General features: G+C 31.7%; 1 protein-coding gene across 1 annotated transcript; it reads left to right on the top strand.

The window, feature by feature from the left end:
* The first annotated feature begins 17,873 nt into the window (after nucleotides 1-17,873).
* On the top strand, nucleotides 17,874-53,760 carry LOC139842688 (uncharacterized). The gene is made up of 4 exons (XM_071832804.1): nucleotides 17,874-18,122; nucleotides 18,352-18,440; nucleotides 18,544-18,790; nucleotides 53,686-53,760. Exons 1-4 carry the CDS (start codon nucleotides 17,874-17,876, stop codon nucleotides 53,758-53,760), a joined length of 660 nt encoding a protein of 219 aa, XP_071688905.1.
* Nucleotides 53,761-72,089: the final 18,329 nt, after the last annotated feature.

Genomic DNA, 72,089 nt, shown 5'->3' with positions numbered 1-72,089 from the left:
ATTTACTTGCCATTAAAATTTATATATTCTTCATGTTTGTCGTTGAAACTCAACACCTAACACAAATCGAATTTAGTCGATTTCAAAACAAAACCGAACCACTTTAGGTTCTTGTTTCTCTAAACATTAAGTCCACAACATCCCACATGATCGAACCAGGTTGTTATGAGTCGATTATTTGCTGCTCCTACTGTGTTCGGTTGCTGAGCCCCAAACCGAAACCCACTCGTCTTACCTGTTGTTCGACGAGTCCCAGATCACCATAAAAGTCGACTATTTGTTGCTACTATTTTGGTCGAGCTTCAATACCCATCAAAACAGCCAACCACCTTTGTTTCTATCACACAACCGCCATCACTACTCCAAACCAAACCCAAACCGCCACCTTCACTCTTTTGGGTTACAACACCATCGAACCACAATCACCTAGTATTGTCGCTTCTGTTTCTTCAATCACCAACACGACACCACCACCATACAAACCACTCTCTATGCCTCTCTTCCTTGATAAATCACTAAAATAAACATCGTAGCTGCTCAATCATTGCTTCTTGTTCTGTTCAAAACCACATACTTACGAAACCCACCTATAAGCTGTAACTTCAAAAGAAACGAAGTTCTTGTTGTGGCTAAACGTTTGCCAGTTTCAAATTCAAATCAAAAACCATCGACCACCACTTTCTCTCTCATCTTCTCTCTCTCCAAATCACGATTGTGAATCACCATATATTGTTTCTGTTTATAATCCAAACGAATCACCTAAAACAACAATCACCACAGTCACTATCTGTTGCAACCTAATTCGTTACAGCCTGGTACCACTGCTATTACATTTTTCTCTTATCCTTTCTGTTCCGGTAACATGAGGTGTAGCTGTACAGCAGTTCGTGGAACTCTTTGGCTCTTGGTTGGTCGACACAAAAGAAGAAAATAAAGAAGGAAGAGCATATAATAATAAACACATGTAATTAAATATAAATTGTCTTGTGTTGGTGTTTGCTGTGTCACGAAAAGAAAGAAAGAATGGGAGCCTACATGATTAGGATGATGATGATTAAAGTGGTAGTATGATATTATTGATGATGTATGGGTATGGTTATGAGGTGAGTGACTTTAATGAAACATGGGTTAATTATAAAGTTGATGAGATAATTAAGATGATAATATAATTAAGATGAAAATTATAATATAATTAAGATGATGATGAATGATGATATGTTTATGATGATGATATGTTGGTTTCTAGTTGTACACGACACAAAACACAGCCATTTTCAAATTCACGTTTTAATTGAATGAAGTTTGGGCTTCACGACCCATTAACCAAATAACATGCCGCTATGTGGTGGACTTATTAATTTTGGGCTTGCTTAATTTAGTTCATGGGCCGAGATTCAACTATTTTCTATTGGGCCAAACCCATCTCACACTTGTCTCAAAATCTAGATAATAAAATTAAATGATGATTATGATGGTAGTTAGGTTATGATGAGGACGACGGTTACGATATTAATAGTGATTAGGAACTGATGATGATGAGATGTGATGATGATAATGGCGATCATAATAAATGATGATGTTAATTAAGGTGATGATTTTAATTATGTTGATGATGATGATAGAAGTATATGAAGAAGGTGAACAGAGAAGCAAAGGTTAAAGCAATTTAATCTGGGTATATTTCAGAAAATGTTAAGCAGAGCAGTTGGTTTGGTGTTGTGTTGATTTATGAGAGATTGCGGGTTCGAGACTTGGGGGCGACTTTTAATTTTTTTTTTTATGTTAGACATATAGTTAAGGCTGGAAAGATGGGTTAAATAAAATAAATATGGGGTTTAAAACAAGATCGAACTAGTAGCTCAATGGTTAAGGATATTATCGGGACGTCGCGGGTTCAAACCCGGACTTGTGCATTTTTTTTAAGGACTACTTCTTTGAGGTAGTAATTTTACTCTATTTATTATTTTTATAATTATTATTATTATTATTATTATTATTATTATTATTATTATTATTATTATTATTATTATTAATTGTTATTATTGTTAAGTTAATTATTATTATTACTAACATTAATATAATTGATATTATTATTATCATTATTATTATTAAGATATGTATTATTAGTATTAATATTATTATTATTATTATCATTATGAATAAAATTATTATTTTTATGGTTATTATAGTTATCATTATTATTTTTGTTATCATTAATATTCTTACAAAAATTATCATTTAAATTATTATTATTATTATTATCATCATTATTATTATTATCACTATTTTAGTATTATAAATATTACTTTAATAAACAAATGACATTTATATATTTTACATCTATATTAATATTAGATACTATTTTGTTTAATAAAATGTTATTATAATTAAGTTACAAATGATATATAAATATATTTAAAATTAAAGCATATATATATATATATATATATATATATATATATATATATATATATATATATATATATATATGCGTTCTAATACATTATTTAATATTTTCAAGCATTAATATATAATATTTATAATAAATAACATATATTATATCCTAAGTAAAATACTTTAATAAGAATCTGTTATATAACTACTAAGCATCTAAAATATATAAAATAGATATAATTAATTTATATATTAATATAACATACAAATTCTTAATATAAGAAGTATACTAATAAAATTAATATATAAACTTGTTAATTGTTATTATGTGTTTTATTATATATAAAACTGATATAGGTTCGTGAATCCGAGGCCAACCTTGCATTATTCGGTTCCGTCGTATGCATATTTTTACTACAAAATATCGTATCGTGAGTTTCATTTGCTCCCTTTTTAAATGCTTTTGCAATTATACATTTTTGGGACTGAGAATACATGCGCTGCTTTTATAAATGTTTGGCGAAATAGACACAAGTACTTAAAACTACATTCTATGGTTGGATTATCGAATCGAATATCACCCCTTTTAGCTTGGTAGCCTAAGAATTAGAGAACAGACACCCTAATTGACTCGAATCCTAAAGGTCGATCTACGGGCACTAACACCCCCCATACTGGAAAATAGTATGCTTTAGTACTTCGAGTTTATATTATACAGATGGATTTCTGTTTTGGAGATATTCTATATGCATGATGTTAATGTCAGTTACCAGGTGTTCAATCCATATGAATGATTTTTAAACAGTTGCGAGTGTATGATTATTGAATAAAGAAAATCTTGTGGTCTATTAAAATAATGGAAATGATTAATTATGATAAACTAATGAACTCACCAACCTTTTGGTTGACACTTGAAAGCATGTTTATTCTCAGGTTTGAAAGAAATCTTCCGCTGTGCATTTGCTCATTTTAGAGATATTACTTGGAGTCATTCATGACATATTTCAAAAGACGTTGCATTCGAGTCATTGAGTTCATCAAGATTATTATTAAGACAATTATAGTTGGATATTTTATGAAATGGTATGCATGCCGTCAACTTTCGATGTAATGAAAGTTTGTCTTTTAAAAACGAATGCAATGTTTGTAAAATGTATCATATAGAGGTCAAGTACCTCGCGATGTAACCAAATGTAATGTATTCGTCCAGATGGATTAGGACGGGTCTCTACATGTTAGACACGATTTGCACATGTAATAAGGTTTGCAAGTCCTTATTACGCACACACACACCGTATTAACTTGTTAGTACAACGACCGCCTGGCTCGATGATATAAACCAACACAATAAAAATTCTACGCGATATAACATACGCAAGAATTATATCACAACACAAGCCAAAATCCAAGTTAGTCAACCTACACGCTAAGGCACTAACCAAGTTCCCATTCCGACCCGTACACCTACAAGTCCCGCAACAAATAAGCACAAACACAAAAGTCTAAGTCTAGGCACCTATCTCAAGTCACCTAAATCCCTTAGACCATGCTCTGATACCACTTGTAACGACCCAACCCGTTGTCAAACCAGAAACGCGAAATATTTTTTTTTACAGATAGGGTGCGGGGCGCGCAACCCTCCTTGTGCGCGGCGCGTACAAGGCCATTCAGCTTCTGTCCAAAATTTCCATTTTTCGATTAATGATCGCCCACTTCCCGACACTTTTAGACGAAATGGTTTTCACAACATTTAATAATAGTTAAAACTAACACGTTTCAATAATAAAATGAGTTTTATGACACCGAGCCCACATCGGCCGTTTTACGAATTTCTTACAAAATACAAGTTTCCGACCACATGATTTTAACACAAAATAAAGACCGAGCATAGCGATTGGGGATACGCTACCCAATCCTAATCAATACAAAAGCACGTCTTCTAAAGCAACCTACGCGAGTCCACTAGTTCCCACGCTTACCCGAGCCACCGCATCCATGCAAATCTATAAAAATGTAAACAACAAGAGGGTAAGCTAACGCTTAGTGAGTGAGAATATACTACATACATATATATATATATATATATATATATATATATATATATATATATATATATATATATATATATATATATATATATATATATATATATATATATATATATATATATATATATATATATATATATATGCATAAAATGGACACGCCACACGAATAATCAAATAACATATACCGGAGCATCGAAGTATAAGACTAGCAATCTAAGCATACCGTTCAACCACTATACACAAGCTAATAATCAACAAGTAAGTTCACCAACGACGATATGAACCACTCCAACAAGCTACACCCGGAGAGTTAGCTACATCACAACGATATAACAATAAAGTGTACAACGCCCAAGGTTAACCCCTTAACCCAAAACCAAAATTCAATTACCACAATGAAGATTGGCCGAACTACACGAGTCATAGTAAATCTGCATCCACACGAGACTACTATCTTCATTACCACAACAACATCGAGGTTGGCCAAACTACACGAGCCTTAGTGAATCCGCAACCACACGAGATCACTACCTCAATAAGATGAACGAACTACACGAGTCATCGTGAATCCGCATCCACACGTGATCTACTTCTCCAATCACAACTCAACACCAACCCTTCGCCATTGGGGTTGTATAATCCACATCACAAGCATATGTGATAACTTACACACAAAATGTGCACCTCGCCAAAGGTGGTCAACCAAAACGTACAACCATGCCATTTGGACCTATTACACAAGTCCATCAAATCCACCTATATGTGAAGTGAGCTCTATAACCGAGAACCATTTCACCTGACCCGCACGCATCCTACACATACATATGCACATAGGATATTAACACTCACCTTGTCGTCTTGATGAATGCTACCGAATAATCCACAACTCGCCGATGGAATTTACCTATTCCAATATCACAATACAAGTAACACACTTAGAGTGGATTTACAAACCAACTCAAAACGACACTTAGTGCAATTTCGACCAATTGCACTTCCAAGAACAAAACGCGCCCAAACTAACCAATTATCACTATCACAAGTGAAAATGGTCCTAATACCCCAATTAAACCCATACACAAGTGTTAAACACTTATCATTCTCAAAATCACCTATAAACCCTAATTTTGACTCAATTTAAAAATTAGTCTTTCAAATACACTAAAATGGGTTCCAACACTTCCATAATCACCAAACCTAGTGATTAAACCTAATTCCAAGTCTTAAATCATGGCCAAGTCAGTTTCCAACCCAAAACCCACCACCAACAACAATAAACCGGATTACTAGCATCAATGAACTCACTTCAAGAGTTTAAATGGGTTTCTCTACAATTCAAGTTCAAACCCTAACTTTGAATATCAAATCAAACATTGAAATTCAGAGTTAGAACTTACCACAACAACCAAAACGTAGCTAGGAACGAGATGAACAACTTTAACACTCGAGATTTTGATCAATTCAAGCTTCTTCTTCTCCAAAACCCCACTTCTCTCTCTAAAACTCTCCCCCTCTCTCTAAGATAGTTGAGAGTGTTTGTGGATGTGAAATGTGATCCAAAATTGGATCCAAACCAGATGATAAGCTCTCAGATCTGTTCTTAAGTGAAAAGACCAAAAAGCTCCCCATTAAACTCTAATTAAATCAAAATGGAAAAACTGTCCCAGGTGGGGTACGCGGCGCGCACCCTTGACCTTGCGCGGCGCACACAGAGGTCAGAACAGCCTGCCAGTTTAATAATTTGTTACACGCTTCACCCACTTAAGTACACCATAAATACTCTATGTACAATCAATATTAGGGTCTTACAACACATGACCGAGTGTGTGGACACAGTCGACCGACTGTGTGAGTCAGTCGACCGAGTGTCTTTGTGGGCATAATATTTTACTAAGTGTTGATGCCTAGCCATTATGCTGCCCGCGTGTCTTATGATTATCAGGATGTAAATTCTGAAAATGCATAAGTGTTAGGTAGACTTTTAGTGGCGCTTTTAATACTGATTTGCTATATTGTGCTGTCTTGCGCTAACGAACAGAAACTAACTTGATTTGCCTTATGTTCAGGTGATAAGGATAAGAAAGCAGCTCAGTGATAGATTATCTGAGCTAGTTAGTGGTATTCGGTGAGTGGCTCTATCTCCAGATAGAGTATTAAGTATCTGATACGCTACTTGTTCAGACTCTTTACTCTTATGTTTATATCCAGTATGATCTCCATGCAGAGTTAGATATTGCCATGCTAGTTAGGACAATTGCATGAGTGATTATCTGTGATCCTATGTGTGCACTATTAGTTGGACACCAACCGAGGCGGCAAGGTTGGGAACTCACCGAGGCGGCAAGGTAGGGTTTGTGTGAGGTCAACCGTGGTAGCCTGGTCGGGTCATGATGTTACTGTTCAATATAGCATAGAAGGACACATGTGTTGCGTCTGGACGGTTATGCAGTGGAATCGGTAAAGCGAACTATCAATAGACTGTAGCCTGATCAGCTAAGTCGTGTGCTCGTACAAGCCGCCGATCCTCATATTATCAGTTTTTGTTTTTATGCTAGTTCAGGATGTGAGAATATATATGACCCTTGCATGTTTAGTTGCTTATGCTTGGTCTGTTAGATAGTATCCATTCACTTAGCAGTTGTGATAATTCCACCGCATTTCCACCCATTGCAGGTTTAGGTACTGTTGCTTAGGACGGGTGTTGCGGACTGGATAGAAGACATGTTTGACTATAAGCTGAACTTTGATGTTTTCTCTTTTTTGTACTGTTTTCACGTAACACCGTCGTTTTGTAAAGTTGTAATCAATGTTAACTTTGTTGATTTCTTAACTATGGTTTGTAAACGTTAACCAGGGTTATTTTAGTAATTACATGTACTTCCGCTCTGATAAAAAATTAAAAAATTCAGGGTGTTACAAGTTGGTATCAGAGCGTGGTTTAGCAGCAAGTACGTGCGCGTAATTGTTCCTAAACCCCAAGTTAAGTCAAACATGTCTGTGGGGTGGTGCTAGGTGAATGTAGGACGTTGTGCATGTTATTGTTTAGTAAACTAACAGTTATCCACTGAGCTTTTATGCGAGTGTTTTGTAGCACAGATGGCAGATAACAGTAATGCAAACGCTACAAACCCGATTCACCCCATAACTTTCCGTGCTCCAGATGCGGAGGATGAGGTGGAGGTTTACCAGGCTGAATATGTGCACGAACTTAAGGGTAAACTCAAGGAAGTTGAGGATAAGGTTGTTGAGCTTGAGTTAGCTAGACAGTCGGGTAATGAGTATACACCGCCGGGTTTTTCCACTGTTCAATCGCACACCATACCGCAAATACACCAAAACTAGTACCAATACCCGTTACAGAATCAATTCCCTCAGTACATCATGTGACCACAGTAATTACCATTACCCAAATACAATGATGATGAACCAAGTCCAGCCACCCATATATCAGTAATCATTCCCACAACAGCAATTCCAACAACAGTTCCAACTACCAAAAAGATGTACCTTTAAACAATTCCGAGATTGTGGACCTTTTCCCTACTCAGGAAGTTCTGACCAAACCACAACTCTCAACTGGTTAAGGGAAGTTGAAAAGGCATTTGAGTCATGTCTGTGTGAGCCAGAACTGAAGGTAACTTATGCAAGCTGGTTGTTAAAGGATAGGGCAATGGTGTGGTGGGATTCTGTGATAGCTAGTGTCCCTCCAGAGCAAGTTAGAATGATCACTTGGGAGCAGTTTAACGCTAAGGTGTGTGAGCAATACTGCAATGTGTTCGATATGAATAGAATTAAGATGGAGTTCCTAGAAATGTGAATGACGTTGCAGATATCAATTGATGAGGTGATCGAGAAATACATGGACAAGTTAAGGCTTGTGCAACAATGGGTGCCTGATGAACAATCAAGAATCTAGCATTTTGTGAATATGATCTTACCGAAATATAGCACATTTGTGAGGTCCGCACTGACATTATCTCAGGCTTTTGTGATGGCAAAGATGGTAGAAAGTGATGTAAGAGCATCGAGGGGTATGAATTTGGGAAATGTTGTATCGCAGGGTAGTCAGGCTACCAGTCAGTCAGCTTTTAAGTCTAAGAAATCGTTGGGGTTTAGACAAAAGAGTAAAGGTAGTCAAGCAAGATCAGGGTCTGGTTCGGGAAAGAGAGAATGGTGTAAGGTTTGTAAATCTTCTCATAATGGGCTGTGTTCTGAAGCAACGAGAAGATGTTTGAGATGTGGTATGGTAGGTCATGAGTCTCAGGAGTGTTCCTTCAAAGAGAATGTGTGTTGGAGTTGTCACCAGCCGGGTCATCGTTCAGCAAGTTGTCAGGCGTCGAAGGGCGCAAGTTCTGGGGTAGGATCAGGGGCGCGTTCGACATCTGTCGGGGGTTCCACAGCCTCTAGTAGACAGAGGAGAAAGAACCCGCCAATGCTAAAGCAGGGGCCTTTCAGATGACAGTGGAGGCCATAACTAATAATGATGACATCATAACCGGTATGTTCTTGATCAACTCAATACATGCTAGAGTATTGTTTGACTCGAGTGCAAATAGGATGTTTATGTCTATAGATTTCTTTACTAAGTTAGGGTTACCTGCTACTGTGCTTCCTGAGCCTATTAGAGTAGAGGTAGCTGATGGTAAGACGGTTCCAGTCACAACGTATGTGTCTAGAGCTAGTATAGAAATTGATGGTAGACCGCTTGCTATGTCCTATTTAGTGTTGTCTATCCCTAGTTTTGACGTAGTGTTAGGGATGAACTGAATGAGCCTACATATAACAACCCTGATTTTTCCATTCTGAAATGACCAAAATGTCCTTAGGGTTTTCATTTGTTATTCCGTGTATTAGATTTAGGGTTGTTATTCGCTTACGATTAATGAATCTTAATTAATACTTGTATTAAATGATCGTATTTATTACTCTAACCCAAACCCTAAATATTAAATATAAACCCTAAACCTAATGTGTATTATTATTATTATAAATTATAAATGTATAAGTATTTAATATATATATATATATATATATATATATATATATATATAATTAGTACGTATAAATAATAAACAAGTATATATTTATGTGTACATATATAAAAAGTATAAGTTTTGTGTAATAAATACAAAAGTTGTAAAATAAATATTTATATATATAAATGCCGAACATATATATATATATATATATATATATATATATATATATATATATATATATATATATATATATATATATATATATATATATATATATATATATATATATATATATATATATATATATATATATATATATATATATATATATATATATATATATATATATATATATATATATATAATAAAAATGATAGCAAAAATATATAAAAGATCTAGAATGTTCCATATTATTTTTTTTAAAAAATAAAAAAAGGGAGAGGGCTTCGGCCGATTTATTTAAAAAAGAAAAAAAAATTTAAATGTAATTAAAAGAATTGTTTCCAAATATAAACCTTTTTCTTATTTTCCAAGTTTTTAATCCTATAAATACCCCCTTGACCTCATTATTTTTCATTCACAATTTTAGAGCTCTCAAAACAATAAATAATTTTTTGAGTATTCTCTTTTCTTCTTTTATTTTTTTCAATTTTTATTCTTTTCTTTTATTTTTTTGTCAATACTAATAATAATTATAATAAATATAATACGAATTAAATAAAAAATATATAAATTATGATAATTACTGTTACAATTTATGGAGTTGATTAAAAATTGTTTTTATGAATTTACAGTTCGTTTATAAAATTTTTAACTAATTAAAAATAGAAACTGTTTATGTATATATATTCGGTATATGTATATGTATATATATATATATATATACATATACATATATATATATATATATAATTAAATAAAATAGTTATAATCTATATAAATTTGTAAAAACATTTTTTCCAGATTCTACTAATATTATAAAGATAATATAAGTTAAAAAATTTATTTTTATGATGTATTATATATTTATTTACAATTATTCAAATAGGCTAGTGTATATGTATGTGAAAATCAACAAAAAATAGTAAACCAATTTAAAAACTGAAAAAAAAATTTGTAGCTTCTTATTGATGTAAAAATAGTTTTAGAATCGAAAAATTTAATTATTTACTGTCTTATATATTTATTATGTATTTAATATTGAAACCGATATATGTATATGAATAAAATAGATTTAATTCGTATAAAATTATAAGATCAGTAGAGTTTGTATGAAAGTTAATTAGAACAGTTAAGGGACATGTTAAAATAATTTTGTATTTTTTGGAATATTATTTATAATTAAAAACAAATTATGTATTATTTAATCATAGAAACAATGTGAAATTTGTAATAAATATAAAACCAGTAAATAAAATTTATATAAATTTTTTAAAGTTTATATAATATACCTAGATTTGCAAAAATTATAAAAAATAATTATTGAGACGAATTAGTATTTATTTTGTAATTTAGCTTCTATTGTATATATACCAAAAATAGATAACAAGATAAATGAAAAATAAATATAATATTAAGATAGAAAATTTTTATGAAATTTTTATGAAGGTTTATGAACCGTAAAATATCTGTAAAAATTATAGCTAAATTTGTTTGGTATTTATTTAATTAATTATGAATTTGTGATGTATAATGTATATACGATAAATATGTAAATACAATATATATTAAATGTAATATATATTATATATGTATAACAATAATGATTATATAGTAATATCATAACATAAAAGGAAAGGTATTTGTATATGCAATTAATATTTAAACACTTAAATATAATATAACTATTAGTATGTAATACTAATGTAATTAATTAAATTAATATTTATATATATAATATATAATAAAACAATAATAATTAAATACTTATTTTATATATATAACTTGAACTAATTGTATGTACAAGTAACTTATTAGGTGTTGTATTTATATACACACCCGACTAGTGACTATAATCATACCGATGAAAGTATGACTTATGCAAACCTATTCGCTACTTACGGTCGTAAGTGAATGATGTCTAGGTTGCCATTATGGGATAAGGTTGTGGATCTCGAATGTCATGACATAGTTTCTGATCAAGAGTCCAAACCCCTAGTTACATCTGGTCATTCCGGACTTATTTAATAGCACCGAGGTTTGCGTAAGTTGTACAAGGTCTAAACTTGATTATGGTAGACACGCAAACACTTGTAAAACAACTCTTAAGTTCACTTAGGATTTTCATTTGTCATATGGACAAATTTCTGATTAAGTCAATATATCTCTAGGTTGAAGACCTGATCATATACTCTCTTCATTTCATTCGTGGAATTATCTTCATCTTTTGCTGTGCTATTTATGGTGATTTTCATAGTCCCATTTTTACTGTTTTTATATTTTGGGATGAGACACATGCTTGCTTTTAAATGTTTTATGATTTTGACACACGTAACTTGAACTTTATATGCAACTGGATGAGACTTTTTGTTAAACTTGTATTTATACATGTATTTATACTTGTATTTTTACATGCTTTATCCCCGTTAGATAATATCGTTAGTTGCATGAATTTGAGTTGGCAAACTTAATTATTGATGGTAGTGCTATGGGAGCAACATCCCTATCCATTGACAGATGTCAAGTGGGTACATAATAATGAAAGCGTGGTACGATGGTACCATGGGGTATTAATTGTTTAGTTCGATATTATACTCATGGCATATACTTTAATTTTTGATATATGATTTATATCAGATTTTTATAACTAAATCTTGTGGTCTAAAAATCTTTATTATTGATATAAACCTATGAATTTCACTCAACCTTTGTGTTGACGTTTTAAGCATGTTTTGTCTCAGGTTATAATTAGCTTTGTGATGCTAGCTACTGTGCTGTTGATGATTGCCTGCTTTTCTTGCTGCATTGTCACGACCATACTTTTTCCATTATCTTTTACCGTTTGTTATTTAACGTCCGTTATTTGTTATCCGCGTCACGTCATTTCTATGACTTATATTATTATTTTAGTAATAATATATTATTTATTATTTGTCATATGAATATTTGTTTTCATATTTAAAATTGTATGTTTCTACGTGTTGTGGATTTCTATCCGGCGAACAATTTCGGTTTTCAAACCAACGGTCAGACTTTTGAGATTTTTAAATCCAAATTATTTTAATTATGATATTTTTATAACATATGAGTATATAAAATATTTTTATATTTTATTTTTTTGCGTGTGCGTAATTCCTCCGAAGATTTAATCGCGTAACGGCGTTTTCGCGTTTCGGGCTTCGTTCGGGCATTCGGACCACAAGACTTCTTCCATTTATCAAAGTGGACCACTAAGGGGCCCACCCTACCCCTCATTCGGCCGAACATCCCACATAGGGGGGTGGTTTAGCTCATTTTACAAATTACTTTCATTTTTCACTACTTTCCTTTTAGACCTAGCCTTTCTCATTTACACTTTTATTTTTATCTTTTCCTCTCTTTTTTTCCCTTGAGCCTCTGCCAACCTCCACCATATTCATCATCATCTTCAATCAAAACAAGCTTGGATCAAAGGGCTTTTAGTATAATCGGATTCATCTTTTCGATCTCTACGCGTTCATACTAATCAATTCTTGAGTAGGGTATAAACCCTAACCCTAGCTTTTTTTAGTTTTAATTATTTTACTGATTTTTATATGTATGATGATGTTATAGTACTTGTGTATGATTGTATTGTTGTTATTATGTGTAGAAATGCTCGATTTACTATGTTTTCGGTTTGATCAATTTTCAACAGCGGACTTTTTATTAAAATCAGTAAACTTAACATGTATTTTTGATTAACTAAAGTGTATAGATGAGTTCCTCTCACCAAGACAATAATTTTAGGCTTTGGATTCATGTTGTTTTGAGTTTCGAATCAAAAGTTATGCTCGATTTAGGGTTCTAATGAAATTAAAATGTAAAAGATTGTATGATCAGTTGGGGTCCGAATTTGTGACTATTTTTGGAGTGTTTAGGGTATACCATTGGGTTAGGATTGATGATTGGAAGAACATTCATGTTCAGGTCATCGAAATTCGAGCCACGGATCACCTAGAATGGCTAAAACAAGTTTTTGAAACGGATTAAAGTAAAGTTTGGTTCATGGTAGTAGGTCACGACTTATGAACTTATCTTAGGGTATTCTTGACTTCACTAATGTGTCGGGTTGATTGGTTAGACGAGGATATATATAAAATTCGTCGAAAACCAACACCCGAGGCTCAAGTTATGACCCGACGAACTTTTAATTAAACTTATGGTATTGAAACTTAGGTTATAATTAATGATTTGCATTATAATTAAATTACTTATGATATAAAAGTAATTATTTTTAATTAAGACTTATGATATATATTTATTATATCATTTAATAATTATATTATGATTTAATTATTCTTATAATTAAACTTATGATTAATAATACTTTTATTATTAATGAAAATACTTATGATAAATATAAAACTTATGTTATGGGATTATTATATCAAGACTCATAATAAAGATTAATTGTTTATATATTTATTATAAGGCTTAGTTATTATTTAATTATAATTTAATTATTAAATACTTATGGTTTAATAACTGTATTAAAATACTTATGATATGATTAATAATTCATTATTAATTAATAATACTTATGATATGATTAAAAATTTATTACGGAGTATTAATTAATAATACTTATGTTATGATTAATATTTAATTAATTAATTAAATACTTATGTTATATTAATTATATCATTTAAACTTATGTTAACTTGATAATTCAATTTAATTTAATTAAACTTATATATGACATGATTATACAAGTATGACTTTAAATAACATTATAACTTATATTATTAATATAATTTTCACTTTAAATTTCAATGTTGACTAAGTTTGACCAAGGTTGACTTTTGAGTTGACTTTCAGTTGACTTTGACTTCCAGTCGACTTTTGTTTACTTTTCTAATTAAGGAAACTTTCCTAAAATAGAAATTTTCTAAAAATAGAAACTTTCCTAACTTAGAAACTTTCTAAAAATAGAAACTTTCCAAAAGTAGGAACTTTTCAAAAATAGAAACTTTCCAAAAATAGAAACTTTCCAAAAATGAAAACCTGCTACAAATAGAAACATTCTAAAAATATAAAGTACGTGTTATTCCCTGTTCTGATCATACCAAAACATACCGAGTGTTGTTATATGTTTATTTGCAACAAGTACTATAGCTATCATACTAAGACTTGACCTAAGTTAGTTATTTATATCAACCTGCTTTATTTATAAGTCGGCATTGTGGTCATTCTTGACCACTTTACCTTTTGCTGTTCGCATTTCTGTATTGTTGCTTCATTTACTTTAAGGTGAGTTATAGTCCCATTTTTCTATTTTAAATCTTTTAGGATGAGAATACATGCATTTTATTTTTACATATTGGACACAAGTGGAAGTCGGTTTAAATTATTCATTGTGAGTCGAACAAAAATATTCCCTAATCTGGTAAATGTAATCACTGGTTTCTACTGGTGAACGAGAATCCTATGGATAGATCTATCGGGCCTGACAGTCCCATTTCGTGCTAGTCGCGCTAGCAGTTTATAAGCAGAATGTATTAGTACTTCGTATTTTGGAAGATACACCTGTTCAGTGTATATTATTATTAGTTTTGTTAAGGGTATGGAGTTGTTAAGTGATTACCAGGTGGCTCACGGGTTAATGGAATAATGTTTTTATATGTTTTTGAGCATATAAGTTTGTGGTCCAAAATGAGTCTTTATGTTTTCAAACATAAATTTTTATGGTTTAAATTAATTATTGTTTGCAATATTAAACCTATAATTCACTCAACATTTTTGTTGACAGTTTACTCGCATGTTTTATTCTAAGGTTCATGATTGATTGCTTCCGCTGTGCTTAGAGAGTCTGCATTGTCTGTAGCAGATTTTGATTTAAACATTAAACATTGCATTCTACTTTTGGGTTCAATACTTTGTGGGCGTTTTGTTGACTTGGTTTTAGTCAACTTTGGATATTTACATATGATGGGTTTTTCTAAACTTACACATTTTGGGTAGATTTTCTTTATAGGAAATAATTTTTAAATAATGAATGCAATGTTATTTATTAAATTCATATAGAGTTACGATCAAATTATGAGACCAAGTGACAGAGCCGTTAAGGGTACTTGATGGGCCATCACATGCATTAGAGTCCATCATTTTTATTTATCATTTAATATCTAGACATTTGTCATTGGATTAAAGATGTAAAACCTTATAAATTTTTCCGCTGCAATACAATTAATGTTTTATAAAACCTCTCATATAGAGTCGTTCTCGTTTGTACACTTTTGTTATGATATTGGAAAGTCACAAATACCCCTAGCCTTATTTAGAGGTGTGACACTACATAAGGCCCACATTAAGTACAATAAGAAGATTGTAACCTTTCTTTTGAATGATGGAACCCGTATTGTGGCCCGAGGGGAACGAAGTGGGTTCAGTTTTCCGTTGATTTCAATGATGAAGGCGAAGAAGTCACTTTCTAAGGGGTGTGAGTCTTTATGGCCTATGTTATTGATGCTAAGATAGAGAAGAGATCTGTTACCAATATTCCAGTGGTTTCATAATTTCCTGAGGTATTTCCTGATGAGTTATCGGGTTTGCCGCCGGTAAGAGAAGTGGAGTATAAGATTGAGTTGGTTCCGGGAACAACTCTAGTAGCTAAGGCTCCTTATAGGTTAGCTCTTTCTGAAATCAGAGAGATGATGTCTCAGATACAAGAATTGTTAGACAGAGGGTTTATAAGACCGAGTTCCTCGCCGTGGGGTGCGTCAGTGTTGTTTGTAAAGAAGAAAGACGGTACTCTGAGAATGTGTATAGATTATCGAGAGTTGAACAAGAGGACGGTTAAGTACAAGTATCCTTTGCCTAGAATCAATGATCTGTTTGACCAGCTTCAGGGTGAGTCGTACTTTTCAAAAATAGATCTTAGATCCGGGTATCATCAGTTTCGGGTTGCAGAATCAGATATACCGAAGACAGCATTCAGAACGAGATATGGACATTACGAGTTCTTGGTTATGCCATTTGGTTGACAAATGCTCCGGCAGTCTTCATGGATCTGATGATCAGGGTTTGTAAACCGTATTTAGATCAGTTTGTTATTGTGCTTATCGATGATATATTGGTGTATTTAAATACAGATGCTGATCATGCGACATATCTTCAATTAGTGTTAGAATTGTTAAAGAAAGAGCAGTTATATGCAAAGCTCTCGAAGTGTGAATTCTGGCTTCGAGAAGTACAGTTTCTGGGTCATGTTATATGTGAGGCAGGTATTAAAGTGGATTCGTTGAAAATAGAAGCGGTAACGGGTTGGAATTCTCCGAAGACGCCGACAGAAGTTAAGAGTTTCTTGGGTCTTTCGGGTTACTATCATCGGTTTATAAAAGATTTTTCTAAAATAGCGGGTCCGTTGACTAAATTGAACAGAAAGGATGTAACATTTCGATGGAGTGACCAATAGGAACAGGTCTTTCAGACTCTGAAACAGTTGTTGTGTCAGGCTCCAGTGTTAGCATTACCAGAGGGTTCAGACGACTTCATTGTGTATTGTGATGTGTCAATTGCCGGGTTTGGGTGTGTACTGATGCAGAGAGATAAAGTTATCGCGTACGCTTCTCGTCAGTTAAAGACACACGAACGTAACTATCCGGTCCATGATTTAGAAATGGCAGCTGTGGTATTTGTATTGAAATTATGGAGGCACTACTTATATGGTACAAAGTGTGTGATATGTACAGGCCATAAGAGCCTCCAGTATATTTTCACGCAGAAAGAACTGAATATGCGACAGAGACCGTGGATTGAGCATATCAAAGACTACGATTGTGAAATAAAGTATCATCCGGGCAAAGCGAATGTTGTTGTCGATGCTTTAAGTCGTAAGAAAACTGTAGAGACCATGAAATTTATGAGAATTGAAATAGTCTCAGACCTTATTGAACAGATAAGACAAGTTCAAGCCCGAGCTTTAATGGAGGAGAACTTAAAGACTAAACTGATGACTAAAATAAAACACCAATTGACTGACGATTCTCGTGGACTTAAGACGTTTAAGAACCGAATTTGGGTGCCTATGCTTGGAGATTTAAGGAAATTGATCTTAAATGAGCGCACAAATCGAGTTTGACTGTCCATCCAGGTAGTACCAAGATGTATAACAACCTGAAACTGATGTACTGGTGGCCAACAATGAAGAAAGATGTTGCTTAATTGATAGAAAAGGTGTCATGTTTGCGCTCAGGTTAAAGCTGAACATCAAAAACCATATGGTTCGTTACAATAGTTGAAATTTCTAGAGTGGAAATGGGATCATATTACGATGGATTTTGTAACCAAATTACCTACATCTCAGAAAGGTAATGATATGATATGGGTAATTTTTGATCAATTGACGAAGAGTGCACAATTTTTAGCAACAAAAGAGACAGACTGGCTGAGTATTTTGGCAGAGTTGTACATAAAAGAAATAGTTAGTCGACATGGGATTCCGTTATCTATCATATCTGACCGGGATTCTAGATTTGTGTCTAACTTCTGGAACAGTTTACAGAAAAGTTTGGGAACGATGGTAAATCTTAGTACAACATATCATCCACAGACCGACGATCAGAGTGAACGTACAATACAGACACTAGAGGATATGCTTAGGTCCTGTGTGTTAGAGTACGGTGGTTCGTGGGATAAACATTTACTTTTGATCAAGTTCGCTTACAACAATAATTATCATTCAAGTATTGGGATGCCGCCTTATGAAATATTGTATGGTCGCAAATGTAGAACGTCGACTTATTGGTTAGAAGCCGGTGAGAAACAGTTTGCAGATCCGGAATTATTCAGATAACAGCCGAAAAGGTAGCGATAGCATGCAAAAAGTTGAAAGCGTCACGTGAAAAACAGAAAATATATGCCGATCCACGTAGATATCCGCTAAACTTTGAGGTGGGTGATCATGTTTACTTGAAAGTTTCGCCATGGAAGGGTGTTATCAGGTTTGGTAAGCGTGGTAAGTTAGCTCCGAGATACATTGGGTCATTCAAGATTATTCGAAGAGTTAATGACCAAACTGTTGTGTTAGAGCTTCCAGCAGAGTTGGCAGGGATACACGACACATTTAATGTATGTTATCTTAGAAAGTGTAAGGTTGATGATGAGACGCAACTGGTTCCGTTAAGCGATTTGAGGGTTGACTTGAATAAAAAATTAGTTGAAAAATCGGTGAGAATTGTAGATAGAAAGGTAACAAAGCTAAGAAAGAAGGAGATCCATGTGGTGCTTGTTGAGTGGAAGCATAGTTTAGGATCGAACCTTACGTGGGAGACCGAAGAACTGATTAAGGCTCGTTATCCACGTCTGTTTGATCAGGACCAGATTTCGAGGACAGAGTCTTCTTATGGGGTGGATTTGTAACATCCTCATATCGGGCCTAGATGTAAGATGACCTTTTTTCTCGTACGCATAATTGTGTGGTTAATTATGCTTTTATTTTGATTAAATATTTAGTGTTATTTTATTATTTGATTAAGACCAGTTTGTGACAAGGGTCACAGAATAGGTTTGTTTATTTAATTTGGACTCCGTTAGGGCAGTCAAATTAAGTACGAAAGATATCAGATAACTGGTAAATACCCGTGTGTGATGGGGTATAGGATTTTAACCCTAAATAAATGAATAGACTGCTTTATTTCTCCAATTTTCTTCACTCTCTCTAGAAAATTCCCAAACACCCCGTATCTTCTTCTTCCTCATCTATCAAACCCTAGATTCCTAAATTGTGTTCTAGAGCTCAAATTGTTCATATCATCTTGTTCTTTATGGTTTGATAAATCTATTGAGGTAAGAATCAAAGTGATTCAAGCTTTAATCTTTAAGATAATGAGATTTTTGTGTTAAGTTTATTATAAGTGGAATTTGGGTCAAAATGGTTGATTTTGATGTTGTTTGTGTCAAAATCTTGTGGGTTTGTGTTTACTGATGTTTAGTGTACTTGATTTGGTCAGTTTTGGGGTAAGAAACGAGCTCTAGAGCAAGAATTGGTGAATTTTGGGTTAAACCCGTAGCTGTGTTAATCTTCTTAATCAGATGAACACACTCGTTGTAGTATAGTGGTAAGTATTCCCGCCTGTCACGCGGGTGACCCGGGTTCGATCCCCGGCAGCGGCGCCAAAAATACTTGATGTTTGCGAGGGGTACTAGGAAATAGTATTATTTTTACAACAAAATACTATTAAATACGATACAATTTTACACAAGATATTTATTTATTTATAGAATGGATATACCTAAACCTTGCTACAACACTTATAGGCAGTGTACCTAATCGTACAGTAGTGTAGTTTTTAGTAAGTCTGGTTCGTTCCACAGGGAAAATTAAACAAGCTTAACGCTATATTAGTTTAAGCTATATTTGTAAAAATACAAAAATATATATAAGTAATAATATTATTATAAAAGGAGTTTTTACCGTTTAATGACCGGTTTGTCGATTTTAAAACTTTAGTCGCAGTTAAAACCTAATGTAAAATATAAATATAACTTAATTTAAAGCGTAAAGTAAATAACGATAATGAAATTGCGATAAATAAAAGTGCGATAATTAAAAGTGCAATTAAATACAATGACAATAAATAAAAGTGCGATAATTAAAAGTGCAATTAAATATGAAAATAAAGGAATTATGCTTATTTAAACTTCCGTAATCATGATGTTTGACGTGTTGATTTTAGTTTATTCCCATGGGTTAATTGTCCTTTGTCCTGGATTATTTAATATGTCCGTCTGGTTTTTGTCCATAACAGTCCATCAGTCATAAATATAAAGTGCGAGTGTCCTCGTCAAATTATCCTTATATCCGAAGTCAAATATTTCAACTAATTGGGGACTTAAACTGTAACAAGGTCTTAATACTTTGTTAACAATTATGCCAAGTGTCCTTGTACATAATTTCACCCCTGTTTTAATAAGTCTATTAACTATTAATCCATTCCCGTGTCCGGTTAAATGAACGATTATTAGTACATATAAATATCCCGCCCATCGTGTCCGATCGAGTGTAAATGGTTATTTATAGGTACATCCAATTGTAAATCTTTATATTAAATTAACAAACTATCATTTAATTAAACAAATATAAAGCCCATTAATAGCCCATAGTCTAATTTCTACAAGTGTCGTTCTTTTGTCCAAACCCCAATTATGGTACAAAGCCCAATTACCCAATTTTAAATATTTTAGCCCAACATCATGATTACTTCGGTATTAAATAAGCATAATAATAACTTAGCTACGATACATTAATTTAAAAATAATATTAACCATAACTTACAGTGATTAAAAATAGCGTAGCATTACACGGACAGAATTTTGACTTACACTCTTACAACATTCGCTAACATACCCTTATTATTAGAATTTAAAATTAAAATTAAAATTAAAATTAAAATTAAAATATAAAAATATATATATGTTTATGTTTAGAGAAGGAAAGAAAAAGACGTGTTTTAGGTTCGTACAAAGCCTGCCTTTTATAGGCATGTGGCCAGAAAAAGGCCTCCATGCGATCGCATGGTTTTATAACTGCCAGGCCATGCGATCGCATGGCCACTTTTTCCAGCTCACAAGACTTTGTTTCTTTGTATGCCGACGGTTTTTATAAATAAATATAATATATAAATAATTATAAGAATTATTTAAATATTATATTATATTTATGTGCATAGTTGACTTGTAATTTTTAGTCCGTTGCGTCGAGCGTTGATAGTTGACTTTGGTCCCGGTTCCGGATTTTTGAACATCCTTGCGTATAATTTAATATCTTGTACTTTGCGTTTCGCGTCTTGTACTCTTGTAATTTTGAGACGTTTCTTATCAATAATTGGAACCACTTTGATTGTATTTTGTACTTTTGAGCTTTTTGGTCGTTTGCGTCTTCAATTCGTCGAATCTGTCTTTTGTCTTCACCTTTTATTATTTAAACGAATATCACTTGTAAATAGAACAATTGCAACTAAAAGCTTGTCTTTCTTGAGGGATAATGCTATGAAATATATGCTCATTTTTAGCATTATCAAATATTCCCACACTTGAGCGTTGCTTGTCCTCAAGCAATATAGTCTTGAAATAAAAATACTAGAATCACTTCTTTATTCTTCACACTTTGTACATCAGTGATTTCTATACGGCGGTATAAATTGTTAGTATATTATGCATGTATAACCTAGATTGAGGCTATTTAACATGATTTGAAGCCAAAAACTTCAAAATTTTTAGGAATCTAGGGTTTGTGTTCTTGAGCAATTTGGGGCTTTTTGATATAAACAGGTTATGGCCAATTTTTATCATGAATTATTGCTAAATTAAGTAATGTAACATGTTTAGGTAGCTAAATGATCCAAACATTGATCCTAAACATGATTTTTGGAGATTAAAGTAGACTTTTTAGGTATAAAATTCATGAACTTGATTAATTTGATATAATTGCCATTAGAGACTTGGTTAATTGCTAGTAAAGGTTGTTTTGACATGTTATTTGAGTTAAATGCTTATGAACTTTGTATACATTTTCATATGAGCTTATTTGAAAAAGTGTAGAATTGTAAAAAAATGTGAAAATGTGTATAAGTTTAATTTTGATTGAACATGTTATTGTGGTTAATTTAAGTTGTTATTTTGCTAACAATAACGCATATTTGGATGCACAAATTTTGTGTTTAATGTGTTTTTGCAGAAAACCGATACTGCTGGTGCTTCATCATCATCTAGACAACCACAACAAGAACCTGAACCAGAATATGAGCCGCAATACGAGCCAGAACCCGAACAAAAACCACAACAGGAACAACAACATCAGCCTGATCAACATGTACCTTATTATGATCCGCTACAGTTTGTTAATGAATTCATAGTAATTCCGATGCATCCGCCAGTAGAATACCCAACGATTCCTGAACATACATTGCATCCTAATCTGAGATTCGATAGAAGCTGGAGAGATTACCCGGCATATCAAAGTAATAAATTCAAATTAGTAACGAAAGATGTAGAGGTGTCTAGGGTAATTGATTGGAATCCTTTAGAAAGGGTCCAACTAGCTGACCGTGTTAGGGAGCATCTGATTCAAAGGTATGGCATTTCTTCTTTTACCGATTGGGAACGTCTATTCACCATTCGTAGAGCTGTATATAAGGAATGGTGTGTTGAGCTGATGAGTACTATAGCATTAAACGTAGATGTAGATAGATTAGATGATAGAAGTTTTCTTAGGTTTATACTTGGCCGTAGGATGTACAGGATGTCCATGTTGGACATGGCCAGGGCTTTACAGATATATACGCCCGCTGAATTGCTACTACCCGATTGTATGAATTTGATTTATCGTGGTGAAAGGGTAGATAGGAATTTTGACGCAAACGTCATCTGGAGGCGTATGTCAGATTATACTGTTTTTGGGCGGGCAGGAACACATACCTACTTACATATTAACAGAGCCAAGCTTCGTATAATTCATAGATTTTTGGCTAACTCGATTACACAGAGAGGTCACAACAAGGAAAAATTGACCTTACATGATTTATTTTACCTAAAATGTATTCGAGACCCAAGTGGCTTTGTTAATATCCCTTACTGTGTTGGTTTTTATTTATCTAAGATGGTTGAAGGAATACAGGAAGGGGGGATAATTGGAGGAGGTATTTTTGTTACTCTCATTGGAGAGTATTTAGGTGTAGATAAGGACCAATGGGGTCCACTTTTGGAATGTAGGGAACATGTTGAGCTTTTAGGATTAAGGGTTTATGTGGGTGCTAAGGTATTGAAGAGTAGACGCAACCAGGCAATACCCTATGAAGGTAGTCATCCACATGTAGAGAGAGGATCAGACGAGGAAATGGAGGAAGCGGATGACATTAGGGATGTCATTCGGGATGCTATGACTGATGTCTACCAGCATATAGATGAGGTAGATATGACAAACGCGGAGAGATTTTGTCGGATGGAGCAGTGGCAAGCCCGGAATGATTACGAGCATTCCAGGCAACGACAGCATGATAGATGGGACTATCATCAGCGTCAGATTATGAGCCGGCTGTCACCTCAAGATCACTACGTTCCGACCCGACCCGCTTACTATCCTCAACACCAGCCCGAGATGAGACCACCATATACTCTCTACGACCCTAACCAGGCCTACCAGTACACCTATCACCAACCATGGAACCCAGACGACGACATGAACTAGAACCCCTATCCAGATTGACATAGTTCCAGTTGGTAATTTCTATGATTTTTCATCTTTTTATTATTTTTATTTATTTATGTTTAAACATATGATATTGTGATACATTAATGTATTGTTTAATATTTTTATTATTTTGTACTAATCTTTCATATTTGATTTGAAATTGGGATTTTAAGTCCCATTTCAAATTACCATGCATGTTTATATTTGTATGTATGTATATTGTACACAACAGGGTAAAACAGCACATTTTCAAAGACTGGCATTAAGTTCAGCAAAAGCTAGTAATTTTGACGACAAAACGAAAAACAAATGTGATGTAACAACAAGACGGAATGAACAAATGATGTGCACCATTTATCATTCAACAAACAAACGCCAATATGTTTGGAAACTTTGGTAAAATTTAATCATTTTTCTACGCTAATCACCCTCAATAATTTAAATTGTTACTGATTTCTTGCAAATGAGGGCATTGCAAGATCTTAAGGGTGAGAAGGGGTTAAATTATTTCGGATTTTTAAAAATTTTAACTTAAACACTTGGTTACCATTAGAAATACTAGTAACGCAGTAGTTGTATTAGAATCTAGTGCTCTCTGATAATAAAGAACAACCCTAGTCTTATATACTGACTACCCAATTCTAGTAAAATTTTTCAAAATTTTCAATTAAATGAATTTAAAATCATGTTTATACATATTTATGAACGATAAAACTAGGTGCTAACGCCGAAATTATTGTTACCTCGGAAAGGACATAAATTGAGAAACAACCCAAAATGTTAGAATTCATTTAAAATGGAATAGAGGACAATAAAAAGGCAAAGAAAGGAAAATAAAAGCCAAGTGTGGAAAAAATTATCAAGTTATTTTCAACATATATCACATATTTCTGTAACAAATAATTGAAGATACTTTTGCTTTGAACTAAACTAATCAGTTTTACCCGATTTATTATAATATATTTAAAAGAAAGATGGATCTACACGATGAATCAATTCCATCATTAAAAGGAAGTAAAGTCTTCCAAAAAAGAAACTCGCTTCTTGATTTAGGTCATGAAGTTGTCATCCAGACCAGCTGTAGGTTGACGAAAAATCTAGAAAAGTCATCACTAAAATCAGCAGGAAATCCACGGACCTCAGCATCAAACAGGGTCGCCAAGTGGTCAGACTTATCCTAACCATGAGAGGATCTGTCTCGTAAAATGGAGAGGACGCCGTGCAAATTAGCTTGATAAGACTAATGAATCAGATTCCCAGAAAAGGATAATCTCCTTAAAGATTAAAAATCAGCTTTTAAGACTGATATTACTCAATCCTTGAGATTGACTTTTAAAGATTGAGAATTACAAACTCATGGATATAGATGATATCTAAACTCGAGCTTGAACGAGGAAATATTTTGATCAAAATTACAAACCGATTTGTTTTCTGAAAACCCATTTTTAATGCGTTCATTACCATTGAACGTAAAATCCTAGGAATTCACCTAGAATTCATTAGGTCACCTGAACCAAATCAGGTGTCAACCGTAAGAACGGTGGTTGCATAGTATGTTCAAAGACAAGACCTTGTGCCAGACCGGAAAACTATAGGGTGAGCTTTACTATTGCTCCTACAAAGGATAGTAATTGTATCCGACACGTTATAGACCACAATTAAAAGAATGTCAGGGGACATTGCCTTAACAGTTGCTTGTTCAACGCTTTCCTTTACAACCGAACGGTAGTTTACCGAAAGGTAATATACGGAGCAAGTATACTGGACGTGTTGTTTTCCCAATACAAGGTTAGCAAGTGGGTGACACAAAACCGCAAGTTTTGAGCTAAAGTTTTCAAATCTGAAACCCACTAAACCCATAAAAACAATTTGCAAACACTGGTGAAGGGTTATTCCGGAAAACTTATCTAGGGTAAAAGCTAGATTTAATTTTCAAAAGATCAAATATTTTTATAAAGATCCAATTTCCTTAAGGAATCTTGATGTGTGCGAGGTGGGGTACGAAATAGCTTATATTTTACTAGGAAAAACTATTAAATACGATACAATTTTACACAAGATATTTATTTATTTATAGAATGGATATACCTAAACCTTGCTACAACACTTATAGGCAGTGTACCTAATCGTACAGTAGTGTAGTTTTTAGTAAGTCCGGTTCGTTCCACAGGGAATCTTTTAAACAAAGCTTAACGCTATATTAGTTTTAATTTATAAAAAATACAAATATATATATAAGTAATATTATTATTATAAAGGGGGGTTTTTACCGTTTAATGACCGGTTTGTCGATTTTTAAAACTTTAGTCGCAGTTAAAACCTAATGTAAAATATTAAATAAATAAAAGACTTAATTTAAAGCGTAAAGTAAATAACGATAATGAAATTGCAATAAATAAAAGTGCGATAAAATAAACTTGAGATAATTAAAAAGTACGATAATTAAAAGTGCAATTAAATACAATAACAATAAATAAAAATGCAATAATTAGAAGTGCAATTAAATATGAAAATAAAGGAATTATGCTTATTTAAACTTCCGTAATCATGATGTTTGACGTGTTGATTTTAGTTTTATGCCCATGGTTTAATTGTCCTTTGTCCTGGATTATTCAATATGTCCGTCTGGTTTTTGTCCATAACAGTCCATCGGTCATAAATTTAAAGTGCGAGTGTCCTCGTCAAATTATCCTTATATCCGAAGTCAAATATTCCAACTAATTGGTGACTTAAACTGTAACAAGATTTAATACTTTGTTTAATAATTACACCAGGTTATCGACTGCGTGTAACCCAAGGTTTTAATACTTTGTTAACAATTATGCCAAGTGTCCTTGTACATAATTTCACCCCTGTTTTAATAATTCTAGTGACTATTAATCCATTCCCGTGTCCGGTTAAATGAACGATTATTAGTACATATAAATATCCCGCCCATCGTGTCTGATCGAGTGTATATGGTTATTTATAGGTATGTCCAATTGTAAATCTTTATATTAAAATTAACAAACTATCATTTAGTTAAACAAATATAAAGCCCATTAATAGCTCATAGTCTAATTTCCACAAGTGTCGTTCTTTTGTCCAAACTCCAATTATGGTACAAAGCCCAATTACCCAATTTTAGTAATTAGCCCAACATCATGATTACTTCGTTTTAAATAAGCATAATAATAATTTAGCTACGAGACATTAATGTAAAAAGGTTGAACATAACTTACAATGATTAAAAATAGCGTAGCGTTACACGGACAGAATTTCGACTTACACCCTTACAACATTCGCTAACATACCCTTATTATTAGAATTTAAAATTAAAATTAAAATTAAAATATAAATATATATATATACGTTTACATATGAGTGAATGAGAAAAAGATGTGTAAAAAATTCGGCCGAATGCTCGGCCTTTTAAAGGTGGATTTCTGACTTTTTGGGCTGCGCGAGTGCGGCCATTTTGTTCTTCAGAGCTCCGTGAGTGCGGAGCTGTGGATTCCAGCTCACACAAGCTTGGCTCCTAGCTTGCCGACGGATTTATAATATAATATAATATATATATATATATATTAATTTTAAGAATTAATTATATATTATATTATATTTATGTGCATAGTTGACTTGTAATTTTTAGTCCGTTGCGTCGAGCGTTGAGAATTGACTCTGGTCCCGGTTCCGGATTTTCGAACGTCCATTCGTATAATTTAATATCTTGTACTTTGCGTTTCGCATCTTGTACTCTTGTAATTTTGAGACGTTTCTTATCAATAATTGGAACCTCTTTGATTGTACTTTGTACTTTTTAGCTTTTTGGTCGTTTGCGTCTTCAATTCGTCGAATCTATCTTTTGTCTTCACCTTTTATTATTTAAACGAAAATCACTTGTAAATAGAACAATTTCAACTAAAAGCTTATCTTTCTTGAGGGATAATGCTATGAAATATATGTTCGTTTTTAGCATTATCAAATATTCCCACACTTGAGCATTGCTTGTTCTCAAGCAATATAGTCTTGAAATATACTAGAATCACTTCTTTATTCTTCACACTTTGTACATCAGTGATTTCTTTACGGCGGTATAAACAATGGTAGTAACGATGTGGTTTACAGTCCCACATGACTATAAAAATTTAGATCCATTAAGGAAATTGGATCTTTATGAAAACATTTGATCTTTTAAAAATTTAATCTAGCTTTTACCCTAGATAAGTTTTCCAGAATAACCCTTCACCGGTGTTTGCAAAATATTTTTGTGGGTTTTGTGGGTTTCAGATTTGAAAATTTTAGCTCAACACTTGCGGTTTTGTGTTACCCACTTGCTAACCTTGTATTGGGAAAGCAACACGTCCAGTATACTTGCTCCATATATTACCTTTCGATAAACTACCGTCCGATTGTAAAGGAAAATGTTGAACAAGCAACTGTTAAGGCAATGTCCCCTGACATGCTTTTAATTATGGTCTATAACGTATCAGACGCAATTACTATCCTTGGTAGGAGCAATAGTAAAGCTCACCCTTATAATTTTTCGGTCTGGCACAAGGTCATGTCTTTGACCATGCTATGCAACCACCGTTCTTACGATTGACACCCGATTTGGTTCAGGTGACCTAATGAATTCTAGGTGAATTCCTAGGATTTTACGTTCAATGGTAATGAACGCATTGAAAAATGGGTTTTCAGAAAATAAATCGGTTTGTAATTTTGATCAAAATATTTTCTCGTTCAAGCTCGAGTTTAGATATCATTGAATTCCATGAGTTTGTAATTCTCAATCTTTAATGTCAATCTTAAGGATTGAGTAATATCAGGCTTAGAAGCTGATTTTTAATCTTTAAGGAGATTATCCTTTCTGGAGGTCTGATTCATTAGTCTTATCAAGCTAATTTGCATGGTGTCCTCCCCATTTTATAAGACAGATCCTCTCATGGTTAGGATAAGTCTGACCACTTGGCGACCCTGTTTTATGTTGAGGTCCGTGGATTTCCTGCTGATTTTAGAGATGACTTTTTTAGATTTTTCGTCAACCTACAGCTGGTCTGGACGACAACTTCATGACCTAAATCAAGAAGCGCGTTTCTTTTTCGGAAGACTTTACTTCCTTTTAATGATGGAATTGATTCATCGTGTAGATCCATCTTTCTTACAGTAAATCGGGTAAAACTGTTTAGTTTAGTCCAAAGCAAGAGCATCTTCAATTATTTGTTACAGAAATATGTGACATATGTTTAAAATAACTTGGTAAATTTTCCCACACTTGGCTTTTATTTTCCTTTTTATTGTCCTCTATTCCATTTTAAATGAATTCTAACATTTTGGTTTGTTTCTCAATTTATGTCCTTTCCGAGGTAACAATAATTTCGGTGTTAACACCTAGTTTTATCGTTCATAAATATGTATAAACATGATTTTGAGTTCATTTAATTGAAAATTTTGAAATTTTTTTCTAGAATTGGGTAGTCAGTATATAAGACTAGGGCTGTTCTTTATTATTAGAGAGCACTAGATTCTAATACAACTACTGCTTTACTAGTATTTCTAATGGTAACCAAGTGTATAAGTTAAAAATTTTAAAAATCCGAAAGAATTTAACCCCTTCCCACACTTAAGATCTTGCAATGCCCTCATTTGCAAGAAATCAGTAACAATTTAAATTATTGAGGGTGATTAGTGTAGAAAAATGATTAAATTTTACCAAAGTTTCCAAACATATTGGTGTTTGTTTGCTGAATGATAAATGGTGCACATCATTTGTTCATTCCTTCTGTTGGTACATCACATTTGTTTTCCGTTTTGTCGTCAAAAGTAATAGCTTTTGCTGAACTTAATGGCAGTCTTTGAAAATGCGATGTTTTACCCTGTTTTGTACATGAGATAAACTACAAACACATATATACATATTTTTGAAGTTGGGTTTTCACACCACATTCAAAAATTATTAAAATCTAATAAAGTTAGAAAATTATAAAAGCTATTATAATAATAAAATAAGAAATAAGAAATAAGAAAATTAAGAATTAGGAACATTACAATAAAATAAACAAAAATAGAAAATTACGGATGAGGAGGATGGTTCCAGTGTGGGTCCCAAGCGTATCCATAGATGCTGTAAAATGCTTGGGCCGGGTCATATGTAGGATATGGAGGCCGGCTCTCTAAAGTCCAAGGAGCAAATTCGGGCATAACGGTAGGAATGTATTCTCTACCTACATGTATACAATGACTCATGATTTGGCTTTGATGATACTGCCAATCTTGAAATGCTTTTTGTCTAGCCATTTCATACTCGTGTCGAGCCATAAAAATTTGCATTTCCGTCATTGGATTACCCCCTCCCGATTGACCTTGCTGTTGTTCTCTCTCAACCTGTGGATGCCTGCCATCATAACGTGCTGCCGCGTTGTTTCGTTTCTTTAAGACTGGTCTGTTCGACCAGATAAGTGTTCTGGGTTTTCTGACCTCCGCGAGTGCGGTGGTGGGCCAGTTTAAATCACCGCGAGTCGCGGTGGTTTGCTTTTTTTTTTTTTTTTTTTATAAAAACCTTAACTTATAAAACAATTAATTAATTAATTTTAAAATTTTGTTTCCCTTGTTATTTAGGACGTGGTCGTTTCGGAACGATGTCCTAGTCCGTCCCTCGATAAAATTTTAAAATTTGTCAATTTAAAGCGCGGTTTTAAAAACAAATATTTTTGGGTTTTTTAATGTTTTTGGCATACTTTAATTCAATAAGATTAAAAATAATGATAATAAAAGTTCTCGTCTCTCCCTCGGGTAAAGCAATTTCGGTTCAACGACCTAGTCTTCAACTCACGACGAATTTTAAAAATCATATTTTTAACTTAACGAAATAAAGTAAATTTTTTTTTTAAATTCACACCAAAATTAAATTTAAAATGCATAAAATTAAAAATTCATATTAAAAAAATTAAAAATTCACACCAAACTTATATTATATTTTTGTTTTTATACAAACTTATATTAAAAATATTAAAATTTTCAAATATTTACAAACTTAAATATATTGATTTTAAAAAGTTCACAATATTAAATTAATATTTATATATTAATTTTAAAAAAACATGGTAAAAATAAAATTAAAAATCTTTTTGGTCTTTTATCCCACTTTAATCAATCAAATATTATCAAAAATATACGCCCCTCTTTTCGGTAAAGTAATTTCTGTTCCATGACCTAATTTAACTCATGACGAATTTTTGAAATATTTTGGGTTGATTGATTAAAGATATTTATACCTTAAGAATAAACGTTAAATTTCGCAGTGATGTAATAAATTTTTGTATGATATCAATAATTTCGGTCGCAAGACCTAATTTTATTGAATACCAATTTAATACTTTATAGCGAACAAATTAGCGTTTATTATCAAAAGGTTAAAAATAAAAATAAAAATAAAAACTGTACAAACTTACCTGTGAAATAGATTTCTTAGTGATATGCTCTAGCCCACTCATAAGATAGTCGGACTAATTGATTTTCCATGGCTACATAGGCGTAACCTCGAGCATTTAATGTTTTTTCTTCTAAACATATGAATTGTCCATCTCTGCATAAAGTAACAAATTCGGTGTTTGAATAGGTTTGATTATTTGAACATTTACCTTCGTGTGACCATTTTCCGCATTTGTGACATCTTTCAAGATGTCGTGCTCTTCTTTTCGCTGCGGATTTTGATTTTCCTTTACCAAATTGTAACTTATTATTTTCGCATCTGGATTCTTTTCTTACTCCGTCCAATTTTTCTCTGATTACTGATACCAGTTCACTCGGTAGTGTGTCATTATTACATTTAGTAATCAAAGCGTGTAGCATTAGACCATGGTTTAGTTCACAGGAAGTCTTCATTTCGTAAAAACCTAAAAAAAATAAAAATTCAGAATGGGGGAAGAAGACTAGTTCTTTAGGGTCTGCTAGGGAAAGACCATTCGAGTTCCATTTTCGAGAACTACACGAAAACAGAAAATCTTACTCTAACAGAAATACATATTATCCTTTAAAGACTTGATTCTCCCCACACTTAGTTTGCTGTGGTATCGAAATTGTGATTAACTTCGTTGTCGACTTCCATCGGACTATCTATGTAGTGTTTAACTCTGTGACCATTAACTTTAAATTCAATCTCATTTGAATTTATTAATTCTATCATTCTGTATGGGAAAACTCTTTTGACTATGAATGGTCCAGACCATCTTGATTTCAATTTTCCAGGAAATAGCTTGAATCGTGAATTGAAAAGAAGAACTCTGTCTCCTTCTTTAAATTCTTTTGAACTTCTGATTCTTTTATCATGCCATTTCTTCGTTCTTTCCTTATAGATTAATGAATTTTTGTATGCTTCATGTCTTAATTCTTCTAATTCGTTTAGTTGACATAGCCGTAGTCGTCCAGCTTCATGTAAATCAAGATTACATGTCTTCAAAGCCCAAAATGTTTTGTAGGCTGTTCTAAAAGCCCAGAGTGCATCCTCCAACTTAATGGACCATTCCTTCGGATTTGATCCTACGGTTTTCTCTAGAATACGTTTTAAAGCTCGGTTAGTATTTTCAACTTGTCCACTTGTTTGTGGATGATATGCGGTTGAGATTTTATGAGTTACTCCATATCTTTTGAGAACTTTCTCAAGTTGATTATTACAGAAATGATTTCCCCGATCACTTATTAAAGCTTTCGGTGTTCCAAACCTTGCAAAAAGACGTTTTAAAAAGTTGACTACAACTCGTGCATCGTTAGTTGGGAGAGCTTGTGCTTCCGCCCATTTAGATACATAATCAATGGCTACTAGAATATATAGATTATTATGAGATTTTGGAAATGGACCCATAAAGTCAATACCCCAAATGTCAAATACTTCACATACTTGAATGACATTTTGTGGCGTTTCATCACGTTGACTTATTTTTCCGGCCCTTTGACAAGCATCACAGGATTTGCAAAGAAGGTGTGCGTTTTTGTAAATTGTAGGCCAATAGAATCCAGCATCATAAACTTTTCTTGCTGTGAGTTGAGGCCCATAATGCCCTCCTGTTGGTCCTGTGTGACAATGGTTTAAGATTTTACTAGCTTCATCTCCGAATACACATCGGCGTATTATTCCATCGGGACAACTCTTAAACAAATGTGGATCTTCCCAGAAATAGTGTTTTATATCACTGAAGAATTTCTTTCGTTTTTCGTACGATAATCCTTTTTCAAGGAATCCACATACTAGGTAGTTTGCATAGTCTGCAAACCATGGAATTTTATTATAATCTATCTTCAATAGATATTCATCAGGAAAGTTGTCTTGTATGGCCGATTCATTTAGAACTTCTAATTCGGGATTTTCAAGACGAGAAAGATGATCAGCGGCGAGATTCTCTGCTCCTCTTTTATCTCGGATTTCAATATCGAACTCTTGTAAGAGTAAGATCCAACGGATTAATCTTGGTTTAGCATCTTGTTTCGAAAATAGGTATCAAAGAGCAGAATGGTCAGTATAGACCACTGTTTTAGCTAGAACGAGATATGATCGAAATTTGTCAAAAGCAAAGACAATAGCAAGGAGTTCTTTTTCAGTAGTTATGTAATTCGTTTGTGCTCCTTGTAACGTCTTACTAGCATAATATATAGGTTGAAATCGTTTTTCAATCCTTTGTCCTAAAACGGCTCCCATTGTAAAATCACTTGCATCGCACATAAGTTCAAACGGTAGATTCCAATTTGGAGTTATCATGATCGACGCATTAGTGAGTTTCTCTTTAAGTATATTAAAAGATTTAATGCATTCATCTGAAAAGATAAATGGAGCATCCTTTTCTAGGAGTTTATTCATAGGAGTGGCAATTTTAGAAAAATCTTTTATGAAACGTCGGTAAAAACCGGCATGCCCTAGAAAACTCCTAACTCCTCTAACATTGGTGGGATGTGGAAGTTTAGCAATTACATCTACTTTAGCTCTATCCACTTCAATTCCTTCTTTTGAGATTTTATGACCAAGAACGATGCATTCTTTAACCATGAAATGACATTTCTCCCAATTAAGTACTAAATTTGATTGTTCGCATCTAATAAGCATTCGTTCAAGATTAACTAGACATGATTCAAATGTATCACCGAAGACTGAAAAGTCATCCATGAAAACTTCCATGCATTCTTCTATCATGTCGTGAAAAATCGCCATCATGCACCTTTGAAAGGTTGCAGGGGCGTTGCAAAGTCCAAATGGCATGCGTTTGTAAGCAAAAGTACCATAAGGGCACGTGAACGTGGTTTTCTCTTGATCTTCGGGTGCTATTGGAATTTGGAAATATCCGGAAAAACCATCAAGAAAACAATAGTAACTGTTTCCGGCTAATCTTTCCAACATTTGATCAATAAAAGGTAAGGGAAAGTGATCTTTTCTAGTGGCGTCATTTAATTTTCTATAATCAATACATACACGCCATCCTGTTACAGTCCTAGTAGGAATAAGCTCATTTTTCTCATTTGTGATGACAGTCATGCCACCCTTCTTAGGTACGTATTGAACTGGGCTTACCCATGGACTATCAGAAATTGGATAAATTAAACCTGCATCAAGCAGTTTAATAATTTCTTTCTTAACTACATCTTGCATATTAGGATTTAGTCTTCGTTGGCGTTGCACATACGTTTTATGACCTTCTTCCATAAGGATTTTATGTGTGCAGTACGAAGGACTTATTCCTTTAATATCATGAATTTTCCATGCAATAGCTGGTTTATGAGCTTTTAACACAGAAATGAGTTGTGATTTCTCATTTTCAGTAAGAGAAGACGATATTATTACAGGTAATTCAGATTCACCATGTAAATAAGCGTATTCCAAATGATTTGGAAGTGGCTTTAACTCTAATGTCGGAGGTTCTTCTATCGATGATTTATATTGATATCTGTCTTCTTCTTTTAGCATTTGAATTTCTTCCGTTGTTGGTTCATATCCATTAGCTATTAGTGTAGCTAACATTTCAGTTTCATCAATTGGTTCAGTTCCTTCTCCTAAAGAACATTCTCCTGTTCCTTGTAATTCTAGAAATTCTTCTAACAATTCTGCATGTGAATCTATAGTTTGAATATAATAGCATGTATCATCTGCAGATTGCGGTTGTTGCATTGCTCTATCAACTGAAAAGGTAACACTCTCGTGCTCTATACTTAGGGTCAATTTCTTACCAAACACGTCTATCATTGCTTTAGCCGTGTTTAAGAATGGTCTTCCTAATATGAGAGGAACTTGAGAATCTTCTTCTATGTCCAGAACAACAAAATCTACTGAAAATACTAAAGTACCAACTTTAACTAGCATGTTCTCCATTATCCCTCTAGGATATTTTATTGATCGATCGGCTAGTTGTATGCTTATTCGTGTTGGTTTCAATTCTCCAAGGTCTAGTTTAGTGTATAGTGAATACGGCATTAAATTTATACTAGCACCTAAATCTGCCAATGCTTCTATTGAACTAAGACTACCCAGAAAACATGGAATTGTGAAACTTCCTGGATCTGATAGTTTTTCTGGTATCTTATTCAACAGCACTGCTGAACAATTAGCATTCATAGTAACAGCAGAGAGTTCTTCCATTTTCTTTCTATTCGATATTAGATCTTTCAGAAATTTAGCATATCTAGGCATTCCTGAAATCACATCAATGAAAGGAAGATTTACATTTATCTGTTTAAACATATCCAAGAATTTGGATTGCTCGGCTTCAAGTTTCTCTTTTTTCATTTTACTCGGGTAAGGAAGTGGTGGTTGGTATGGTTTAACATAAGGTTTAGCTTTAACAGTGTTATCTTCATTAACCTTTTTAACTACCGGTTCTTTTCCCTTATCTTGATCAGGTTGTGGTTCTTGTGGAGTAGGAATAGCTTCCTCAGAAATTACAGGTATTTCAGGTGGTTTAAGTGTAATACTACTTCTTGTGGTAATGGCTTTAGCTGTTTCATTCCGGGGCTTAGCATTTGTATCACTAGGTAAACTTCCCGATTTTCTTTCACCTATTAACCATGCTAGGTTACTCACTTCTTGTTCCAGATTTTGAATAGAAGCTTGTTGATTTCTAAATGCTTGAGTATTTTGTTCATTGGTTTGTTTCTGAGATGTGAAAAATTGTGTTTGAGATTCAACTAGCTTCGTCATCATATCTTCTAAATTCGGCTTATTATCATCGGTTTGTGGTGGTTTGTTTTGAAAATTAGGTCTTTGCTGATTGTAAGTATTATTAGATACTTGTTGATTACTAGGACCTTGTTAGTTGTTGTATGGAACATTTCGGTTATAATTCTGGTTTTGATTGTAAATTGGTCTTGGCGGTTGATAATTATTCTGATAATTATTTCCAGGCCTTTGGTTTATGTATGAAACATTTTCTCTTTGTTCCATTGTTAGTTCAATACTAAGACAGTCTTTTGTCAAATGTGGTCCTCCACACTACTCACAACTAATTCGTATTGAGTAGATATCTTTAGTCATCTTTTCCATTCGTCTCTCGACAGCATCTATCTTTGCAGAAATGGAATCTAAGTCATGGCTAGAATCGGCTCTAGCTGCTTTAGATGATCTAATGATATCTTTTTCTTGGTGCCACTCATGTGAGTGGGAAGCAGTGTTATCAATAATTTTGTAAGCATCAGTTTCTATTTTCTTCATAATGGAACCACCAGCTGCTATATCGATGTCTTTTCTTGTAGTGATGTCGCATCCTTGGTAGAATATTTGTACTATTTGAAAAGTGTCTAAACCATGTTGCGGACATCCTCTTAATAACTTTCCAAATCTGGTCCATGCCTCATATAGAGTTTCATTTGGCTTCTGTGTGAACGTAACTATTTCTCCTTGAAGTCTTACGGCTTTAGATGCCGGAAAGAATTGTTTAAGAAATTTTTCAACTAAAACGTCCCATGTATCAATCGCCCCTTCAGGTAACGATTCCAACCAATCTTTGGCTTCTCCCTTTAAAGTCCAGGGAAATAACATGAGATATATCTGTTCATCCTCCACTTCTCGAATTTTAAATAGTGTACAGATCCTATTAAAGGTACGAAGATGTTCATTTGGATCTTCCTTCGGTACACCACTAAATTGGCATTGATTAGTCACCATGTGTAGAATTTGTCCTTTGATTTCATAATCTGGCGCATTAATGTCTGGATGAATAATTGCGTGACCTTGGCCAGTGCGTTTAGCTCTCATTCGGTCTTCCATACTTAGAGGTTCCAGATTCTCCATTATTGAATTTGTTGAATCTGAATCACTAGAGGATTCTGATTTAATGGTTCATTCCTCAACAATCTCTGTTTGAATGATTGGTGGTTCCGGAGGAAAAATTAATGGTTCAGGATCTATGAATCGTCCCTGAATATTCTCCGGATTCTCAATTGTGAGATCGGGTTCAAAAAATGGATTATCGGAAATTTGAATTGGAGTACTTGGTCGACTGGATGACGATTCTAAAGGAAAATCAACGGCGACAATATTTGCTAGATGTCTTGATCGAGTTACAGGTGGTGAACGTACAAAAGGTGGTGAACGTCTTGCTCGGTGCATTCACTGAATATCCTATTAGTTTTTAAAAGGAAAGAAAAATTATATAAGTTATCCAATTAATAGACTTTTCTGATTTTGCCCACGTTTCGAATAGCCAAAAGATGCAGCAGAGGGGCAGGATTCGTTTGGTCTCAATATAATTGAGTACTGTTTGGCTCCAATAACCCGGTCCACGTACAAATCCAACTATTACTACGAACCAGAAAATTTTGATGTCTATCAATTTAACCACTTAAAATAAATTTTCGTAATTTAAAGAAATTTAGAGAAGAAGTAGAGAAAATTCTAAGTCCTAAAAACTAGAATGGCGAGAAATAAGAAAGAAAAAGTGCGCGTCGGAATTAAAATTAAAATTGGAGAAATAAGAAAGAAAAAGGGTGACTTATAAAACTTTAAAACACTCGACTAACCCAACCTTATTATTATCACTAACTTAAAATTAAAATTGCTAATTGAGATTACTAATTGGAGTGATAATTGATACATAGGTAAAAGGCGTCGAAAAATAAAAATAAGAAAGTAGCGCGTTGAAACTTAAAAAGGAACTAAAAACTAAGAATTAAAAGTTGCGTCTAAAAATATTAAAGCTTACAAGTAAAACTATATCCCAAATGGCAATAACTTAAAAAGGTACTAAAAACTTAGAACAGCGTCGCAAAATTCTAGAGCACCTAAATCTTAGTCTAAAGAAAAAAGCACTTAAGGGATTTTACGGCAAAACCTAAAAATCTAGAAATAAAAATAACTATGGCAATAACTATGACTTAAAACTAAATACGAGTAAAAAATACAAAAATTACGCTAAAACGAATAAAAAGGGATAAAATATAAAAATATACTAAAAGTTGTAAAAATTACAATTTTTATAAAAATATTATTTTTATATTATTTATTTTATAAAACTACTAATTTTATATATTAATAAAACTAATTAAACTTAAAATACAAAATAATTAAAAACTAAAACTAATTATAATAATAAATAATTAATAACCTAATTAGGTTTAATAGTAATAATTAATAATACTCCGTAATTATTATAGTTTGCAGAGTCAAAACCTAGCCTGTCAGTGGACCTCCGCGAGTGCGGTTGGTCCCGGTTCAAAACCTCCGCGAGTCGCGGAGGGTCAAATTTAAGCTGAGAAAGGGTTCGATTTTTTACAGGTTCAGTTTTTTTGTTTTGTTTTTCTGTTTAATCAAATATATATAAAATATAACTAAATATTTCTATAAAACAATAAAATACTTATATTTAAACTCAAAAATAAAAATACTTTTTAAATTTATATATTTTTTAACAACTCTTTTTGTATTTTTATATTTTTATATTTTTAAAAACTTATATTTTTATACGAAGAACTTAATAAAAACTTTTACAAATTTTTTTTTATATCATTAGCGTTGCGCTTTCGGCGTTTTAGTTCCCTGGCAGCGGCGCCAAAAATACTTGATGTGTGCGAGGTGGGGTACGAAATAGCTTATATTTTACTAGGAAAAACTATTAAATACGATACAATTTTACACAAGATATTTATTTATTTATAGAATGGATATACCTAAACCTTGCTACAACACTTATAGGCAGTGTACCTAATCGTACAGTAGTGTAGTTTTTAGTAAGTCCGGTTCGTTCCACAGGGAATCTTTTAAACAAAGCTTAACGCTATATTAGTTTTAATTTATAAAAAATACAAATATATATAAGTAATATTATTATTATAAAGGGGGTTTTTACCGTTTAATGATCGGTTTGTCGATTTTTAAAACTTTAGTCACAGTTAAAACCTAATGTAAAATATTAAATAAATAAAAGACTTAATTTAAAGCATAAAGTAAATAACGATAATGAAATTGCAATAAATAAAAGTGCGATAAAATAAACTTGCGATAATTAAAAAGTACGATAATTAAAAGTGCAATTAAATACAATAACAATAAATAAAAATGCAATAATTAGAAGTGCAATTAAATATGAAAATAAAGGAATTATGCTTATTTAAACTTCCGTAATCATGATGTTTGACGTGTTGATTTTAGTTTTATGCCCATGGGTTAATTGTCCTTTGTCCTGGATTATTCAATATGTCTGTCTGGTTTTTGTCCATAACAGTCCATCGGTCATAAATTTAAAGTGCGAGTGTCCTCGTCAAATTATCCTTATATCCGAAGTCAAATATTCCAACTAATTGGGGACTTAAACTGTAACAAAATTTTAATACTTTGTTTAATAATTACACCAGGTTATCGACTGCGTGTAACTCAAGGTTTTAATACTTTGTTAACAATTATGCCAAGTGTCCTTGTACATAATTTCACCCCTGTTTTAATAATTCTAGTGACTATTAATCCATTCCCGTGACCGGTTAAATGAACGATTATTCGTACATATAAATATCCCGCCCATCGTGTCCTATCGAGTGTATATGGTTATTTATAGGTATGTCCAATTGTAAATCTTTATATTAAAATTAACAAACTATCATTTAGTTAAACAAATATAAAGCCCATTAATAGCCCATAGTCTAATTTTCACAAGTGTCGTTCTTTTGTCCAAACCCCAATTATGGTACAAAGTCCAATTACCCAATTTTAGTAATTAGCCCAACATCATGATTACTTCGTTTTAAATAAGCATAATAATAATTTAGCTACGAGACATTAATGTAAAAAGGTTGAACATAACTTACAATGATTAAAAATAGCGTAGCGTTACACGGACAGAATTTCGACTTACACCCTTAGAACCTTCGCTAACATACCCTTATTATTAGAATTTAAAATTAAAATTAAAAGTAAAATATAAATATAAATATATATATATATATATATATATATATATATATATATATATATATATATATATATATATATATGTTTACATATGAGTGAATGAGAAAAAGATGTGTAAAAAATTCGGCTGAATGCTCGGCCTTTTAAAGGTGGATTTCTGACTTTTTGGGCTCCGCGAGTGCGGCCATTTTGTTCTTCAGAGCTCCACGAGTGCGGAGCTGTGGATTCCAGCTCACACAAGCTTGGCTCCTAGCTTGCCGACGGATTTATAATATAATATAATATATATATTAATTTTAAGAATTAATTATATATTATATTATATTCATGTGCATAGTTGACTTGTAATTTTTAGTCCGAAGTGATATTCGTTTAAATAATAAAAGGTGAAGACAAAAGACAGATTCGACGAATTGAAGACGCAAACAACCAAAAAGCTCAAAAGTACAAAATACAATCAAAGTGGTTCCAATTATTGATAAGAAACGTCTCAAAATTACAAGAGTACAAGACGCGAAACGCAAAGTACAAGATATTAAATTATACGCAAGGACGTTCGAAAATCCGAAACCGGGACCAAAGTCAACTCTCAACGCTCGACGCAACGGACTAAAAATTACAAGTCAACTATGCACATAAATATAATATAATATTTAAATAATTCTTATAATTATTTATATATTATATTTATTTGTAAAAACCGTCAGCATACAAAGAAACAAAGTCTTGTGAGCTGGAAAAGTGGCCATGCGATCGCATGGCCTGGCAGTTATAAAACCATGCGATCGCATGGAGGCCTTTTTCTTGCCACATGCCTATAAAAGGCAGGCTTTGCACGAACCTAAAACACATCTTTTTCTTTCCTTCTCTAAACGTAAACATATATATATATATATATGTGTATATATATATATATATATATATATATATATATTTTAATTTTAATTTTAATTTTAATTTTAAATTCTAATAATAAGGGTATGTTAGCGAATGTTGTAAGGGTGTAAGTCGAATTTAAGTCCGTGTAACGCTACGCTATTTTTAATCACTGTAAGTTATGGTTAATGTTATTTTTAAATTAATGTCTTGTCAAACCCCGTCCAAGTCCCCCTGGACGAAATCATCAATATCTGGTTCCATTGCGATGATCGACTCCAAGTAAGGTCCTTAGTATGAGCTAATGCACGGCGGAAGACTTAATTCGTACCTGAGAATAAACATGCTTTAAAAAGTCAACATAAAGTTGGTGAGATATATAGGTTTGATGCTAGCAGCGTTATAACTATGGACCACAAGATTTCATATTTATAAACATAATACACTCGCAAGTGTATGAAAAGCATTCCAAGCAGTGGGCACCCGGTAACTAGCCTTAACATGAGTGTGTACCCCTGAGTTATATAATATGTGCACCGAATCAAGTGCGTTCCGTTAACCTCGAAGTACTAAACACCCGTTCCTCTAGTTTAGTAGTGACTAGAATAACATCTGGGTGGGGGTGTAAAACCCGATAGATCTATCTTTAGGATTCGCGCCTACCAGTTCATAAACCAATAGTTAAAGTTACCAAGCTAGGGGATTTTTGATTCAAACCCATGTAGAACGTAATTTTAGTCACTTGTTTCCATAACGTAAATCATTTATAAAAACAGTGCATGTATTCTCAGCCCAAAAATATTTAAAGTTTAAAAAGGGACTATATACTCACCATACTGTATTTTGTAGTAAAAATACATATAACATCATTGGACACGTATAAGGTTGGCCTCGGATTCACGAACCTATAACATTCATATATATTAACACATTATAATTCAACTAAGTTTATATATATTTTGCTATGTATCAAGATTACTATTATTATATATAATTTTATTAATACTTATAATATTTTATAATACTTATTTGATATATATAATTTAACTAATGTTATAATAATAATATATTAATTAATATATTAAAATATAGTAGTTTGTAATATTAATTATATTTATATTATGTGTAATAACCATATTTTATATGTATAATATTTGTTGTAATAACAATAATAATGATAGTAATATTTGTGATCTAAATGATGAAAATAATAGTAATAATAATGATAATATTAATAAAAATAAATATATTATACCTTAGAAACAAAAAGAGATAAACTGCTAGGGGCGGGACTCGAACCCGCGACCTCTCATTAACAGACACAATACCGTAACCATCTGAGCTGAACTGCTTATCTTTTTCATTACTCGAACAAATACAATTAACCATCAATACCAATTTTATTAACGGCATCTATATCATGTATCTGACTGACCTCAGCTCCCCTCGGCCCAATTGCAGATATCCGAAGCCCAATCCCATAGCCCAATAGAATGGTCCGTTTCACATACCCAATTTACATTAATAATAATTATAAGTATATCTAAATATAAAGAGCTACGCGTTTTCTTTTGTTGGCGGCTCTCAATCAGATCGAGATCTAGCAGAAGTGAACGCAGGGAAAGCATCACAGGTTAGGGTTTCTTTGATTCATCAACTGATAAATCAAACATCGATCCTAAATGCTTAATAATTCATCGATTCATTAACATCACCGTTCAAAGACATCATCAGTCTTCATCGTCCTCGCTAACCGTCATCCCTCATCAATCAAGTAATCGGTAAATCAGTTAATTCAAGTAAGCAATCGATTCAATGATATCCCCTTAATTACTATAATCCTTCTATATTTTCTGTTTACACAACTATTCGAATCAAGAGTAGTAATTTATGATGTTCTTGGTGGGTTTATTGATAGTATTCGAAGAAGATGATAAGGGTTTGTGGTGTTTGAGTTTCAGGTGACCCGATTTGGTTGGATTAAAGGACTCGCTAATTTCAGCTGCTGCAGCATCAGTTCTTCTTCTTCTGGTTCTAAAGTGCAACAGACAGTAATCAACTACAATACCAAAGTATAATTGAAGTAAAAGAAGCTGAGGAGTTTAGTTGATGTTTGTTGCTGGTGTAGTTGAGTGTTGGTAATGAACCGAAACCAAAAAAAAATATATACTCATGGTTGTTTTAATGTTGTTGCAGGCCTGAAGACAGCAGGAGAAGCGGTGTTTAAGTATCACAGGAATAGGTGAAGCTTTGGTGAGTTTCGGGTAGAACAGGTATAAGTTACAGGTTGTTTATGGTTTTCAAGTGTGAAGTATTCTGTATGTGTATAGGTATATATATATATAGATAAAGAATATATGTATAGATGAAATAAATGGTGGTCAAAAGATATATGTATATATTATAGTGGTGAATGATTTGGTGTGGTGACCGATATGAGTTTATGTTGTTGATTTCTTAGATGGGATACAAAAGTGGGTTTACTGGGTTTTTGGTGTGAGTTCCGACTTGAGTAATAAACAAGAAGGTAATTGTACGTGTTTGATAGGTTGTGTGGTTTGTGTTTGTACCACAGAAACGAAGATGATGGTAGAGGGTTGACGGTTGGGGTCCTTATTGGTGATGGTGTTGTGATGGAGTGGTGATGATCTTGAAGGCCGATGGTTCTAGCTCAATGGTGGTGAATGGTGGAGGATGCCATGGTTGTGAAGGTTGTTGTGAATTTATATGAAAATGTAACTATATCAATTACTCCGCATGTCAAATATATAGAAATAGATAGATTGATGAAATTAGAAAAGAAAACAGTGTTATGATTTGAACGGGGTTGTTTGCTTGTGATTATTGCATCTACAACATTGAATTAGTAAGAAAAAGGAATCAAAAGCAGAAAGGGAAAGTTACCAACTTTTGTACAATTTATTGAATCTGATATCCAAATATGTCGTTTCCATTTGTCTATTACATATTTAATAGTATAGTTTTATTAATGAAGCAATACAAATATTTACATATTAGAAGTACTAATAATAATACATATAGAAATAAATATTAATAATAATAATAATAATAATAATAATGATAATAGGAATAATACATCTATTAATATTTAAGAATAATGATAATAATAATCTTTATAATTCTTAATATTTGTTATACTATCAATAATTTATAATACAACTACCTAATGACAACAATTATATTAACTGTAAATATTTAGATTAAAATTATAATATATACATAAATCTGATATTGATTTTGAGGTTAGTGTTAGTATTATAATAAGAGTAATGACATGGTTATTTACAAATAATTGTTCGTGAATCGTCAGGCTTGGTCAAAGGGTAACTGATTATCCGAATATAGATTTTAAACTTTCTAGACTCAAAATTACAAATTTTGCTTATCGTGTCGGAAACATATAGAGAATAAGGTTTAAATTTGGTCGGAAATTTCCGGGTCGTTACAGTACCCACCCGTTAAAGAAATTTCGTCCCCGAAATTTGGTAGAGGTTGTCATAAATAACAATAGGAATGTTTTCATGACAAATATGAGGTAATAATAGAGTTTTATCATTATTGAAAGATATGGATAATACGATTCGATCATGTGAGGTGCACGAGCGAAGCTATCACAAAAGAATGAAATGAGTGAATATGGAATTGCTTTTACCGATGACGTGATTAGGATTAATTTCCGGAATTCGTAGGTATGAGATTTGGAATGAACATAACAAATGTTCTCAGAAAGGAATGGTAATGTCACGATTTTGATTTGTTAAATTACTAGAATATCCAGAAAAATAGAACTATCAAGATGATTTGTTCTTAATATGTTTTGGTATTTGATAGAATGTAAAAGCCGTGTAACATGGCACATGATGACGGTACTGTGATTCATCACATTCCATTAGAAACTTAACATGACTTACTGTAATATAATGAAGTTGATCAAGTTTCATTATATTATACTAATTTATGCATCAGTTCCCAACACTACTTCAAAACATTCCTATTTTAAACTTGAAGGTTTCAGAATTTAGAAACTAATACAGTTTCTTTTATATTGTAACACAGATGTTACGAAGTGATAAATGATTTCAGATGGGAATAATATCTCCAGAAATTTGAAGAATATGCATAACAGAAGATATGAAAATATCTTATAATCTCTAAGATAAAATATTGATGAAGAATATCATCCGAAAAGGTTTAAAATAAGGAGTAGGGTTCTTACTAACGATTTCAGCAGGCACTGAATCCTTTGAAGTCGAGTTTTGTTTTCGTGATTTGTTCACAGTTTCCTTCATACTTTGCTCAATCCGTTTTTCAATTTCAACCCTTCTCTTTTTCTGAGCTTTTCCAACATACTTTACTTCATCGTAACTTTTGACTGTTAAGGTCTTTTACGGTTTTTGCTGCTTCATCAACATTTCAAGAACTACTTCATAGTCCAAGGTGTTTTTCAGAAACTTCACATTCGAAATATGTAATTCTTAGGGATAAACATTTTTGGTATAACTGGGAGAATTTCTACGATATTTTCAATATACTGTTTGCGAATTTCGCCAAAGAGATAATGAGTTGCTGGTACATTGAGAAGTCGAAGTGGAGCTGTGACAAAATTAGCTTCTTGAAAAGGAATTGAAGGGTTGTTTTTGCTAACAAATGACAGAGGATTCAACACGGTATGTGTTAAACTATGAATTTGGTTTCGAGAGTTTTTTTCAAGTGCATAAATCTTTTCTTCCGTAGATGAAATGCGGTGGGTTCATCTTTCCGATCAAGATATTTTCAAGAATCATGAAGAGTTGTGAATGCGAATTGTAATCACCAAGACACGAATGAAGTTTAAGATAGAATCAAGTGGCAAACTTAAAGATTAGTTTAGTTTCATATGTTATAATCAGCATTTTAACTCATTTTATTTGTCCAAAGTTAGCAGTCCAATAGTCTGATTGTTCAATGATTCATATATAACTTAATATATAATATTCGAATTAAATAATACGTATCGTGACCCATGTACCGGTCTCGGTGTCGATCACAACTCAAAGTATATATATATTTTGGAATCAACTCCGACCCTGTATAGCCAACTCCCACCTTCACATATAGAGTGTCTACGGTTGTTCCGAAATATATATATAGATGGGTCGATATGATAAGTCGAAACCTTGCATACGTGTCCCGTTATTTAAAGTGCGTAAAAGTAAATAACAGAAATTAAATGATGATAAATAAAATTGCGAGAATGTAAATTGCGATAAATTAAATGTTAATCAGTTAGCTGGGAACAGTTAGCCGGAACAGTTAGCGTGGAAATCCTTAACAGATTTTTAATTAGTTAATTCGTGTGTTTCTAACAAATTTTATTATATCCATTGTTTTCTTCATTATGCCACTTGTTGGATTCGGATAAATCAAAATCCAAATATGAAATTGAATGAAAATGGTTTTCGGTGAACGGATTTGTATATCGGTGGTTGTAAGTAGAATAGCAAATGACCGTTGAATCAGATTCGAAGAATGTACAATGTAACTTATTAATGTGAATTCTAAATATTCCTCGGGTACTACCTACCCGTTAAAATATTTTCATCATTAATAGTTTGTACGAAAGAATTTTAAATTACAATCTTTATGAAAATATACTTGCATATATATTTTCATCGGATATAATTATGGATTTAATGAGTCAAAAACTCATTTGATTTATTGTTAATACTAGATTACATAATCTCTAAAGCATTAGAGATTGCATAATTGCCATATCGAACGAAGGTAAATGGGGTAGAACAATACGTAGAACGAAATTATTCGATGTAGAACGATATGTAGAACGAAGATCATGCTTGAAGTATAAATGGTGATATTGAGGCGTGTAATGTTGATATTCGAGGTACAGATTGTGATATTGAGAGTTACGGCGCGGTTATGGTTTAGAGATGATAAGGGTACTGTCGACGTCGATGATGGTGGTACTGATTATGCTGCTGGTGCTGCTGGTGTTCGTAACCTTCGCACCAGGTTCTCCAAAGTCGTCACACGAGCGCGTAGTTCGTTAACTTCTTCTAGTACTACGGAATGATTGACGGTTGAAGCGAGTGAATGAATAAGATTCGAACTATGGGATAGTATGTAATCGTGATGGGATACTCGGAAAAAAGGGAGAGGAAATGGTTTCTCGAACAGGTTCGCCAGTAAGCGCTTCAGGTTGAAAAGGGGAATTTGGTGGATGGAAGAGATCTTCGATGTGAAATGATTTTTGGATATCGGATGATATTCTAGCTATTTAGAATATCTACATATATATTACTAAAGATTTTGTAGACTACAGAAGAATTTGCAGCATATATCAGGCAAATCTACAGATACGTCAAGATAGAAATTATCAGATACGCTAAGATATGGATTTCGTCTATACACTATCGATGCACAAAATGTAGTAAGACGTGTCTAGACTTATGAATGATAAGCAGACAACTTCCTAAGGATGATAAGCAGATGATTTCCGACTAGTTATGATAAGCAAAACTTTTTGACATGCAGACACGGTCAAAGTCCAGACTCACTAATGTATCCTAACAACCACCAGTTAGACACACTAATGGGAGACCTGGTTCACTAAGACCAACGCTCTGATACCATTCTGTCAAACCCCGTCCAAGTCCCCCTGGACGAAATCATCAATATCTGGTTACATTGCGATGATCGACTCCAAGTAAGGTCCTTAGTATGAGCTAATGCACGGCGGAAGACTTAATTCGTACCTGAGAATAAACATGCTTTAAAAAGTCAACATAAAGTTGGTGAGATATATAGGTTTGATGCTAGCAGCGTTATAACTATGGACCACAAGATTTCATATTTATAAACATAATACACTCGCAAGTGTATGAAAAGCATTCCAAGCAGTGGGCACCCGGTAACTAGCCTTAACATGAGTGTGTACCCCTGAGTTATATAATATGTGCACCGAATCAAGTGCGTTCCGTTAACCTCGAAGTACTAAACACCCGTTCCTCTAGTTTAGTAGTGACTAGAATAACATCTGGGTGGGGGTGTAAAACCCGATAGATCTATCTTTAGGATTCGCGCCTACCAGTTCATAAACCAATAGTTAAAGTTACCAAGCTAGGGGATTTTTGATTCAAACCCATGTAGAACGTAATTTTAGTCACTTGTGTCCATAACGTAAATCATTTATAAAAACAGTGCATGTATTCTCAGGCCAAAAATATTTAAAGTTTAAAAAGGGACTATATACTCACCATACTGTATTTTGTAGTAAAAATACATATAACATCATTGGACACGTATAAGGTTGGCCTCGGATTCACGAACCTATAACATTCATATATATTAACACATTATAATTCAACTAAGTTTATATATATTTTGCTATGTATCAAGATTACTATTATTATATATAATTTTATTAATACTTATAATATTTTATAATACTTATTTGATATATATAATTTAACTAATGTTATAATAATAATATATTAATTAATATATTAAAATATAGTAGTTTGTAATATTAATTATATTTATATTATGTGTAATAACCATATTTTATATGTATAATATTTGTTGTAATAACAATAATAATGATAGTAATATTTGTGATCTAAATGATGAAAATAATAGTAATAATAATGATAATATTAATAAAAATAAATATATTATACCTTAGAAACAAAAAGAGATAAACTGCTAGGGGCGGGACTCGAACCCGCGACCTCTCATTAACAGACACAATACCGTAACCATCTGAGCTGAACTGCTTATCTTTTTCATTACTCGAACAAATACAATTAACCATCAATACCAATTTTATTAACGGCATCTATATCATGTATCTGACTGACCTCAGCTCCCCTCGGCCCAATTGCAGATATTCGAAGCCCAATCCCATAGCCCAATAGAATGGTCCGTTTCACATACCCAATTTACATTAATAATAATTATAAGTATATCTAAATATAAAGAGCTACGCGTTTTCTTTTGTTGGCGGCTCTCAATCAGATCGAGATCTAGCAGAAGTGAACGCAGGGAAAGCATCACAGGTTAGGGTTTCTTTGATTCATCAACTGATAAATCAAACATCGATCCTAAATGCTTAATAATTCATCGATTCATTATCATCACCGTTCAAAGACATCATCAGTCTTCATCGTCCTCGCTAACCGTCATCCCTCATCAATCAAGTAATCGGTAAATCAGTTAATTCAAGTAAGCAATCGATTCAATGATATCCCCTTAATTACTATAATCCTTCTATATTTTCTGTTTACACAACTATTCGAATCAAGAGTAGTAATTTATGATGTTCTTGGTGGGTTTATTGATAGTATTCGAAGAAGATGATAAGGGTTTGTGGTGTTTGAGTTTCAGGTGACCCGATTTGGTTGGATTAAAGGACTCGCTAATTTCAGCTGCTGCAGCATCAGTTCTTCTTCTTCTGGTTCTAAAGTGCAACAGACAGTAATCAACTACAATACCAAAGTATAATTGAAGTAAAAGAAGCTGAGGAGTTTAGTTGATGTTTGTTGCTGGTGTAGTTGAGTGTTGGTAATGAACCGAAACCAAAAAAAAATATATACTCATGGTTGTTTTAATGTTGTTGCAGGCCTGAAGACAGCAGGAGAAGCGGTGTTTAAGTATCACAGGAATAGGTGAAGCTTTGGTGAGTTTCGGGTAGAACAGGTATAAGTTACAGGTTGTTTATGGTTTTCAAGTGTGAAGTATTCTGTATGTGTATAGGTATATATATATATAGATAAAGAATATATGTATAGATGAAATAAATGGTGGTCAAAAGATATATGTATATATTATAGTGGTGAATGATTTGGTGTGGTGACCGATATGAGTTTATGTTGTTGATTTCTTAGATGGGATACAAAAGTGGGTTTACTGGGTTTTTGGTGTGAGTTCCGACTTGAGTAATAAACAAGAAGGTAATTGTACGTGTTTGATAGGTTGTGTGGTTTGTGTTTGTACCACAGAAACGAAGATGATGGTAGAGGGTTGACGGTTGGGGTCCTTATTGGTGATGGTGTTGTGATGGAGTGGTGATGATCTTGAAGGCCGATGGTTCTAGCTCAATGGTGGTGAATGGTGGAGGATGCCATGGTTGTGAAGGTTGTTGTGAATTTATATGAAAATGTAACTATATCAATTACTCCGCATGTCAAATATATAGAAATAGATAGATTGATGAAATTAGAAAAGAAAACAGTGTTATGATTTGAACGGGGTTGTTTGCTTGTGATTATTGCATCTATAACATTGAATTAGTAAGAAAAAGGAATCAAAAGCAGAAAGGGAAAGTTACCAACTTTTGTACAATTTATTGAATCTGATATCCAAATATGTCGTTTCCATTTGTCTATTACATATTTAATAGTATAGTTTTATTAATGAAGCAATACAAATATTTACATATTAGAAGTACTAATAATAATACATATAGAAATAAATATTATTAATAATAATAATAATAATAATAATGATAATAGCAATAATACATCTATTAATATTTAAGAATAATGATAATAATAATCTTTATAATTCTTAATATTTGTTATACTATCAATAATTTATAATACAACTACCTAATGACAACAATTATATTAACTGTAAATATTTAGATTAAAATTATAATATATACATAAATCTGATATTGATTTTGAGGTTAGTGTTAGTATTATAATAAGAGTAATGACATGGTTATTTACAAATAATTGTTCGTGAATCGTCAGGCTTGGTCAAAGGGTAACTGATTATCCGAATATAGATTTTAAACTTTCTAGACTCAAAATTACAAATTTTGCTTATCGTGTCGGAAACATATAGAGAATAAGGTTTAAATTTGGTCGGAAATTTCTGGGTCGTTACATGTCTCGTAGCTAAGTTATTATTATGCTTATTTAATACCGAAGTAATCATGATGTTGGGCTAAAATATTTAAAATTGGGTAATTGGGCTTTGTACCATAATTGGGGTTTGGACAAAAGAACGACACTTGTAGAAATTAGACTATGGGCTATTAATGGGCTTTATATTTGTTTAATTAAATGATAGTTTGTTAATTTAATATAAAGATTTACAATTGGATGTACCTATAAATAACCATCTACACTCGATCGGACACGATGGGCGGGATATTTATATGTACGAATAATCGTTCATTTAACCGGACACGGGAATGGATTAATAGTTAATAGACCTATTAAAACAGGGGTGAAATTATATACAAGGACACTTGGCGTAATTGTTAACAAAGTATTAAGACCTTGTTACAGTTTAAGTCCCCGATTAGTTGAAATATTTGACTTCGGATATAAGGATAATTTGACGAGGACACTCGCACTTTATATTTATGACTGATGGACTGTTATGGACAAAAACCAGACGGACATATTAAATAATCCAGGACAAAGGACAATTAACCAATGAGAATAAACTAAAATCAACACGTCAAACATCATGATTACGGAAGTTTAAATAAGCATAATTCCTTTATTTTCATATTTAATTGCACTTTTAATTATCGCACTTTTATTTATTGTCATTGTATTTAATTGCAATTTTAATTATCACACTTTTATTTATCGCAATTTCATTATCGTTATTTACTTTACGCTTTAAATTAAGTTATATTTATATTTTACATTAGGTTTTAACTGCGACTAAAGTTTTAAAATCGACAAACCGGTCATTAAATGGTAAAAACCCCTTTTATAATAATATTATTACTTATATATATTTTTGTATTTTTACAAATATAGTTTAAACTAATATAGAGTTAAGCTTGTTTAATTTTCCCTGTGAAACGAACCGGACTTACTAAAAACTATACTACTGTACGATTAGGTACACTACCTATAAGTGTTGTAGCAAGGTTTAGGTATATCCATTCTATAAATAAATAAATATATTGTGTAAAATTGTATCGTATTTAATAGTATTTCATTGTAAAAATAATACTATTTCCTAGTACCCCTCGCAAACATCAAGTATTTTTGACACTCGACCAAGTGTGTCTGATTTCTGACCAGATGATTTAACTTAGTCAGTCGACCGAGCGAGAGGACACACGACCGAGTGTTTGGACACAGTCGACTGGCTGTGCTAGTCAGTCGACCGAGTGTCTTTGTGGCCAGAATATTTTACTAAGTGTTGATACCTAGCCATTATGCTGCCCGCGTGTCTTATGATAATCAGGATGTAAATTCTGAAAATGCATAAGTGTTAGGTGGACTTTTAGTGGTGCTTTTAATACTAATTTGCTGTATTGTGTTGTCTTGTGCTAACGAATAGAAACTAACTTGATTTATCTTATGTTCAGGTGATAAGGATAAGGAAGCAGCTCAGTGATAGATTATCTGAGCTAGTTTTTGGTATTCAGTGAGTGGGTCTATATCCGGATATAGTATTAAGTAGCTGACACACTACTTGTTCAGTCTCTTTACTCTTATGTTTATATCCAGTATGATCACCATGCGTAGTTAGATATTGCCATGCTAGTTAGGACGATTGCATGAATGATTATCTGTGATCCTATGTGCGCACTATTAGTTGGACACCAACCGAGGTGGCAAGTTTGAGAACCCACCGAGGCGGCAAGGTAGGGTTTGTATGAGGTCGACCGTGGTAGCCTGGTCGGGTCATGATGTTACTGATTGTTCAGTATAGCATAGAAGAACACATGTGTTGCATCTGGACGGTTATGCAGTGGAATCGGTAAAGCGGACTATCGGTAGACTGTAGCCTGATCAGGTAAGTCGTATGCTCGTACAAGCCGTCGATCCTCATATTGCCAGTTGTTTTTTTTATGCTAGTTCAGAACGTTAGCATATATGTGACCCTTTCATGTTCAGTTGCTTATGCTTGGTCTGTTAGATAGTATCCATTCACTTAGCAGTTGTGCTAATTCCACCACATTTCCACCCATTGCAGGTTTAGGTACTGTTGCTTAGGACGGATGTTGCGGATGGGATCGAAGACATGTTTGACTATAAGCTGAACTATGATGTTTTCTCTTTTTTGTACTGTTTTCACGTAACACCGTCGTTTTGTAAAGTTGTAATCAATGTTAACTAAGTTGATTTCTTAACTATGGTTTTGTAAACGTTAACCAGGGTTATTTTAGTAATTACATGTACTTCCGCTGTGATAAAAAAATCAGGGTGTTACAAAAACTATCTTAATTGTTTTCTTGTTTTCATTCTATAGACATAAAAAACAAAAATATTGTTTTTACTTTTAATCTACTCTGATTTGGCTAATTGTTAAATAGCCACAAAACCAATTATCTCGTTCTTTCATTTTTCATAGATTAACTTAGTTTATTTTCATTAGTTGCAATCTTAATTTCCACGTTTAAACTGTCCTTGGCACGATCGGGTACACTGCCCGTTAGTGTGTAGTAATCTTTTGAACCGGTATTATCCATTATAAATTATAGACGCGATTTTACACATCAAGTTTTTGGCGCCGCTGTCGGGGACAGTTGTGTGTCAATTTGAGATTGTTTGCTATTTGTGATTTATTTGAGTCTATTTGTTTTTAGTAGTATTATTTTAGATTTAGTTTTACTTTCTATATTATTTTATTTTACATTGTATTGTGTCGGTGCTTTTATTTTTTTTCTAGTTTTTGTCAGTTGCAGGAAGATGCTTAATTGTTGGAGCCATTGAGAGGATGAAATTAACAAGATGGTCAGATTAAATGAAGAAAGTAACTGATTTTATGATCAAATGAACAAAGAGATGCAGTCATCCCGCGAGTACCTGAATCAAAATTGTAGATGGTTATATGGTCTTCAGGATGAGCAACCAAGCGTTGTAACCACAAGTTTTGGGAATGAAATTGTAGAGGATGTTGTTAAACTAAAGGATCAAAATTCAAACTTAGAGGATATGATGTGTAAGTTTATTGCCACTCAAATAGAGTTTATTGCAACTCAAACACAAACTAATGAGAGGTATGCACAAATGTTTAGAGATCAGGAGCTATCCATTCTAAATTTAGAGCAACAGATAAGCAACATAACACATGTGTTGGTTCATATTCCAAGTGAGCAAGAGTGTACGGGTATTGGGGATGATTTGATGATAAATGAAGTTGATCAAGAGCCTGTCCCTATAGACAGACATTCCGAGTTATTGATGGAGTTCCCAAAATTGCAGGATTTGCATACTTGTTCATTTAGTAGTGAGGAAGAGGTTGATATGGTTAATGAAGAAGGTTTGTTGGCTGTTCTCATGGCTAATGGTTATAAACCAACAACTGAAAAGTTGAAGGAATTGAACTTGGAGGTTGAGTCCCGCTCCATAGTTGAGATTCAGAGCGGGTCCACGATTATTCTAGAAGATGTCGAGATTGAGGAGAGTGATTGTTCTCTTTTGGGGGGATATCACAGTGTGTATAACATGAGAAAGACGATCTATAGTAACCCGTTTGATGTGAGCATGACTGTGGGGTACATTCGAGTGTCCCAATCTGATTTTAAGGGTGATACGTCTAACAACCCGTCCTAATCCATCAGGACGAATACGTTATATTTTGTTACATCGCGAGGTACTTAACCTCTATATGATACATTTTACAAATATTGCATTCGTTTTTAAAAGATAAACTTTCATTTCATCGAAAGTTGACGACATGCATACCATTTCATAATATATCCAACTATAATTGACTTAATAATAATCTTGATGAACTCAACGACTCGAATGCAACGTCTTTTGAAATATGTCATAAATGACTCCAAGTAATATCTCTAAAATGAACAAATGCACAGCGGAAGATTTCTTTCGTACCTGAGAATAAACATGCTTTTAAGTGTCAACCAAAAGGTTGGTGAGTTCATTAGTTTATCATAAATATTCATTTTCATCATTTTAATAGACCACAAGAATTTTATTTCTAGTTCACATAAATATACGTCCCATGCATAGAGATAAAAATATCATTCATATGGTGAACACCTGGTAACCGACATTAACAAGATGCATATAAGAATATCCCCTATCATTCCGGGAAATCCTTCGAACATGATAAAAACGAATTCGAAGTACTAAAGCATCCAGTACTTTGGGTGGGGTTCGTTAGGCCCAATAGACCTATCTTTAGGATTCGCGTCAATTAGTAGATCGGTTTACTAATTCTTAGGTTACCAAGCAAAAGGGGCATATTTGGCTTCTATCATTCACCCATATAATGTAGTTTCAATTACTTGTGTCTATTTCGTAAAACATTTATAAAAATTGCGCATGTATTCTCAGCCCAAAAATATAAAAGGGTAAAAAGGCAAATGAAACTCACAATACTGTATTTTATAGTAAAAATATATATGACGGCATTGAACAACTGAACAATGCAGGGTTGGCCTCGGATTCACGAACCTATATCATTCATATATATATATTAAAACATATTCTTGAAATCGAATAATTCTATTTATTATTATTAATGATGTATTTGTTATACTTAATAATTTATAAGTTTCATTATTTATTTATATATTTTCATTTTTATATATAGAAATTTTAATACAGTTAAGTTATGTAATTTTAAATATATTTGTGTTGTAATCTTTATTTTATACTTATAACCTTAACAATATCTTTAAAACCTTTATTTTTCATAATCATAATAATTTTAATGATATTGATAATACTAATAATAATAATGATATTGTTAAGAATGATATTTATGTTAATACTAATAATAATATTAATACTAAAAAATGATACTAATACTATTATTAGTGAAAATAATAATGATTTGTATCATTTTCCTAATAATAATAACAATATTAATAGTAATAATCATAGTAATATTAGTAATACCTATATTAATAACAATGATAATTCTAAAATTTTCATAATAATACCTTTAATGATATTGATAAGGATAACAATAATACTAGTAACAATATTAATGATAATATGTTAATAATAACAATAATCTAAATCTTAATCATAATAATAATAATAATAATAATAATAATAATAATAATAATAATAATAATAATAATAATAATAACAATAAAATTAATAATAATAGAAATAAATAAAAGTGTTTACCCTTAGGAGTCTTTTCTAAAAAGATTTGCCACGAACCAGACTCGAACCCGAGACCCCTTGCTAACCCGACACCCCCTCCAACCATTACTCTGCCTTGTGTCTTTCTGTTTTTATTTATAACTCATTAATATTTAATAAGATTAATTGTGTTATCTCCTTCCTCCCCTTAACACAACTAGTCGACCAGAAGTGAGTTTTATTAGCAATAATTACGAAATTAGTTTTAGGATTTCATAACAAAACATAATCACTTGTAATCGTTATTTTAATAAACACTTGAAAAGAAAAAAAAATAAAATAAAACAGCTCCATAGGGTTGCTGCTATGTAGAGAAAAAAAATTGATTTTGAAATTGAGTACGTTATAGATCAAAGTTACAACACGAAATAGTTTGCTAAACATGTCTAGAAACTATTAGAATCGCCAATTGAACCATAAACCATAAAACAAGCTTGAATTTCACCTAGAACAAAACTGTTGACTTTTAGAAAATTAACTTTGACTTTAAAATTGGAACTCGATAGGAGAAATTGGAAATTGAAACTTTACATAGAGTTTTAACGAAGCATTTCTAACAAAATTGCATTATCAGATTTTTAAATTTAATATACGAAACCATGATTTGGCCAAAAAGTTGAAAAGCAGAGGACGACCTGCAGTTTTTTTTTTAAAAAAAATTTCAATTTAATTCATTCCTAAGAGTTATTGTAATTGATAATTGATAATGATAGTGAAAAAGAATTTGGATGTATGAATTATAACAGAGTTGATCGAATCTATATAAAGACGTGGTATTCATTTTCTCAATCAGACAAGGTATATAAAAAAAATAAAACAAATAAAAAGTGATGCTGATAGCTAACGATTTTTGTTTGATAATGTAATACTTGGAATCGTTTTGTACTATATGAAGGATAGAAATCTTCAATTAAACACGGTGTGAAAGTGATATGAAACTGAATGGATTCTGTGTTTTCAATATTCAATTAATCAAAATTAATAATAATTATACAGATTTATATAATTAATCTCATAAGTATTTATATATATGTATATCAGTATCTTGTATATATATAATTATATATACTGTATTAATGATATATCTGTATATATATACGTATCCAATTCCTATTTTTGTTAATTAATCAATATAATTATTCTAATACTTATTAATATTAACAATAATATTTTTAATAGTAATATTATTTAATAAGGAGCAATAATAATAAATGAAAAATAATAATATGATAGTATTAATACTAATAATGATAATTTCAATTACTAATAATGACAATAATATTATAAATGATAATAATAATCTTATTAGTTATATTATTATTAATATTATTAATAATGATAATAATATAACAACTTATATATGTCAAATTTTATATATATATTTATATCTCATATTAATAATACAAATACTAATATTAATATTAACATTGATAACAATAATGAAAGTAATGATAATAACATAACATTTATGTTTTAACTTATAATTACTTATATTATATTACCTTTAAACTATATTAATATTAATATTTAATACCACAATATGTTAATAACTATAAATAGAAATTATATATAGGTTTATCATAATATATATGTATATATTCATTTTAATATAGACTTATTTATTCTAATTATTATTTTACATTATGAATCCAATTAACTATATTATATTTATACATATTTATATTTTTAATTATTTTTATATATATACATGTAGGGCTGTTAACGAACCGAGTTTTTAACGAGTTACTCGAGTTCGAGCTCGTTTATTTCGAGTTCGAGCTTTAACGAGTTCGAACTCGAATCGAATTCGAACAAAAAATATTGTTCGATTAGCTTCACAAGCCGAGTATAAAAAGTTAGTATTCGACTCGGCTCACTCGAAAACTCGTTTAATAATCGAACGAGCTAATCGAGCCTATATGAGTCGAATAGTTCGAAGGCTCGTTTATGTTAGAACACGAGTCGAGCCCAAGTTAAACGAGCCGAGTTACACGAAGCAATGAGAAAAATTCATTATTGTAGCATGAGAAGGGATTCAGCTCAAGACCTCGTGGAAAAATTCACCAAGTTATTACCACCGAACTAGAAGATGATTTTGTTACATTTTTCTACTATTCCCCATATCATAATTCGTTTATGACACATTGGTATATTTTATTTGTTTTCACGTGTAATATTAACCATTTCTTGGAAAATATTCTTCATAAAATAACGACATAGCGTATTATTATTTACGGAGTAATATTATACTAATTATACTACAATTTTCAAAAAAAGTGTTTTACCAATGAAGCAGTGCTTCAGTGGTACCCGTTGCTAATGATCCCTGGGCCCGCAGTTGTTAACCCCTTGCCAATAGTGGGGCGCAGGTTCGAATCTCGGCTTGCACGCAATTGTTGGGTATTGGGGGGAGGTATTTTACCGGGCATACTTAGCCCTTACGGGGTGGGCGGTATGGGTGCCAAAGGCACACGGGGTCAGGGTTTCTCCGCCAGTCCAAACCTTTTGCCAATATTAACTAGTTGTGGAGTTCTCGCTTCGCGCCGGAGGCTCCGTTTTGAATGCGAGTTAAAAAAAAAATCTTGATCTATTTTGTAAAAAAGAATATTTTTCGATATCTAACATTGAAGGGTTGTTCCTTTTGTGAAAGTTGCTTCTTTTAACGTTGGTTTTTTGTTTTGTTTTTTTTTTTAAAGTTAGTTGATCTATTTTGTAAAAAAGAATATTTTTCGACATCTTTTGGTAGCATTGAAGGGTTGTTCCTTTTATGAAAGTTGCCTCCTTTATCGTTGAGAAAAAAAAAAAAAAAAGGTTAGTCGGTGTTTTTGGTAAAAAAGAATTTTTAAAAGTTAGTTGTTCTATTTTGTAAAAAAGAATGTTTTTCGACATCTTTTGGTAACATTGAAGGGTTGTTTCTTTTATGAAAGTTGCCTCATTTATCGTTGAGAAAAAAAAAGTTAGTCGATTACTATTGATGAATAGTGCTACAGGAATTTGTCTATTAGATATATAGATAATATCTATACATATATAATTAAGTTTCTTTGATTTCTTCATAACTAAAAATTTAAATTCAAAAATCGTCTATATATATAGAAGATTAAACGCATATACACATGTTATTATTATATAATATTATTATAATATTATTATATATTATATTATTATATATTAAATCTCTTGTCTCTCCTTTTTTACTATTATTTACTATTATAACAAAAACAATATTATCAAAGCATCTTATCTAAAAGCTGAATTGTCCGTGGGCGTTCAAGGTGTGGATCGCACTCTTACTCTTTTAATGGTGTAATTTCCACCATTAAAAGAGTGTGGTCCACACCTTGAACACCCATGGACAATGAATTAATAAGTGTTCAACCGTTTCGACTTCAATTTCACACCACGTGCACAAAGACGAATGTGTTTGGGGTAAAATATGTCTCCGAATAAGAACGTCTCTAACCGGAATGCTATGCTTACATGCTAACCAATGAAAAATATATACTTTTGAAGGGACACGGTTGTTCCAAATTAACCTCTTTCATTCGATATTGTTCGAGTAGTTTGACACCGTCAATAACCTCACCGACTCCGCCACATTAAACACACCATTACATGACGGGGTCCACATCACCTCATCAGGGCACGTACGTGAAGAAAAGCTACTTAACAAATTCTATAGAGCAATTACGTCTAAAGCATCTAACTCGTTTAAAGGAGCTGAAAGGTGTAAGTTCCAACCCACTTGTGTTTCACGCAAGTTAATAGGGAAATGAAATCACCAAACATATGCATCTTGAAACATACAGTATCTAAAGAGTGAAAGGACCCGTCCTAATCCATCTGGACGAAGTCCATATCGATTACAAACGATTCACAATAGTTGTTTACATTGCGAGGTACTTGACCTTTATATGATACATTTTACAAACATTGCATTCGTTTTTAAAAGACAAACTTTCATTACAACAAAAGTTGATGACATGCATACCATTTCATAATATATTCAACTATAATTGACTTAATAATAATCTTGATGAACTCAACGACTCGAATGCAACGTCTTTTGAAATATGTCATGAATGACTCCAAGTAATATCTTTAAAATGAACAAATGCACAGCGGAAGATTTCTTTAGTACCTGAGAATAAACATGCTTTCAAGTGTCAACCAAAAGGTTGGTGAGTTCATTAGTTTATCATAAATAATCATTTACATCATTTTAATAGACCACAAGATTTTCATTTCTCATAAATATACGTCCCATGCATAGAGACAAAAATATCATTCATATGGATTGAACACCTGGTAACCGACATTCACAATATGCATATAAGAATATCCCCATCATTCCGGGATCCTCCTTCGGACATGATATAAATTTCGAAGTACTAAAGCATCCGGTACTTTGGATGGGGCTTGTTGGGCCCGATAGATCTATCTTTAGAGTTCGCGTCAATTAGGGTGTCTGTTCCCTAATTCTTAGATTACCAGACTTAATAAAAAGGGGCATATTCGATTTCGATCATTCAACCATACAATGTAGTTTCAATTACTTGTGTCTATTTCGTAAAACAGTTATAAAAGCAGCGCATGTATTCTCAGTCCCAAAATATATATTGCAAAAGCATTTAAAAAGGGATTAATGAAACTCACCTAATGTATTTTGTAGTAAAAATACATAAGACGATATCTAACAATGTAGGGTTGGCCTCAGATTCACGAACCTATATCATTTGTATATATATTAACACACATAATCGTAATCGAATAAATATATATTTTATTACTAATGATATACTTGTTAAATTATTTGTTATATAGGTGTAGATATATTTAATTTACATATTTTATTTAACTAGTTTTTATCTTTCATTATAACGTATTAATAATAATAATTTATATTAGGGTTTATATATGATAAAGTATATATGTATATATTACTTGATATATTTGATGTATAGTTTATTTACTATCTTTTTAATAATAAAATTTTTAGTGATATATAATATTAATATAACTATAGTATATATAGTAAGTAGAAGTAGATTTTATGTACAAATTATTTATTTGTTTTAAAAAAAAAATTGATAGTTTTGATATTAATGATTTACTAATAATAATAAAAATAATAATATTTATAATAACTTTATTGAAAATGATACTTTTCATAATAATAATGTTATTTACTAATGATACTTTTATTTAATTATAAGAATAATAATATCGATAGTCACAAAAGTGATATTAATACTAATATTAATGAAAATAAAGATAACTTGTATTAATCTCCTAATAATAATAATAATCTGAATTATAATAATAATGATTTTGATAAATATAATAATCTTTCTAATAATAATACTAATAATAGTAATGATGATGCTTTTAATATAAATGATAGTAATATTAAGATTAATAATACTTAATATTAACACTTAAGGATAATATCAATAATAATACTAGATATATTCTAATGTTAGTATTAATAATAATAATGATAATAATACCAATAATTATATTACTAATAAGAGTAACAACAACAATAATAATCATAATAATAATTAATAATTAATAACAACAACAATAATAATAATCATAATAATAATAATAATAATAATAATAATAATAATAATAATAATAATAATAATAATAATAATAATAATAATAATAATAATAATAATAATAATAATAATAATAATAATAATAGAATTAGAAAACTACTTTAAATGAAATGGGTTTCTAAAAAGAATAACATGGCAGCCCCTAGAATCGAACCCGAGACCTCTCGGTTACACAACATCCCCAAGACCATCGAACCCTTTCTGTTTTTCTTATCTTTTACTCCATTCATCTATACTTAACCCATTATAATTTTCTGTTTATTTCCTCCTCATATAAATATAAACCCGTAATCTATCTGTTTCTTTCTATCTTTCTCTTCTCCCACAGATTCAATCAAACATAAAATAAATCGTATATAATAACGACTCATCAGTTCAGTTGAGGCTTTCAACTTAATTAAAAACGACTTGTATGATTGAAGATTGATTAACAGAAAGTAATTAAAAAAAAATATAACTAAATAAAACGCTGTAAGTGCTACGAAGAACATGAGTGGTGATTTGAAAATTTAGAATGTTTTAGATTATGATTTCAAAAGGAAAAAGGTTATATATTACCCATAGAAACTTTCTGTACCTTTAACTGAACTTGAATCGATGAAACCAAGTCGAATTTCCACCAAGAACAGGTTAGTTGACTTTTAAATTTGAAAGTTTGACTTGAAAATTAGAATTTGATAACAAGAATTGGAAGATGAATCTTTGCAGAAAGATTAACTAACATAATCCTAACCTAATTGCATTATCAGTTTTTGAAATGTGATACGGGTTTCAGGTAGTATGTTTGGAGTTTACGAACAGGGTGTATATAAGCTGTATATATATATTTCTGTTTAATTCGCACGAATTGCAGATATAGTGATAATGTTAGATACTGAATTGATATAGAGGGTGAGGAAAACGTATCTCTTCCTTAATTGATATGTGAGTTGATTGTCATATAAAAGCCTAGTGGCTCGACATGATTTGATCAGGAATAAAAAGATAAAAAAAAAAATAAAACAGAATATACAGCTAACAGATTTTGGCCATATCCTGCTGTTTGATTCTTTAGTTGGTAAGAGTTAAGAGTCAGCAACCACTTCATATACAGTTTGAGAATGATAAAATAATTGAATTCATGTTTTCTTTATATTTATTTGGATGAAATTCATATTTATATATACATACGGTATTGATCTATTTATATATATATATAACAATATTCAGTATATGTATATGTGTTTAAAGATATACATAATTGTATTTGCATAAATATATTTTGATTATACATATACTTTTGTATTAATTATATAAGGATCCTAATAATAATAAATTACATATGTGTTACTAATTAATATTAATGTTACTACCAATGAAATTAATAATAGTAATAATAGAATTAGTAATGATAGTAGCAATATTAATGATACTACTTGTATAAATCAAAACTTCATATAATAATATTAATAATTCTAATATTAATATTAGATAATAATGAAAGTAATAATAGTAATTATTGATATAACAATTTATACATATTAATCTCATATATATATACTACCTATTAATCTGTTAATAATAATGATATCACTATTAATAACGAAGGTAATATAATAACTATATTTTAATTCATAATTTAATTTAATAGAATTTTTTTTTATTAATTATGTAATACCTATTATAACACTTTTGAATATTTAATATTTATATATATAACATACATACACTATTAATGGTATACATAATTCATATATATATTTATTTATTTTAATAATATCCTATTTATTTCGTAAGTTACTTTACATATTTAAATCAAATGATTAAATGGTATTATACAACTTTATATATACTCATATATATATATATATATATATATATATATATATATATATATATATATATATATATATATATATATATATATATATATATATATATATATATATATATATATATATATATATATATACATATTTATTTACACACATTAGTTCGTGAATCGTCGAGAGCAGTCGAAGGTCAAATGAATATATTAAACACAGTTCAAAGATTTTTGAAACTCAACATTACAGATTTTTTTGCTTATCGTATCGAGATCATGTAAAGATTAAGTTTAAATTTGGTCGGAAATTCCCGGGTCATCACAGTACCTACCCGTTAAAGAAATTTCGTCCCGAAATTTGAGTGAGGTCGTCATGGCTAACAATAAATATGTTTTTCTTGACGAATATGAGCTGATAAATAGAATTTTCATCATTACAGAATAATACAGGTAAAATAATTCGCTTATTCGAAGAGTACGAATGAACTATCATGAGAGAGGTCCCAACGGGCATCGTCCACCTTCGCCCAAAAACTTGCCCAAATTTTTAGCCGTTAGTAAAATAAAAAAATAAAAAAAATTTCCAACGGCTATCCCAACGGTCACTTTTACACTATAAAAACACTAACCATATACTTCATTTTATACACTCAAACATATATTTATTTTATATTTCCACCTTTCTCAAAATCAAAATCAAACACTCCCAAACTGCAAAATGTTAACACTTCCCCCAATGGTTGTTTCCTTCGATGTTCATTACGGAGGTGATTTCCGTAATCAAATGAAAGAATATAAGTGGGGCGACAGTATTTTGTTTGAAGATGTCGACATTCGTGATGTTAGTTTACAAGACTTGCTATCCTTTCTGAAGGAAAAAGTTCCGTGTGAATTCACGTCTGTGTTCTTTTATAAAGACGATTATGATGCGGATTGTAGGGCAAGTTTTCTGTGTAACGATGATCAATGGTACTTTATAAAAGATACTATTGAAGATCGCGGTAAACGCATTTCTTTGTATGCGGTTCTTGAAGATGAAGAGACGTTGGGTTATCGTTACCTCGATGAATCAGCTGAAGCAACAGTTGAGGCATCAAGAAAAATACCGATGTCTCCAGAGTACCTCACGGATGGTGAAATGACTGGTGAACGCTACTTTGCCGATGACAATTGACGAAGACGAGTAGTTTGATTGTAATCTTTTAATTTTTAATTGTCGTGATGTTTTAATTTTTAATTATTGTAATTTCAGTGTTGTTGTCGAGTTTCATATCTTCCTTTATGTTTCAGAGCTCTTCATCTTTTTAATCTCTTCTCGATCTCTAATAAAACGAGTAATGGTTTAGAATTTGTAAGTATGGAGTTTCGAATGAATTTAATGTTCTAAGCAGGAAGGAACGTGATAGCACGATTTGATTTTTCAAAATTATCAACATCACGGAAAAATAGAACCATCAAGAATACATTTTCTTGATTTGTTCAGGAGTTAAGTAGAATGAAAGAGTTATGTAACGTGGCACATGATGACGTTATGGTCTGTGAATAATCACGTCCCATAAGAAACTCAGCATGACTTACTGTAATATAATCACGTTGATCAAGCGTTATTATATTATACTAACTCATGCATCAGTTCCCAACATTACCTCAATAACATTCATATTTTAAGCTCGAAAGTTTACAGAATATAGAAACTAACAGTTTTTATATGATGTAACACTGCTAACACGAAGAGATTGATGATCTCAGATAAGAATAATTATAAAAAGATCTTCAGAAATATGGAAGATATTTATAATGAAAGATATGATAATATCTCGGGATATCTAAGATAAGAGGATAATAGAAACTATTGTCTGCAAGGGTTTAGAGTAAGGAGCAAGATATTCACTAAAGACTTTAGCAGACATTGAATCATTTGGATTCTTTGAAGTCAAACTTATTCTTTGTGATTTGTCCACGGCTTTCTTCATAGTTTCGCATAATCTGCTTTTCGGTACTAAATTTTTCTATTGAATGTTTCCAATATATGATACACAGGAAGCACGAGGAGGTATTTAATTTCGGACGAGAATATTTATGAAAATATCCTCAGAAATATCTAAGATATTGATGATGATATTTTGGAATTTCTAAGTTCGATGGTTGATGGAGAAAGATTTTCCGCAAGATTTTAACATGACTTCGGAGCAAGATATTCTCTAAAGATTTCAACGGATCTAGAATTACCTGAATCCTTTGAATATAGGGTTTGGTCCTTGTATTTGTCCTTGGTCTCCTTCATGGGTAGCTCAATCTATTTTCCAGTTTCAACTTTTTTGAGCTTTTCCAACATATTATTCTTTATCATTAAACTTCCGACGATTAAGGTCGTTTACGGTTGTCTACAGTTTCTGCTGCTTCATTCAGCTTTTTCAACATTCAGAGTATTGATTTGTAGACTGAGTACTGTTCAGAATTTCAGAATAAAAGACCATAATTCTAAAAGATAAATGTTATACATATAACTGTTGATGTAGATATGATGTGCGTTTTCAAAGTACTGATTGCTGACTCCCAGTAATTGGTATGGAAATTTTCGTTACAAGATGTCGATGAGTACATGATAGGGTTTCAATGAATAAATATAATGATTTATCGAAGAGATTTAAACCAAGAAGCAACGAGGTTGCTGGTACGTCTGCTGGTAATATGGTAAAATATGAAAGGTTCCCCGGTAACAATAAAAGAGCACGTATATATATCAAGGTTATAATAAGGTTGTTTCGAATGAAAAGTCGAAATTGACTTGCTGGAGCTGTGACAAAATTGACTACTTTGAAAAGGGATCACAAAATTATTTTTGCTAATAAATGCCAAAGGATCCAACGCGGCTACGTGTTAAACTTTTACTCAGTTGCCGAGAGTTTCTCAGGTGCATAACTATATGCATAAATCTTTCCTTCCGTAGATGAAGTGCGGTTGATTCATCCTATTGATTGAGGTGTTTTCAAGAATCATGAAAGGTTTGAACGCAGAATGTAATCGTGAAGGTACAGATGAGGTTTAAGACGAAATCAAGTGGCAAACTTGAAGAAGTTTTTAGTTTCATATGTTATAATCAATATTTTAATTCATTTTAATTGTCCAACATTATTAGTCTACAGTCGATAGTTCACAGTTAGCGGTGTACAAATAATAATTCATATATAGTTTACTATATAATATTCGAATTAATTATTACGTGTCGTGACCCGTATACGTCTCAGACTCGATCACAACTCAAAGTATATATATTATTATAGAATCAACCTCAACCCTGTATAGAGAACTCTATCATTACTGCATATAGAGTGTCTATGGTGATTCCAAATAATATATATAGATGTGTCGATATGATATGTCAAAACTTTGTATACGTGTCCCGATATTTAAAGTGCGTAAAATAAATAACAGAAACTAAATAACGATAAATAAAATTGCGAGAATATAAATTGCGATAAAATAAATTGCGATAATTAAATCTCGATAAATAAAATGTATTACGGAATTATCAGTTAGCTAGGAACAGTTAGCTAGGATTTTGTTAGCGTGGATTCTTAATAGAATTTCATATTGTTAATTAATCTGTTTCTAATCAATTTTTATTGTGTCTATTATTTCTTCGTTATGCCACTTGATGGATTCTGATAGACCAAAATCCAAATATGTAATTGGATGAATATGGTTATTCTGTGGTGAACGGATTTGTATATCGGTGGATGTAAGAAGGATAGTATATGACTTGTTGAAACAGATTCGAAGAACGTACAATGTAACTTATTAATGTGAAATTTAAATAGTCCTCGGGTATTACCTACCCGTTAAAATATTTTCACCATTAATAGTTTGTACAAGAGAATTTTTAATTACAATCTTTATGAAAACATATATACATATATTTTTTTTTCTTCAGATGTATTCATGGATTTAATGAGTTAATATGATATTAAACTCATTTGCTTTTCGGTTGGAACTAGAATAAATAATCTCTAAAACTTTAGAGTTTACATATTCGCCATGTCGAACGAAGGTAAATGAGGTAGAACGATACGTAGAGCGAAGATCATACTCAAAGTACAGATGATGATATTGAAGCATGGATTGTTGATGGTACTGGTGCTGTTATTGAGGGTACTGTTGGTGCAGGTGATGTTGCTGAAGCTGGTACATTTTGCACCATATTCTCCGAATTGATTATTCGAGCGCGAAGTTCGTTGACTTATTACTCCAGGATGGTTGTCGGTCGGAACGAGCGGATGAATAAGGTTCAGACTTGTGGATAGAATATAATCTTGTCGAGTTACCCTGGAAATGAGACTGAAAATGGTGTCTCGAACAGGTTCACCGGTAAACGCTTTAGTTTCATTGTCAAGAGGTGAATTCGGTTGGTAGAAGGGATTGCCTTCTGCGTGTTTCCATTAATTAAGTCGACTACAAACCCACCAGATGAATTGATAATGGCTGATTGGTTGATTCATGTCGATGACGCTGTTCTCGGAGCTTAGGTAAACATCTATGTCGGAATAGCTGTCGGAATAACTATCGGAATAGCTATCGGAATCTGAGGGACTCGAACTGGTTGCAGGATTCATCTTGTACAATCAGATGAAGGATTTTTCGATAAGAAATAGATTATAGGATGTAGATTAGTACCCTGCAATACATAATTTACATATGCATATATAATACTAAAATCCCATAAGTTACGGAGGAATCTACGGAAAATGTCAGGCAAAGTTCACAATAACAGATACGCTAAGATATGAATTAGCAGATATGCTAAGATATGAATTTTATCCATACACTAATCATACAATCAATGCAGTAAAACGTGTCTAGACTAAGAATGATAAGCAAGTGATTTTTAACACGAAGTGATAAGCAAAACTTTTGACATGCAGACACGGTCGAAGTCCAGACTCACTAATGCATCCTAACGACTTATCAGTTAGACACACTATTGCAGACCTGGTTCGCTAAGACCATCGCTCTGATACCAACTGAAAGGACCCGTCCTAATCCATCTGGACGAAGTCCATATCGATTACAAACGATTCACAATAGTTGTTTACATTGCGAGGTACTTGACCTTTATATGATACATTTTACAAACATTGCATTCGTTTTTAAAAGACAAACTTTCATTACAACAAAAGTTGATGACATGCATACCATTTTATAATATATTCAACTATAATTGACTTAATAATAATCTTGATGAACTCAACGACTCGAATGCAACGTCTTTTGAAATATGTCATGAATGACTCCAAGTAATATCTTTAAAATGAACAAATGCACAGCGGAAGATTTCTTTAGTACCTGAGAATAAACATGCTTTCAAGTGTCAACCAAAAGGTTGGTGAGTTCATTAGTTTATCATAAATAATCATTTACATCATTTTAATAGACCACAAGATTTTCATTTCTCATAAATATACGTCCCATGCATAGAGACAAAAATATCATTCATATGGATTGAACACCTGGTAACCGACATTCACAATATGCATATAAGAATATCCCCATCATTCCGGGATCCTCCTTCGGACATGATATAAATTTCGAAGTACTAAAGCATCCGGTACTTTGGATGGGGCTTGTTGGGCCCGATAGATCTATCTTTAGAGTTCGCGTCAATTAGGGTGTCTGTTCCCTAATTCTTAGATTACCAGACTTAATAAAAAGGGGCATATTCGATTTCGATCATTCAACCATACAATGTAGTTTCAATTACTTGTGTCTATTTCGTAAAACAGTTATAAAAGCAGCGCATGTATTCTCAGTCCCAAAATATATATTGCAAAAGCATTTAAAAAGGGATTAATGAAACTCACCTAATGTATTTTGTAGTAAAAATACATAAGATGATATCTAACAATGTAGGGTTGGCCTCGGATTCACGAACCTATATCATTTGTATATATATTAACACAGATAATCGTAATCGAATAAATATATATTTTATTACTAATGATATACTTGTTAAATTATTTGTTATATAGGTGTAGATATATTTAATTTACATATTTTATTTAACTAGTTTTTATCTTTCATTATAACGTATTAATAATAATAATTTATATTAGGGTTTATATATGATAAAGTATATATGTATATATTACTTGATATATTTTATGTATAGTTTATTTACTATCTTTTTAATAATAAAAATTTTAATAATATATAATATTAATATAACTATAGTATATATAGTAAGTAGATTTTATGTACAAATTATTTATTTGTTTTAAAAAAAAATTGATAGTTTTGATATTAATGATTTACTAATAATAATAAAAATAATAATATTTATAATAACTTTATTGAAAATGATACTTTTCATAATAATAATGTTATTTACTAATGATACTTTTATTTAATTATAAGAATAATAATATCGATAGTCACAAAAGTGATATTAATACTAATATTAATGAAAATAAAGATAACTTGTATTAATCTCCTAATAATAATAATAATCTGAATTATAATAATAATGATTTTGATAAATATAATAATCTTTCTAATAATAATACTAATAATAGTAATGATGATGCTTTTAATATAAATGATAGTAATATTAAGATTAATAATACTTAATATTAACACTTAAGGATAATATCAATAATAATACTAGATATATTCTAATTTTAGTATTAATAATAATAATGATAATAATACCAATAATTATATTACTAATAAGAGTAACAACAACAATAATAATAATCATAATAATAATTAATAATTAATAACAACAACAACAACAACAATAATAATAATAATAATAATAATAATAATAATAATAATAATAATAATAATAATAATAATAATAATAATAATAATAATAATAATAATAATAGAATTAGAAAACTACCTTAAATGAAATGGGTTTCCAAAAAGAATAACATGGCAGCCCCTGGAATCGAACCCGAGACCTCTCGGTTACACAACACCCCCAAGACCATCGAACCCTTTCTGTTTTTATTATCTTTTACTCCATTCATCTATACTTAACCCATTATAAATTTTTTTTAATTCCTCCTCATATAAATATAAACCCGTAATCTATCTGTTTCTTTCTATCTTTCTCTTCTCCCACAAATTCAATCAAACATAAAATAAATCGTATATAATAACGACTCATCAGTTCAGTTGAGGCTTACAATTTAATTAAAAATGACTTGTATGATTGAAGATTGATTAACAGAAAGTAATTAAAAAATATATATAACTAAATAAAACGCTGTAAGTGCTACGAAGAACATGAGTGGTGATTTGAAAATTTAGAATGTTTTAGATTATGATTTCAAAAGGAAAAAGGTTGTATATTACCCATAGAAACTTTCTGTACCTTTAACTGAACTTGAATCGATGAAACCAAGTCGAATTTCCACCAAGAACAGGTTAGTTGACTTTTAAATTTGAAAGTTTGACTTGAAAATTAGAATTTGATAACAAGAATTGGAAGATGAATCTTTGCAGAAAGATTAACTAACATAATCCTAACCTAATTGCATTATCAGTTTTTGAAATGTGATACGGGTTTGAGGTAGTATGTTTGGAGTTTACGAACAGGGTGTATATAAGCTGTATATATATATTTCTGTTTAATTCGCACGAATTGCAGATATAGTGATAATGTTAGATACTGAATTGATATAGAGGGTGAGGAAAACGTATCTCTTCCTTAATTGATATGTGAGTTGATTGTCATATAAAAGCCTAGTGGCTCGACATGATTTGATCAGGAACAAAAAGATAAAAATAAATAAATAAAACAGAATATACAGCTAACAGATTTTGGCCATATCCTGCTGTTTGATTCTTTAGTTGGTAAGAGTTAAGAGTCAGCAACCACTTCATATACAGTTTGAGAATGATAAAATAATTGAATTCATGTTTTCTTTATATTTATTTGGATGAAATTCATATTTATATATACATACGGTATTGATCTATTATATATATATATATATATATATATATATATATATATATATATATATATATATATATATATATATATATATATATATATATATATATATATATATATATATATATATATATATAACAATATTCAGTATATGTATATGTGTTTAAAGATATATATAACTGTATTTGCATAAATATATTTTGATTATACATATACTTTTGTATTAATTATATAAGGATCCTAATAATAATAAATTACATATGTGTTACTAATTAATATTAATGTTATTACCAATGAAATTAATAATAGTAATAATAGAATTAGTAATGATAGTAGCAATATTAATGATACTACTTGTATATAAATCAAAACTTCATATAATAATATTAATAATTCTAATATTAATATTAGATAATAATGAAAGTAATAATAGTAATATTGATATAACAATTTATACATATTAATCTCATATATATATACTACCTATTAATCTGTTAATAATAATGATATCACTATTAATAACGAAGGTAATATAATAACTATATTTTAATTCATAATTT

Source organism: Rutidosis leptorrhynchoides, chromosome 4, assembly GCF_046630445.1.
Source record: "Rutidosis leptorrhynchoides isolate AG116_Rl617_1_P2 chromosome 4, CSIRO_AGI_Rlap_v1, whole genome shotgun sequence".
NCBI classification, from domain to species: domain Eukaryota; kingdom Viridiplantae; phylum Streptophyta; class Magnoliopsida; order Asterales; family Asteraceae; genus Rutidosis; species Rutidosis leptorrhynchoides.
Note: the sequence above shows the minus strand (reverse complement) of the source record. Positions and strands in the feature narration are given on the sequence as shown.

Excerpts from the sequence above, each read along its gene's own strand:
- LOC139842688 (XM_071832804.1), top strand. The coding sequence starts at position 17,874 with ATGGATTTTGTAACCAAATTACCTACATCTCAGAAAGGTAATGATATG. Across the intron at positions 18,441-18,543 it reads CAAAAAGTTGAAAGCGTCAC|GTTTGGTAAGCGTGGTAAGT; the intron begins GTGAAAAACAGA and ends GGGTGTTATCAG. Across the intron at positions 18,791-53,685 it reads TGAGAATTGTAGATAGAAAG|TTTTTGTCAGTTGCAGGAAG; the intron begins GTAACAAAGCTA and ends TTTTTTTTCTAG.